This window comes from Tenrec ecaudatus, chromosome 7 (assembly GCF_050624435.1).
Source record: "Tenrec ecaudatus isolate mTenEca1 chromosome 7, mTenEca1.hap1, whole genome shotgun sequence".
In the NCBI taxonomy this organism is placed as follows: Eukaryota; Metazoa; Chordata; class Mammalia; order Afrosoricida; family Tenrecidae; genus Tenrec; species Tenrec ecaudatus.
Window position 1 is genome coordinate 7,703,220 of NC_134536.1, and position 50,758 is coordinate 7,753,977.

The window sequence follows — 50,758 nt, forward strand, 5'->3', positions numbered from 1 at the left end:
GAGCCAGCAGAGAGAGCATGGCCCTGCTAACACCCTGAACTCTGAGACAATCACATTCTATTCAGATGAAGCCACCCAGTTTGCACTTGGTTACAGCAGCCCTGCGCTGGCAAGGAGCATGCTGGTGGGGCTGAGGCCAGGAGTGTGCTGGAGACGGGAAGCAGCGCTGGAAAAGCTGGACGCCCAGCTGGACTGCACAGGCGTGGCGCGTGGGAAAGAATGTGGGAAGGGGAGCGCTGAGCATCGGGGACACGGAGCAGTCCAGGGAAAGGGGAGCTGGGCATAGTGACAGGAAGGGATGAGCGAAAGGTTTGGAAATGAAAAACATGATCATTGATTAGTAATGAGGCCAGAGGTTACATGAGGGATTTCAGAAGAGTATCGCCGTGAGAAAGAAAGACTAAGGGTTGCTAAGCAACAAGAGTGGGCAGTGGGTAGCCCGATGGGAAATACTGTGAGGTGTCATTGAGACAGTTCCACCTCCTAACCACCCTGCGCAGCAAAGAATGAAACACTGCCTGGTCCCCTGCCACTCTCACAATGGTCCTTATGCTTGAGGCCATGGTTACAGTGACCAAGTCGCTCCATCTCATCCAGGGCCTCCACTTCACCAAGCATGATGTCTGGTCTCTCCTGACAGCATGGCCAAAGACCGTCCTATGAAGCCTTGGTACCTGGCCTCTACGGAGCAGATGGGTCTGTCCTTTTAGCAGTCCGTGGGACTTTCACAATTCTGCGGCAGCCCCACAACTCAAACTGCATGGCTTCTTCCTCCGTCTTCCTTATTCAGTGTGCAACTTTCACCTGCCTAATGAGGCGATTGAAAATACCAGACCTTGGGTCAGCCCAGCCCAGCCTTCTCATGCGGCAGTCTCTCATAGCAATCTAACAGAAAACAAGGGATTCAACGCCTCAATATTGAGACCAGGCGACACACCCGAGGCCACTCTGTAAGTCAGTCTCAGCGGAGTTGCTGCTCACAGTGCTGCTGGCTCACCCGCCATGCCCCCCCCACTATTCCATGGTAGGCCCATCGTGTAATTGTTATGGATCCACCCCCCCTTGTTGATTAAAATCTGGGTGAATCTCAATTTTGTGTTTTACACACGCGCAACCCAAAGTATTCTTGCGCCCTCCTCCAACGACCTAGTGCACATCTGTGTAGCATCCACCCCAAAGTAGAGTTGCTTGTTCACTAGTGTAGGATGATGCACCATGATAACAATTGGCTGTTGTTGGTGGGCTATTTGCTGATTAAACCCATAGGGGTTCACCCAGAGGTGCCTCAAAAGAAAGACCTGGGATGGGCTTCCCCAAACCCAGCTGTTTAACCCCTCTGCGTGTCTGCCTTGGCCGCTCTCCTCCCACCAATAACCCTTTATAAACGGTTCCGGATCAGATGGGCACCAGCAGGCAAAGGTTAGAGAAGCAACTTAAGGAGGAATTCAGAGAAAGGCTGGTGAGCGTGGCTGGGGCGACGTGAAGAAAGTAATCAGTGCCGTGAAGCCGTGCCTGGCGCGGCTGTTGAATTGATGTCTACAAAAAGTTCATGGAAAGCCCCTCTAACTTTGGGCTCCTTTTGTCCACAAACTCTTTGAAGCCTGCTCACATTTTGCTGGGGGCATTTCCAGCCACAAAAGACACAAGAACCCAGGAAATGGATGATTCGAAACAGGCAATACCCCGAGATGAAGCGCTTTTCTCCTCTGAGGTTACCTTGGGCGGTGGTGCTTTGTTTTCTTAGAAGTCACAGAAGCCCAGGGTTTCTGCCCAAGCGCCTTCCCTCCGAAACTTCCCCGGGCTCAGGTTTGCATCAGAGTCTCAGCTCTCCCAGCCTTCCCCAGCTCCCTCACCATGTTCTGCCAGAGCTGTTTCCTCTAATAAAACCCCTGCGTTTTAATGTCGTCTTGGCATTAGTTTCGCAGAGGACCTGGGGGTTGATGAAGAAATCAGGATCCTGCTGACTTCACAGAGGAGTGTTGGTGAAAGGCTGGAAGGATCCGCTTCTTGAACATTTGGTAGAACTTGCCTGCAAAACCATGTGGGCTGGTGTTTTCTGGTAGGAACATAGCGAGTTTCACTTTCTTTAATTGTTGTAGTATGATCTAGACTTTCTTTTTTCTATCTTTTATTGCGGTTTGGGTGAACATTTACAGAGCACATTAGCTTCCCATTCCATCATTTATACACACTTTATGCCATTAGTTGCAATCCCCTTATGATTTAGGCTTTCTAGTTCATTTTGAGTCACTTTTGGTAGTTAGGACTTTCTAGGAATTTGTCCGTTTCGCTTTTCTAATGCACCATCACACTGTTGGGTGCAGCTTTAGCTCTTTAACCTCTGCTGGGTCGGAACCGAGGGTCAGCTTTTCAACTGTGTCTTCTGTTTCATCAGCTTTACCAGTGACACTGATCTTTCCAAGGAGCCGATTTGGGGCTTTTAAAATTTATTTTTGACACCTTCATTTTGCTATGAGTCAGAATCGGCTCCATGGCAGTGAGGTTATTTTTTGGTTGGTTGGTTTGGTTTTTTTGTTTGTTTGTTTTTTTCATCTTTTGGAGCCCTAGTGGTGTAGCTGGTTACTCCTTAGCCTTCAACTACAAGGTCAGCAGCTCAAAGCCACCAGCAGCTCCTGGGGAGAAACATGAGGCTTCCTACTCCCCTAAAGAGTTATCATCTCAGAAACCCACCGAGGCAGTTCTACCCCGCCCTGTAGGGTTGCTATCAGTCTCCACTCAACGGCAGTGATTTGTGACCTATATTCTCTATTTCGTTATTTTCCGCTCTTCAGTTCTAGCTTTCTGACTTTGGGTTTCTCCTGTGGTTCTTTTTGAAGTGCTGCATATCTACATTGTCCAAAGGTCAAACCATTCCTGTGTGTAATTTATCTGTGCTCAGAAAAATATCACACAGTTAAAGGAGGAATGCTGGGTTTTCTCAATCAGTAACTTTATAAGATTTGGCTTTCTTTTATAATTCATTGCTTGTGGGTTTTCCGTCCTTGAAGCACTGTATTTCAAAACGTTATCCATTTTGCAGCTTATGTAATTATATTTATACACAATCTGAGTCTTTCCTGGCAATACTTGATCCAGTAATTGTAGTGAGCAGCTACCATTCCATTTTGTCAAAGGGAAAAATGTACTTTTTCTAGCCAGGAAAAAGGTACAATTTAATCACTAATCAATCCAGTTGGTGACCAAAGAAAGGTCTTGAAAATTCCCGTTTTGTGAGAGGAAATGAACTATAACAACTAAATGCTTATCTGAAAGGGGTGGGGAGGGGGAAGAAACACCTGTGTGTAGAGAGGTCTCTTTGGTTATTGAAGACTCAGACTCCTTTGATATGGTGGTATTAGGGATTTATCTGTGTTCTCCTCAAAATATGTTATAAATCCTAACTTCTGTGCCTTTGGCTATATTCCTACTTGGGGAATGGGCAATCTTTGTTATGTTCATGAGTCGGGATTAATGCAGGGCATGTTTTGAGTCAATCTCTTTTGAAATATAAAAGAGCTTAAACAAGCAGGTAAGTAGAGGAGCCGTGGCATAAGGCAGATGCCAAGACCCAGAGAGACCTCCAAGGATCCAAGAAGCTGAAGCTGAAGAGACAAAGACCCTTCTCCAGAGCCAACGGGGAAAGACAGCTTCGCCTGGAGCCAGGCCTCTGAATTAGGGCTTCTGGCCTCCCACACGAGAGAAAATATAGATTTATGTTAGCAAAAGCCATCCAACTGTGCAGCCCTAGGTAACTGAGGCATTAGGAAATAATATTAATTCAGTGGAGCCAATAATCCTTAAAAATTGGAAAGCGCTTGGATGAAATGGACTATTTGTCATTATTCATTCAAACCAGATGCTGATAATAAAAATCTGGTAATCATTACTTGAAAATGTGACTTGGGATAGCATAGCTTCTTCCTTCAACATATTTATGAAAAACAAAAGTTCCGGGTTTAAGATGGAAAAGAATATGACTTGCATATGTTGCAGTCTAACCAAGTCAATGAGATTTAAACGAGATCGCAAAATATGCTTCTTCTTAACCTCAGAAACAACGAAAAAGTAATCAATAACCAGCTCGCTTTCAATTGCTAGCTTTGATGAAGCAATAACTATCCCAAGAGCGGATTGCAAGGGTTCAAAGTACAATCAGTAAAGCTTCCCTAAATGTTTGATGTTCTGCAGGGCTGGCCTACATGTGAGGCAGTCAGCTCTCCTCAAAGACGTCTGATGGAGCCAGGGCAAGAGCAGAGCAGAGGAGACGTGGGTAGAGAAGCATAAATACTGTTTGACCCACAACATGGGATGATCCCAGACTTCATGGACTCCTCTCTCCTGGAGACCCCACTAAGTAGACCGTCTACTTTGGGATAGTTTGCAGTCCCGGGTCCTTTGGGAGAAGTCAACGGTGTGTAAGAAAAGAACATTAAGGGCCATTTCCTATGTATTTAGTCCTTCGAGGTCTGGAAGGGAAGCAGCAAACCAGTCCAAACAAGCAAACAAACACACAAACATCAGGATCTACTAGAGAAGCCTGTGGAAGATTTTGACAGTCACCAAGAGTGTCTAAAAGGTATTTTCCATGAATATTTTTAAGAGTTTCCAGTGTTAGATCAGCTCCTCTCACCGCGGTGGACTTATTGAAGATCTCTGCCAGCCATAAGAAAAAGAAGGAGCGTGTCCTAAAGTCAACAAGTGGAAATCACAAAAGAGATGTCTACTGGCCTTCACAGTCTGTTCATTTGCCCGATAGTTATTAAATACAAAGACAGAAGAATCGATGCTTTGAAGTTGTAGGGTTGGTTAAGAGCATTGAATATGCTGTGAACTGCCACAGAACTATAACCAGAGTGCTCCTTAGGAGCCAAGATGATGAGACTCCGTGTTGCTTGCTCTGGGCACATCTTTAGGAAAAGACCAATCACTAGAAAAAGACATCGCATTGGAGAAAGTAGAGGGTCGATGAAAATAAGGGAGACCCTCGGTGAAACGGATCAATACAATAGTCACAACGATGGACTCAAACATAGCAATGATCCTGAAGATGGTACAAGACCGGGCAACTTTCCATGAGTCAGAGCTGACTCACGGCAACTACCAACAACAACCAATGTGCAGACCGCAGCCCTGAGCGCCGGAGACCAACATGAGCCAGGCAGACGCCGGTTCTGAACGACGGGATTGATGTCATGGTAGAAGAAGGTAACACTGGACATGAAGCACAGCTCCAGGTCCATCTCGAGCAGTGACTGGCTCAGAGAACACACCGAGCAAAGGGAAATCAAGGGGGAGAAGCAAATGGCCAGGGAAGCTGGTCTGATCTGGGGGCCAAGGAAGACTTTCTGGAGGAAGGCATGTTCCCCCTGATATCTGAGGAATGAATGAGTGTTAACCACATGGCAACTGAGACTTGCAAAAATAACCTAACCCCATCTGTTTCTTCAAACTACTTTGAGAGAAAATGCATGTCATATGAGAGAAAACACACCTGAACATTGTGGTTAATTTAGGGGAGCACAGTGTGTGTGTGTGAGAGAGAGAGAGAGAGAGAGAGACTTTGACAGTGGTTCTTGCATGAAATAGCTCTGCATGGAATCATGATGTATCAAGGCATCAAACGCCTAAAAACAAACAACTCACTGCCATTGAGTTGATCCCAATGCTCAGTGACCCTGTAGAACAGAATAGAAACACCCCCGTGGGTTTCTGATATCTTTAAAGGAGTAGAAAACATCTTTCTCACTCCAGAAAAAGCAAAAGCCTTTTTTCAAAATGAATTTATAAGTAAATGATATTACTTTCCTTTAAGTTTCCCACTCGTACTCATAGAACCTTCACAGACACATGTTCTAAGTCTGATGTACTGTACTGTGTAAACATGCTTTATAATGGTCCTTGTGCAAACCCCATTTTAACCCAGCTTCAGTCATCAGACAAAGAATGTCGGCTATTCCAAGTCAACAATCTATATATTTTAGTCTAAAGAGCGGTCCTTTCCATATATATTTTCCATTCTTCTACAGTATTTTAAATTCTGTATCATTGGCCTAATTAATGATAATATCAATATGCCCCATGGGAATATTTAGAATTACTGTATGACCCAGGAGAATGATTTATAATGTTCCTTAATAAAATGATAATGATGTCACTAAAGTGGACCAGAGACATCCATAAATCACAGGCATACAAATGTAATTTGAGCTCACACTTAATCATAGCCCTAATCTAAGCATAATTTGTTTTATAATGTGATCCTACTCAATACTTGCGCTCATGAAGAGATAACTAAAGATATGAGCGCTATAGCAAAGTATAGTGAAGAACTCAGATGGTGTCCAGCTATCAGAAAGAATATCATCTGGGGTCTTAACGGCTTGCCATCTAAGTGCGGTGTCGCTAAGTCGCTAAGTCCACAAGGAAGAAAGAAGCACATCAGCCTGGGTGATCCAAGGAGTGGAAGTAATAAAATCTAAGAGTGGAGGAGAGAATGGTGGAAGAGCTTAAATTCTAAGGACCCAGTTTTCAGGAAGCGATGGATGCTGTGAACGCCCTAAATCCGTTTGCAGTGTCTTCACACAGGTCACGCGTCGTGAGAATCCCCTCTGACCATTGGCCAGGGATGGGAACAGCCTTGCGATCAGAGTGCACTGGACAAGTGGCCTCGTGCAAACCCGTTAGGTTAAAATTTAACACCGTATCATTGGTTCTCCCTTGTGACCCATTTTAAATTTGTTCTAGTTCTAACGATCTTCTGCTTTCTTTTTCCATTGAGGTTTTTCTCTGTATTCTTTTGTTACTATTGTGGGGATCTTTTGTTACTTTTGTTTTTTTGAGTGTGTATGTTTTTCTTTATATGAAACCCAGGATGTTACATATAGAGAGACAGTAACTGGATTATGGTTTCCTGGGGTTATGGCAGAGGAGGTTGGAGAGAAATAGAAAGCTAATCATAATGAGGACAAGAGAGATGAAGATGTTCTAAATGGATTGTGGTGATGATTTAAGCCAGTGAATTGTGGGGTATGTGAATTGCATATCAATAATAGATTTAAAAAAGAAAACAAAATACGCCCCACTGACGTGGTTGATCTGGCCACTGGGAGAGCACGCGCAAACCTGTTTAATCCTTTCGGGCAACAACACTCCGCTAAGAAAAAGAATGTTAGCCACTCTTGATGAGGAGGCCAGGGGCACCCAGGAAGTGATCTTCTTGCTTCCCGACTGGAACATTTACCCCCAGGATTGAACTCAGGAGTCCTTACCCACTTACCACCTACGCTCTCTCTTCAGGGTCCTGGCCACAGGTCTGACAACCTAAGCCTCCCTCTTCCTCATCCCTCTTAGTCTGGAAGCTCCCCTGCCACCCACCCCTGTCCAGCGTCGCAGCAATGTGCAATCTCCGGTTACAGGCGGGGCATGGTTGCTCAGGAGCTGTCTTGACCATGAGTAGAACCCGGGTTTCCCACATGAAAGAGAGACGAGTCCCATGGAACCACCACAGCCCACGGCTCTCCTGGGCCCTGAGTAACAGAGTTGATGCCAACAAACACATCTCTCACTGCCAACAGCATGAGTGCCTTCTCTTTTCAGCCATGGTGCCTTGGGAGAAGGGCGTCAGAGAGGTGCACATGCTTTGCTCTGCCAATCAAATGAGCCTCGTGTTTCCCCGGAGCCAACCCAAAGCCAGGCCGCACAGACCCTCATTTTCGTAATTGGGAAATGAGCTGCCCACGGGCAGACATGAATGCATCGTTATCTCAGCTGAGCCACATTTTAAAATAAAGTTCTCTGTGTTCTGGGGACAGAGACTGGCTGCTCAGTTGCAAGGGTGTTCCAAAGACACCCATTAACGTAATGAGGAGACAAGGGAAGCCAACATAGGACTTCTCCTTCCCTGCTTTTAAATTTGGCTCCATTGAACTCTGCCAACTGCCACCGATCCACCATTCTTTCTAAACCATCTCAGAATGGGATGTTGAGAGAGGCTAAATGTCCCTAATTAAATGAAGTCCCATTAAAGCAATTCAACAGGGCTCTTAAAGGGGAGAAATAAAACTAGGTTAGGACACTGTGGTGTCAGAAGTTTAAAGGGAAAGACAGGCCTGGGATATTTTCTTACTTCTGTCACTTTGTGCCTTCATTCGCTCTTCAACTTCTGAGGCACCAGAGAGAGTGACTAATATTGTCCCTGAGGGATGAGGCCATTGCTGCTCCATGATTCACCTTCAGGTTGATGATTCCACCCCACACAACCTCACTCAGTGCACCAGTGAAAAATGTTCCTGTTTAGCTCATTGTCAGGCTGAACGTTATATTTTTTCCACTTACATTTTTTCTTGGGTAAAGACCAAAATCAAGGAACATTATAACTCAAGAAATCTCCCCCTGTCTCTACCCACTGACCCATCCATCAATTCAACTGTCCACCATGAACTCACTGAGTGGTGATTCATTGGCTATCCATTATATTCCAGGCACTGTTTGAAGTATTGAGGATTCAGCTGCAGAACAAGAAAAGCAAGGTCACTTGCCCTCATTTGGACTTAAATTCTACTTGGGAGAAAGAAATGGAATACAATCAACAAATGATCAAAGAAACTTCAGAAAGAGAGAAAACGATGCAGGATGATGAGATATGGAAAGACCTGAGCAGGTACATCCAGGGTCAGTTTAGCAATTACATAACCGGATTTCCTTTGATCTTAAATAGAGAATCTTAGCACATTTCTATCAAGGATTCTGAACAAATATGATTCTCATTCTCTGTGAAGAAGGGTGAAGGATATTGAAGCTATTTTTCTTTAGACTCCACTGGTTCCTGGTAACAAAGCTCATCCCCAGTCTACTGACACAGGAGATTGTGACTCAGCTCAGTTCTTGCGTACTAAGATGCACTGATGTGCTGGCCTTGAGCTCTAGTGCTATGGATAAAAGTTCTTCATCAACCTTTAACTCTGTCTCTCAAACTCACAAATCTCCACATCTACTAGGAATAGGAGCTAGGCGCCTCCATCCTGCTCAAAAAAAAAAAAAAAAAATACTGCCATCGAGCCAATTCTGACTCAGAGCGACTCTATTGGGCAGCCGGGCACAACTTCCCTGTGAGTTCCTGAGACTGTGACTCGTTACAGGAGTAAAAATCCTGTCTTTCTCCTGGGAAGTGGCTGATGGTTTCGAATTAGTGACCTTACACAGCCCAGTGAACAAGCACTACACCACCAGGGCTCCTCCCGCCCAGAGACTGGAAATTATCCAAGGCCTAAGCCGAAGATCAAAAGGAATGCAAGTAATCTTTATGCATGTGTAGGCATTGGGAATAAAAAGTGGGTGGAGTTTCACATGCTTTGGGTGTGCATCTCCAATCCTGGAGAAGGACATTATGCCTGGTGAAGTAGAGGGGCAGTGAAAGAGGAAGCCCCTCGCTGAGATGGATCGATACGGTGGCTGCAGGACAATGGGCACAGATAAAATAAAGATCGTGAGGCTGGGGCTGGAGCAGACAGCATTGAGCATTGTTCATAAGTGCTCCACAAGTGAAAATCAACTCCGTGGTGTCTGACCATGGAGTCTCTGAGCCAGTATCAGACTCTTGCTGCCATGACATCACACTGTCCCCTGTGGTCGGGAGAACCCAGGAGCAGTGGACCTGGGGTATGGCTGGCAAGCCCACTTCCCTGCACATCTCAGAACAGGTGACAAAGAAAACGACACCAAACAGAAATGCATCTCATTGGTTATAATTATGCTGGCAACCCTGCTTATTCATGTTGATCCTTGAGTTGGGAACCCACGGGCGTTGTGCTGGGCAATAATTGAATGTCCCATCTCACTTCCTCTTGTTTGCCCTTTTCCCTTTCACCGTGGACGTGGGCTCTTTTTACAGGGTCAGCTTATCTCACTGGCCCATAACTGTTACTTTCTGTGTGATGTTGAAACTTCCACTGATTGCCCAGTGGAAGCCCTCCCCACCCAGACATCTTTGTCTTGTCGACACTGCCCAAGACATTGTTTAGGAGTCTTTGCTATCTGGCAAGAACAGTCCCCCGTCCTTGATTTTTGTATTTGTCATAGCCCTTGGCCTTGTCCCAGCAATGCTCCAAGGAAGCCTAGATTTCTGTTGTTGTTGTTGTTTACCACACCAGTCTTGGTACCTGGAATGTGCTCTGCATTGTCCGTTGGGCTCTGGGAATTAGGCAGGATGTCAGAAGCAGCTGGCTGCTTAAAAAAAGGTCCTGTCCTGGGAGAGCCTCCAAAGGTTGTGAGCACAGGATGGTGCTTCCAATTAGACTAATCATACACGATCCCTGTGTGTCATGTTCTCCTGTGAAGTCAACATGTTTCTTGATCTGAAGCGCCAAGTTTTCTTCCCCGCTTTGTAATTATCTTCTACCAACGAGTTCTTCTTTGTTTTTGTTTTTTGTTTTTTACTACCCTTGATATTCTGAGCTTGATTTCACTTCACCAAACCATACCTCTAAATGATAATATTCTCCAAAGCTTCACAAACCTCTGCTTTCCTTTCTTTAAAGAGAGGCATCACAAGACAGGGTCCTGCATGGAGTGGGAGACAAATGTGGAAGAAAACTCAAAATCCTACCTCTTCAAAACCACGTTGACAAAGGGGACCTCACCCCAGCTGGGGTCAGTTTTTCAAGAGGTGAGGAGCGGGAGACCATTCCGTTGCTGCCATACCACATTGTGCTCAGGTCACCCCCAATCAACAGATGATCCTACTGAAGTGACAGACAAAACGTCCTGGAAATTCCAGCCAATATGGAGGAAGAAAAGCGTGCATGTCTTGGAGAAGGTGATTACATTTCTGTTGGTAGGAAAACAGGGAAGAGCAACCTCTCATCAAGAAAAAAAAAAAACTTAAGAATACTTATATAGAGCCCAAGGGGAGAAAATGCCTGGTACCATGTCCCTAATTAGACACTTTCCACCTGGCTTCCATCCAACACCTGGGGACGCAGGTTGTGTGCTGGAGACTATTGGGACTTTAGACTCTGTCCTTTTGAGACACGTGGCATCCTTCACAAACCACACCAGAAGGACTTGATGTGAAAACCCCACTGTGTGAACTGGACTTTACCTCGAACGCACCTGGAGCCCTTGGACTTGAGGATGCTGCCCCAAGGGCTGGCAGTCGTTGGGCTTTGGTTCAGATGTCTTACCGCAGGGGTCCCTAATGGATGATGGTGCAGACTACCATACAGTCACTATCCAGTACATCCCTTGCTTCGTTATGACCTGTATTCATCTGGTAGGCATGGTTCTACCATGGTGAATGAATAGGACTGAAAATTTTTCCCTATCACCAACCCCCACTGTTTGTGTAAATAGGGTTGAGTCACTTACGAGGTTAATATGTACAAGTCAACAATTCATGTATTGAGATTTGTAGCTGGTCTATACTTGTATATCCTCTGCTCAGCAGTGTTTTAAATGCTATCCCATTGGCTAAATTAATGGCACTGTCAATAGAATTACCTGATGCTCCAGAGTTATAACATAAAATGGCAGCGATATGTGTAAGCCATCAACATAGGAATGAAATTGGTGTTTGACTTTAATTCTAAGCCCAATCTAAAAACAATTAGTTACTAAGACATGGCCCCGCTTGATGCTCACCCTGAAGAAGAGATCGCTGAAGAAGGGTGCTATAGCAAAGCGTGGTGAAGAAATCAGACGGTGCCCAGCTAGCAGAAAGAATAACACCTGGGGCATTAAAAACGGGTCTTCGAACATGCAGCCATCTAAGGGAGACATCAACTGAGTCCACATGGAAGAAGCTCACCAGTCGGTGTGACCCAAGGCTTATAAAGAATAAAGTCCAAATCTGAAGGAGGGGAAAGTATCAGACTTTAAATGTGAACACCTCATTTGCAGGCTGTGGATGACAGTGAAAGCCCCCAATTCACCAGATTAAGCCTCTGGTGAACCCCCTCTGACCATACCCAAGGGATTTGAGTAGTTTGCTATCAGACAGAGGCAAAGCCGACTACAGCAGATTAGGTTAAGGTGGGGAAATAAGAGAGAAACTGATCACAATGACTACATATAACCCCCTCCCAGGGGGATGGACAGCAAAAAAATGGGTAGAGGGAGATATTGGTCAGCATAAGACCTGAAAAAATAATAACAATTTATAAATTATCAAAAGTTCATGAGGGAGTGAAGGGGGTTGGGAGGAATGAGAAACTGATAGCAAGGGCTCAAGAAAATGTTTTGAAAATGATGATGGCAACAAATGTACAAGTGTGGCTGATGCAGTGTATGGATGCATGTATTGTGATAAAACTTGTACGAGCCCCTCAAAATGATTAAAATAATAATAATAAAATGCAATATCTTATCATTTGACCTCACTTTTGACCCATTTTAAAGCTTTTTCAGTGTTTGTTTGTTTTTTAAGCAAAGGGGTAATGCATGTGAATTAAGCCTCTTGTGAACCCCCTCTGAACATAGACCAGGGATGTGCAGAGCCTTGCTAGCATGCAGAGTGCATTAGAGAGTGGATTATTACAGATTCCATTAGGTTAAAGTGTAACCCCTCACCACTGGATCTCATTTTAAATTTGTTGTAGTTTTTAATATTTTCTGCTCTTTTCTCAACTGAGATTTTTGCGTTACATTATTGTTGTCGTCTGTTTCTTTGTTCTGGATGCTTCCCTGTATTGAGATGCACGATAGGTAGATATATGGGGACAGGAACTGGCTGAATGGTTTCTTGGGGGGGAGGGGGGGCACTGAGGGGAATGGGGAGCTTAGTAACAACAAGTGCAGGAATGAAGAAACTGTTCTCAAATGGAATGGATTGTGGTGATGTGTGTACAACTCTTCTCAATATGACTGAACTACTGAATCGTATGATAAGTGAACTATATGCCAATAAACTGTTTTGTTTTTTTTTAAAAAAAACCTCAAAATTCTACAAAAAGCCAGGCTTCCCGGTCTGAGAGAAACTAGTCAAAACAAAACAAAACTCGCTGCCCCTGAGTCACTCCAAGTCCTCCTGTCGACACCAGAACTGCTCGGCGGGCTCCAAGGTTGCAAATCATTTCTCTCTGCATAATTTTCTTCCCAGAGAATTCACATATATCCGTTCATAGTTCTCGCTCATATTAAGCAGGGTTGTGTCTCATCATCATTCTCCCCCCACCTCCCCTGCCATGTGCCTGTGCAGTATTGTTCCAGTTTAATGTCCTGGATTTCACCATTTCATATACAGAAAACCATACAAAACACAATCCAGAAACAAACAAAATGCCTCCTCTTTCCCCCTCCAAGCTGCTGGTAGGTTTGAACTACTGACCTTGTGGTTAGCAGCTCAACACCACCAGGGCTCCTGGGGGAGACTGGTAGAACCAAAATAATGATGGCCCTTCGTGTCTCAAACTGAAGCCACCTCTGTGGCACAACCGTCAGCCACAAGACAGGCAGGCCTGCCATGTGGACAATGACCCCAGAGAGGTACTCGGTGTCTATGACAACCAAACATTTGCTAACACCTGCATATGCATTTGTCCAGGGAAAAAGCTCATAAACAAAAAACGGAAAGGGAAAAGCGTAACTGAAAATGGCAAATACCAGATGTGGGAGAAGAGCTGTTAACGTCACGTGAATTACAATCAATGCAACAAAACAAGATGTAGATGAATCTTTGAATGGAAAGGCAATGGACTCGGTAAACTTTCTCTCAAATCACGATAAAAAGGTTTGGGCTTGGGTTTGTTTCTTTTTCTAAAGGATAGTTGGAAGGGAAGGTGAAAGAGGGATTGTTTGGGAGACACTGAGCTTCTGTCAACAGGGATGGGAACATTTGGAACTCAATCCTGGTGATGATTGGAAAACATGATGAATGCTCTCCGTGTCATGGAATTGTACATATACAACATGCCGAAATGACAATTATTAGGTAAATACTTCCCACCACGACAATGAAATCCATCAATTTAAAAAATACCCAAGACCGAGCTGAAAGGGCAAAGAGGCCCCGTTGCTGAGGGGATATCGGGTTGCTGGGGTTGCTAGGGGCTGGGGAATTGGTTCCAGCTCAGTGACCTTACGGACGACAAAGAGAGAAATGGCCGGTACTAAGCTATCCTCGCAACCGTTGCTGTGTTTGAGCCCGTTCTCATAGTCCCTGTGTCCAACCGTCTCCTTACTTCCTCATCCCATCCTGTAAAGGTCTTTCTCTTGTTACACTCTACTCAGCGGGTCTCAACCTGTGGGTCGTGACCCCTTTGGGGGTCGAAGGATGCTTTCACATGGGTCGCCTGATTCATAACAGTAGCAAAAATACAGCCATGAAGTAGCAACTAAAATAATTTTATGGTTGGGGGGGTCACCACAACTTGAAGAACTGTCTTAAAGGGTTGCAGTATTAGGAAGGTTGAGAACCACTTCTTCACGATGTCTTACTGGTCCCTCTTGATAATATGTCCAGAGCTCATAAGATGAAGTCTTTCCACTCGCTTAGCATTCTAGGCATACTTCTTCCGAGAGAAATTTGTTTGTTTTCTGGGAGCTCATGGGAATTTCAATATTCTTCGCCAGCACCTTCATTCAAATGCAACAGTTCTTCTCTGGCCTTCCTTACTCATTGTCCAGCTTTCACACGTCTCTCAGGTGCTTGAAAATAACATGACTTCAGCCAGGTGTCCCTTAGTCCTCAAAGAGCCACTCTTGTACGTGAACATTTTAAAAGAGGTCTTGTCAAGAAGATTTGCCCGGTGTAATACAGCATTTGATTTCTTGACTGCTATTTCCAAGAGTATTAATCATGGATTCAAGTACAATGAGATCCTTGACAACTTCAATCTTTCCTCCATTTGCTATGATGTCATCTATTGGTCTGTCCAGTTGTGAGGATTTGGGTTTTCTTTAGATGGCATCCTGAAGGTAACACTCGTCTTTGATCTTCATCGGAAGAGTTTCAAGTCCTCTTGGTTTTCACCAAGCAAGATTGTGTCACTCCAGATCACATGCTGTTAATGAGCCTCCCTCCAAGCTGATGCTGAGTTCTTCATCCCGGGTATGAAGAACTTCTTGGGGTAGCTTTTGGGGTAATTTGTTCAACACAGAGATTGAATAAGTATGGTAAGCGGATGCAACTCTTATGCACCCCTTTCCTGATTTTGAGTCATGCAATATCCTCTCGCCCTATTTGAATGGTAGCCTCTTGTTTTATGTACAGGTTCCCCCTGAGCACAGTGAAGGGCTCTGGAATTCCCATTCTTCTCAATGCTACCCATAGTTTGTTATGATCCACACAGTCAAGTGCATTTGCATCAGTAATACAAACACAAGTAAGCATCTTTCTGGTATTCTCTGCTACCAGCCAAGATCCATCTGATATCAACAATGATATCCCTTGTTCCACATCCTCTTCTGAATCTGACTTGAATTTCTGGCAGTTCCTTGTCAATGTGTGGCTTCAACAGTTATGAATTATCTTCAGCAAAGTTTCACTTTCTTGTGATAGTAATGATACTATGGTTCAGTAGTGTCCATATTTTGTTGCGTCGCCTTTCTTAGGAATGGGTATAAATGTAGATTTTTTTTCTAGTTTACCAGTAGCTGTCTTCAAAATTTCTTAGCATAGACTCATAGGTGCTTCCAGTGCTGTATCAGTGTGTTGAAGCATTTTGATTAGTATTCTATCAATTCCTGGAGCTTTGTTTATGACTAATGGCTTCAAGACAGCTTGGAATTCTTCCACCAATACCATCCGTTCTTGATCATATACCACCTCTTGAAATGGTTGCATGTCAACCAATTCTTTTTGGTACATTGCCTCTGCGGAGTCCTTACACTTTCTCTTGATGCTTCCTGCATCATTCAGTGTTCTGCCCATGGAATCCTTCAGTACCACAACTCAAGGCTTGAATTTTTTTCTTCAGTTTTTCAAGCTTGATAAATGCTGAGTGTGTTCTTCCTTTTGGCTTTCCAAACCCAGGTCTTTACATATGTTATTACAACACTCTACTTTGTTTTCTGGAGCTTTCTCTTGGGATTTTCGGCTTAGCTCTTTTAGTTCACCATTTCTTCCATTTGCTTCAACTACTCTACATTCAAGAATAAGTTCCAAAGTCTCATCTGACCTCCACTCTGAGCGTTTCATTCTGGTCATTTTAATGACCTTTGAATGACCATCACTTATTCTTTGATAAGCAAACAAAACAACCTAACCCACTGCTGCTGAGTCAGCGTACACTCATAGCAATGCTTGCTGTCAGAACGGAACTAGCCCAGAGGGTCTCCAAGGCTGTGAGTCTATGGATTCTGGCTGCCTGGTCTTTCTTCCTCTGAGAGGCTCCTGGATGCCAGTCTCTGGCCTTTCCATTGGCAGGCACATGCTTAATCACTGCACCACCAGGTGCTTTAAATACCAACCAAACCCACTTCTGTCCAGCCAATTCCAACTCATGGCCACCTCGGAGGACGAGGAGAATTGCTCCAAAGTGCTTCTGCAACCATTTAAGTCGTCGTCAGAGAGATCGTTACCAGAGCAGACAGCCACAGCTTTCTCCGGGGAAGAACAGTTGGTGGTATGGAACTACCAATGTTGCCGTAGAAATGCTTAGCCCACTGCCCTACAAAGGCGCTTTTATTTCGATATAGATTGATGGCAATACCATTCTGATACATTGTAGTTCTGACTCCTAGTGACCCCTGTAAAACTGGACCAAACACGGCGCCATTCTCATGAGAATAACGTTTGAGCCACGGTCGCGGCGACGCTGTCAGTCCACCTCATTGAGGGCCTTCTTCTGCACTGCTGTCCCTCTGCTTTTCCAAGCATGACGTCCTCCCCAAGGGTGCGTCGCAAACTACTTGAGACTTTAGCTAGCACTGAACCCAAGGCAGCCTCTGTATATGGGCCCGTGGGGATTGATTTCTTTATAGCAGTGTGAGTCCCATGGATCCATTAAAGGTCTGCCAGTGCCAAACTCAAATTGGTACATGGCCATGTGTTTTTAAGATGCGTGGTAGACACATGAAGTATGCCTGCTTTGCATACCCCACAAACACTGAACCCCACACCTGCAAGCCTAAAGCCAGTAATGTCCAGCCGCCTCGCTGCCATGCCCCCTGTGTCAGTAGAATGCTGTGCCACGAGGGTCCAAGGGCTGATGGCTCAGAAATAGATTGCCAGATTTTTCTTCGGTGGTACTTCTGGCTGGACTGAAACTTCCCACCTTTCCCTTCACCCCCAGTATGTGCGCCATCCTGTGAGGGACCCCTGTCACCCGGGAGAAGGCTAAAGTCTATGTTTACAATGATGCCCCGTGGGGTCCAGTGCTGGTGCCCTCTGACCCAAAGACTGCCCGATGTGCTGTAGGAGATCCGCTCGCAGTGAGCCTAACCACTCCTCTGCTGTGCCAGTGTCCCATGTCCTCCTCCCCGCACCCCTGCCTCTGGCAGATTCCTGCTACAAGGGCCGGCCCCTGCCTAAGGCACCACCCCACTAAATAACTGGTTGTGCAACCCCGGGATCTCGGGGTCTGATCTGCCATCCTTCATCAGCCCCAAGCTTCCTCAACTCAAGACTCAGGCCAAAAATGTGAACCACACAACCCAGGCTGTTTCATCGGGCCTCTAATGAGCATCCCTAATTAGATTCAGAAACTTCGCTTCCACGTCCTCTGAGACCTTGCTGTCCCGTTGCCTGTGCGGTTTGTCTCTCAGTTGAGGACATGCTTTCAGTGAATGTTGGGTGGTGGCGCATTGCATTGCACTGCACAGGAACGCCTTCGACATAGCTGTTGTGAGAGCCCATAGCTGACACATGCGCTCACCTGCTGGCATTGCCACCAAGAGGCAACACCGACAATGACATCAAAGGCATGTTCATGGGAGGCAGAAACTGCTTCCCGGTCAGGATAATGGTCCTGGAGTCCATGACTCACCAAGGGGCTGGTGGTCCCAGTCCACCCAGAGGAGCCTTGGAAGAAAGGTCTGGTGATCTGCCACCCAAAGATCAGCCAGTGGAAGCTCCACGGAGCCCAGTTTGACTCTGATACACTTAGGACCACCACGGACCAGAGGGATGTGATGACAGTTCGTCACGTTTAAAAACCAAGTGCCTGAAAAGAAACACTACCACACTTTTATGGAAACAATGCTTGCAACTGGACGATTTTGGGGGGTAGAGCCACCCCTTGTGCGTTACTTTCCTGCGCAGTTAGCCAGGCGCGTTATAGGGGTGCGCACGCTATTCCCGTGTGCACGTGATGTGTGAAAGCACAGGGTGCGTGGAAATGCACTCGCCAGCACAGACACGGCACGCACACGCAAAGGCTACTCTTTCCGTTCGTGAACCAAGTACGACTTCCAGAAAACCCATTGCAGGGGCCTTCTTTATTGGGCAGCCTTTGAATTCTATGGAGTCTTCAAGATACTTTGCATAATTAAGTCCTTACTCCCACTGGAAGGGGAAGGAGATCAAAGACACCCTGGGTACAAAGGCAATCCACGGAGCCCCCTCACACAGTCCTCCAGGATGTGTATTGATTTGACAGCAGACAGGTGAGGGGGGAGACTGACTGAAAAGGCTTCCAGAAGGTCTTCCTTCCGCGGCTCCACAGCCCGTCTCGGTCCTCTGTCCCCAGGGAACATGGCTCTCAGGCACCAGAGAATTCTGATGTCTGGACCTGAAGGTAGATCATGGTTTCTTTGGGTTTTGCTTTCCTGTGGCAAAAAAAAAAAAAAAGTCAATAGACAAAAAACAGCTTGGTGGAGAAACTTGCAAACTGGTATGCAGGAATAGGTTTTCAAGATAAAGAGGGGATCAGATGGTAAGCCATAAAACTGAGGGATGGTCTGCATCTGGCTCACGCCCCACCCATCTTTGTGGCCCACAAGGGCTAAGAATGCTGTGTTATGTCTTTAAATAGTTGGGACAAAGTCAATACAAAATTATTCCGTGAGCATTGAAAAAATGGATGAAATTCTAGGGTCGATGTCCATCAGTAAATTTGGATCAGATTCCAAGTGCAGAGTCCGTCAGTGAACTTGTGTTCAGACCCAGCCAGGTTCCCTGGGTGGCACCTTGTCTGTCGGCCCTCATGCTACAGTGGCACCGCTGAGCTGTGGTGCCGGAATTCACACAGACCCCGGGCCGAAACTATTTCCTACCCATGAAGTACGAAGGGGCTTCAAAAAGTTCATGAGGGAAAAAAGTGCCATTGTCTTTTCATACCAGTTTTCCATGAACTTTTCGCAGCCCTCTCAGAGGCCATCCATGACACTGCAGTCCAACCCAACCACCATCAGAGTCAACATGTCCTGCCTGGCTTTCTGGATACACCTGTCACTCCTCCTTCCCTCTGTGAAATGGGTATGCCAACAACAGGAGCTGCCTCCCGAGGGGGGGGGGAGGGGAGGGGCTGAGGATGTGAAAGGGTTGGGTGCAGGGGGATGCCTGTCATGCCCCCACGGCTGCTGGCCGGAGCTGATGCCAGTCTTGGTCTCCAACATCTTGGGGCAAGGAGGGACTGAGCTCTCCGGCATTAGACGGAGTGACTACTTAGGGAACTCAAGGTGGGAAGCCGGGTGATGGGGAGGTTATTGTAACATGGGACAAGCTCCGAGGATAACAGAGGGTATGAAGGATGCAAGTGGGGGTGGGGGGGCTTGGGGTAGAACCACTAGCTTTCCCTGGAAAGGCAGGATGAAGTAGTGGAACAAAAACATCCCAGAGGATGACTCAGGGCCTATGAGCAAATTCAAATGTGACATTTTAAAAATCAGAGCCCACAATGGTAGCTATACATTTCTATCACTTCAGACCAAAAGGAAGCAAATTGCCAACAACGGCTATATATATATATGGAGCCCTGGTGGCATAGTGGTTTATGTGTTGGACTGCTAATCACAAAGTCAGCAGTTCAAAACAACCAGCTGCTCCTCAGAGAAAAGATGAGGCTTTCTACTCCTATAGAGCTATAGTCATGGATGGAGTAGTTCTACTCTGTCTTATAGGGTCACTGTGAGTTGAAATTGATTATGTGTAAATATACAATCAACTCCAACTCATAGTTATATCTATATATTATATATATATATATACAGAGTATTCATCCTTTTGGCACTGAGAAAGTTGACATTCTCAAAGTGGGGTTTGCTGTCAAGTCTTTGAAGGGCAGAGTGCTGATGGGCCTTCATTCATGCCGGGACCTAGCCATGCCGGGGTCTACATGTTAGCCAGCTCTCTTGTGGTACCCCAAGTCCACTGAGTCACATCGTATTCTGCCCCCACAGTTCAGGACAGAATACTGTCAACTAAAATGCAGGCCCATATGCAATACAGATGGGAAAGCATTGTCTAATTTTTGTTGAAGACCAACTAGGTGCCAAGCCATGGGTTTGGATGGGCTCTGTGGGCTGTTTTATCTCATTGAATTGGCACCATAACTCTGTGACTTTCATGTCATCATGGCTTGTTATCTTCAGGTAAGAACATTTAGAGACGGTTTTTAAAATCACTCTCCCAAAGTTCTGGGGACCCAGAAGGGGCCACATCCAGAGTCCGACCCAGGTCTTTATGGTTCTACAGACCCTTCTCTCTCCTGCTACAGGTGCTGTCCCTGTGGAAGCCTGGAACTGAGGCTCCGGAGGGAGGGAAGGAGCCTTCAGTCTGCCAGGCACTTCATTTCCTCCCATGGTTATTGTTTTAAAAGTTAAATCTTAGCCTCCAGGTTTCTTGGCTGACATAGGGAACAATTTAAGTCATCCTCTTTGTGAAGAAAGCCACTAGAGAATCGGCTCTAGCAGGCACCAGAAGGGCAGAAGTTTGCTTTAGCAAGTTTCCCATCTCAGATTTCTTTTTCTCAGGGACCAAGCTGGGGCCCTGGCACTCCCCAAGTCAGCACCCAGACAGATCTTCTTCTCCCCCAGCAACTATCAACTAAAAAGGCACACCCATACCTTCCACTCTTTCCCTAGAAGTTCCTGACTAGCACAAACAGTTAAGCACCGGACACTCTCTCCTCTGAGAGGTCAGAGCCAAGGAAACCCTATGGGACAGTTCTACTCTGGCCCGCACCTGGAGTGGCCATGAGCCCAAAGGGAGAGTACCTGGCTATTCTCTCCCTGCTATTCACTTCCCATTGCGTTTTGTCCCCATGGAGAGCCAGGTGATGTGTGACAAAACGGCATCCAAATGCATGCACCATGCTCCTCCACCTTGAACAGGGAGGCGAGGGGCCGGGAAGCGGTCCCTGGACCCCCTTTAAGTTCCCCGGGGCGTCACCTCCAGAGGTTCTCGGCGTCTTCGATGGTCTCCGGCAAGGCCTTCCCCTTGGTCTCTGGGAGAAGCAGCGTCACTCCTCCAGCCACCAGGCCCAGCGCGGCTGCAAAGGGGAGAGTTCACGGGCGCAGTTAAAGCTCGGCCGTGCCAGCCTCGGGGGCACCACAGCTCGGTGATGAGGGCACGGGAAAGCAAGACAAGAGACGCTGTGTTGTAAGGAACCTCAAACCACGAAAATGCAGGCAGCAGGGCCTCCGGGGGAGAGCCAGAGTGAAACAAGGAAATACTAGCCTGAGGTTCCTTCTCAATCACCGCCAAGATGTCTTGGAAAGCTTAGACCAAGCCAGCTCCAGTATTGTCAAGCAATGTTTAAGCGGTAGGACCTTCGCTGATTCAGTTCCCTCAAGAACATGCAGCTCAATTGTGAGTAGTTGCAATAGATAGATAGACTTGTTTGTTGGTCAATAAATAGATGGATGAGAGTAGATCAGTGGTTCTCAATTTTCGTAATGCCTCAACCCTTTAATACAGTTCCTTATGTTGTGGTGACCACCACCACCACCCCCACCATAAAATTGTTTTCGTTGCTACTTTATCACTATAATTTTGCTACTGTTATGAATCAGGTGACCCCTGTGAAAGGATCATTTGACCCACAAAGGGGGCAAGACCCACAGGGTGAGAACCACTGGATTAGATAAATAGGCAGAAAGATCAATAAGGAGGCAGATAAAAAGACAAGTAGGTGAGTTGGTAGGCAGGCAGATAGACTGACAGGTAGGTTAAGTGTGTCGCTAGGTATGTGGGTGGATAGATGAAGTTAGATGTGCAGATGAGAGGAGAGACAGGAAGGCAGTAAGGTAACGAGTGGGAGAGATGATTAAACAGAGAGCTTTAGAGCATAGGCCACACACCTGTGGGGAGCATGCCCCACCCTCTTGTTTCTTTTGTTCTCTTTTTCCCTCCTCTCTCCCTCCTTCCCTCCTTCTCCCTCCCTCGTCTCCTCCCTCCTTCTGACATTACCCTATGCCCAAGCATGGCAAACCTCTGCACACTGTCAGCCCTCCTGCAGCATCTGAACCATGAGCCAGGCGAGTCTGGAAGGTCCTAAGTGTGAGTTGGGGGGAGGGGGGGAAGGAGTAAGGAGTCCTTCCTCCTTCTCAGATACAACTTTATCTCCAGGAAAGCAGATACTGTACTCCTATTTCCATCTGTTCTCAATTGTCAGGAACTATAAAGCAGACGGCAGGGTGATAATTTAACATCCTCAAGCCTGGAGCAATTGCTTGTTAAAATGTACAAGAATTGGGAGGCAAGTTCACAAGAAAGCCAGAAGGTCCCCGGGATTCTGTCCTGTGCAACATAAACCTTTGGTCCGCCTCCGAGGAGAGTGTCTCATTTTCCCACAAGCCAGAGTGACTCATGGGACAGCTGAAGAACAAGCACCATCTTGCTTCCGGAAAGCTTGCTACTGTATTTATTCATTCTGTGCCAGGCAGAATGCCTGGCTAGAAAGAAGGCATAATAAATTTCCCCGTGGAATCTCACCAAACAACATGAGAGGCAAGTCTTGCCAAACCTCAGTCAGCCGGAAGACAAGGAAGGGGGTGATGATTCCACCCACATCACACAGGGAAGAGCACACCATCACTCCAAGGTTCCTGAGAAAAGATGGGGAACAACAAAATGTTCAAGTGTCAACCTGACCCTAGAGCAGCGGTTCTCCACCTGCCTCATGCCGTGACCCATTCATACAGTTCCTCCTGTGGTGGTGACCCCACCACCACCGCCAACCATAAAATGATTTTCGTTGCTACTTCATCACTGTAATTTTGCTACTGTTATGAATCTGGTGACCCCTGTGAAAGGGTCATTCAACCCCCCAAAGGGGTCGCGGCTCACAGGTTGAGAACCACTGCTCTAGAGCATTACTAGGTTCAGAATGAACACTGGTGTGAGCCAGCCCACTGTCTGTGCAACTGAAGGAGAGTTTGCCTTTGCAAAATGAAGCACTCAAAATATCTAGCTCTCAAGCACTTCATTCCTGAAGACTTGCCACAAGGTTGGCAAACATCACAGAAAAAAAAAATCCCTGTAGTCTCAATTTTACCCCACTCCTGATCCCAATATCACCCGTAGGTCATAGGAGAGCACGACATTTGAGGGAGACTGGGTCTAAGGGGACCTGGGCTCATCTCAACCCTGGGACTCTGGGAGTGTGGTCAGGCCAGAAGGATGCCCTTGACTATTCTGCACCTGAGACTGATTATCCACTTTAGCGCCTCAACAGCCACCAGGTGACCACAAGGGAAGGCACACGGGGAAGGAAGGTGGACTAAAGAGAAAGACGACCGTCATAGGAGTGTAGTGGTTAAGCTGGGATGGTGCATCATGAAGGCTTCCTTGTGGAGCAATTTCGGCTGCCTGGTAGCCAACCAACCCATGCCATTGAGACATCCTTCCAGACACAGAAGAACTGCTTCCTTGAGTTTCTAGGCTAAAAATTCATAGAAGCAGACTGCCTCATCTTTCTCCTGCAGAGGAGCTGGCGAATTCAAGCCACCAACCTTTCGGTTAGCCTCCCAGCGTGTAACTTACTGCACCACCAGAGCTCCTTACAGGGTTGTTGTTGATGTTGTTGTTGTTGTTGTTGTTGTTAGTGGCCATCAGACTCAGTCAGTTCCCACCCAGCGACCTGAGTGTGCACAACAGAATGGAACACCACCTGCTCCTCCAGTTGTCCTCACAGTTGCTCCTTTGTTTGAGCCACTGTGTCCAACCATCACGTTGAGAAGCTTCCCCTCTCTTCACAACACCTCTCCTTTACCAAGCAGGATGGCCTTCTCCAGGGACCGCTATCTCCTGACCACATGTTCGAAGCGTGTGCGACCAAGTCTCACTGTCCTTGTGTGTAAGGAGCACTTGGGCTGCACTTCCTCGCAGGCAGACGTGTTTGTTATCTCTGGCAGTCCAAGGCACTTTCAGTATTCTTCACCACGCCACACTTCACATGCATCGATTCTTCTTCGGCCTTCCTTATTCAACATCCAACTTTCCCATGCAGATGAAGCGATTGGAAATCCCGTGACGTGGGTCAGGTGCACCTTAACCTCAAAGCACATCCTTGCTTTTCAACACCGAAGAACGTCCCGGCAGCACGTTTCCTTAATGCAGTGGGGCATTGGCTCTCTTGACTGCTGCTTCCATGAACACTGATTGTGGAGCCAAGCAAGATGAAATCTTCAACAACTTCGAGTTTTTCTCTGTTTATTACGACGTTACCTATGGATCCTATTGTGAGGATTTTGTTTTCTTGGTTTTTTTAATCATTTTATTGGGGGCTCGTACAATGCTTATCACAAATCCATCCATTGTGTCAAGCACATTTGTGCATTTGTTGCCCTCATCATTCTCAAAAACATTTGCTTTCAGCTTGAGCCCTTGGCATCAGCTCCTCACTTTTCCCCTCCCTCCCCGCTCCCCCTCCCTCGTGAGCCCTTGATAATGTATAAAGTATTATTATTTTGTCATATCTTACACTGTCTGATGTCTCCCTTTCACCCACTTCTCTGTTGTCCGTCCCCCGGGGAGGAGGATATATGTAGAGTTTTGTTTTCTCTAAGGGAAGCCAACTTAGAATGCATCTTTCCAAGAAGACTGAGTTTCTGCTTCTGGGACTGTGTGGGCCAGTGCTGCTCATGAAGGTTCTCGTGGTGTGGAGTGGGGAGTTGGGCAAGGCTGGTCATTGACATTCTGATGGAGGGCTTCTTTCCCGGGGCTGAAAGCTCCGATCTCTGTCTGAATGAAAATTCTCCCGGAGAGGGGGTGTGATGTTGGCTCTGTGCACAATTCTTTCTTCTGTCTTATTTTAAGTTACACGGGGCTGTTTCCTCAGAGGAGGTTTGGAGAAGTGACCGGAAGTTGTCCTTTAGGGGGCTCGGTTCTCACTGAGGGCTAAGGAGGAGTAGAGCGAGGAGACAAAGAAAGCCGGAGGGCAACGGAGTCCAGGGACCATCCACTTGAAACGAAATAGTCTGTGCTCTGAAACCAGCTCTGCCTGACAGGGATCGAGCCACCCAGCTTTCTTTTCATTCATTGTATCATGAAGTGTTATTTTTCATTCATTTCTTTGTTTATCTGTTTGTGATATCATCTCCCAACTTTCTACTTTTAAACTGCCTCTGTCTCTATGGTTAAAATTAGTTGCTTATACACTTTCAGCCAATCTGGCAATCCCTGCCTATTACCTGAGCATTTAGATCATTGAGATTTCTTGTGTTCAGAAATGGTTGTGTTTAAAATCGTTTTTCATGGACTCTTTTCTTCTTATTCTGACTTCTTACAGAGTATTTCTAATGATTCCATTTTATCTTCTTTGAAAGATTAATAGTAATAACTCTGTTTGCTTTTGCTTCAAGCTTTACAGTGCGTATCTGGGCTGCACCAGGACTGCTTCAACTCCTGACAGTCTAGCTTCAAATGTTACCACTTCTTCTACAGTGCATGAGCCTTACAGTCATATGCTTTCGTTTCTTTTCCCTGTGCACTTGTATCACGCATATCACTTTCACATATGTTATTAATCTCACAACACATTGTCGTTGTTGCTCCACTTCAGGGATTGACAAACTACAGTGTACAGAGGAAATTCAACCTGCAGCCTGTTTTGCTATATCCTCTGAGTTAATATTTTTCCCTTTGCTTTTTTAAAGGGCTGCATAAAATGAACAAAGAATAGGCAGCAAAAAAAAGCATACCCGACTCACAGACTCTAAAATATTTGTTATTTGGCCCCTACAAGAAAATCTTGTACATTCCTGTTTTAAGAAGTTCACTATCTTTGTAAGTTTAAAATCAGAAGGAAGAAGGTATTGCTGTTTTCCCATTTCTAGTGTGTGGTGTGCGCGTGTGCGTGTGCATGTGCGTGTTCCAACATCCCCATCTCTTATCACCTGAGTTCTGCTTTTCAGACCCTAACATTTTCTCCAGGACAGCGGTGCTGGGGATGAGTTATTGTAACTTCTTTGTTTTTTCATTTTTGAACACCATTTTTCCTGAGTAAAGAATTCTAGAATGACTGAGTCTTTGTTTTTTTTAATACATTAAAGATGCAGCTTTTATTTTAGCTTGCCTTGTTTCCAATTTTTAAAAAATTAAAAGAAAACTACTATCATTTTTACCTTTGTTTCCATTTGTAATGCGTTTCTTCTCTGACCGCTTTTACAATTTTCTTTTTATCGTTGGCTTTAGAGAAATTTCACTGTCATGTGGCTTTCTTTCTTTCTTTCTTGATGTGTGTGTAAGAAAAGAGTAGAATACACTAAAAAAATCTTTGTTCTGTAAATTTGTCATTTTCATCAAACGGAAAATTTGCCCATTAGTATTTTTTATTTTATTGACCTCCAGTATTTTGCCCATCTCCCCAGCACCAGTTAGTTCTATGCTCCTTGGTGACCTTTAATGTCATGTATGGGAATGATCTGACTCCTCACAGCTCACTGGTTCTCTGCGTGTTTCATTTGGGAGAGTATCTCTATCGCCATCTTCAAATTCACAATATTTTCTTCTTTGACATTCAATCTACCATCAACCCCATCTGGTGTATTTTTTATCTATGACATTTTAATTTTCAACTCTATGAATTCAATTTGGGTCTTTAAAAAATGTTTCATGTCTTTATTTAACATGTTCAATTTTTTGCTTGAAGTTCTTAAAAGCACCGGATAGAGTTGTAATATGTCCTTCAAGGTCCTTGTCTATTAATTCTATCATCAGTGTCATTTCTGGGCCATTTCAGACTGGTTTGGGATTCTCCTCCATGTGTCTTCTCTGTGCCTGCCCCTTTGCATGCCTGGTAATTTTTGATTGGTTGCCAGAATTGTGAATTTCCCCTTCTTTGGTGCTGTACATTTTTAGGCTTCTGTAAATCATCTTGAGCTTTGTTTTGAGAACAGAGCTAAATGACTTGGGAATGGTTCTATCCCTTTGGGTCTCACTCATATCAGATCGGACATTCCCTCTTCCTTTCCGTTAAAATCTTGATTGGAGCATTTCTTTATCGTCACATTTATGACATTTACACTCTGTATCCGTGATCACATTGATTTTAATCTCTAATTTGGCGTTCTCATCAATCATAGACTTCCTTTTTCCAGATCAGTATAGGTTTAGCAGAAAAAGTGTGCAGAAAGGACAGAGTTCCTGTATCACCCTCTCGCTTTGTACTCAGTTTCTCCTCATATTGATGCCTGACAACGCATGCTCCATTTGTCACAAGCGATGAGCCCTGTTTCAGTTCATTCTGTGATGCATAAGGTCCCCACGGCGGAAACCAACGCAAGAGCAACTAACAATGAGAACAGTTGACATTAGGGATCACGCTTGGCGTGGTACCAGGCTACGGTCCTATGGGTTTTGATAGATGCATAATGGCATCTGTCTACCGTGAGAGGATCATACAGATTAGCTCCACTCCCTTTCACACACTTTCACATCATAATGTTGATGGGTCAAGTTGATCACTCCTGGGATCTTATTGAGGAAATTCGGCCAGAGTGACAGGCAGCTATTTGAATGGCTACCGTGCTGTTCATGCACTCACCTGACAAATGTCGGGTACAGCTCGGCATTCACTAGGCAGACCATCTGAAACACGATGGTGATTCCCATCCGGCCAATGCAGGCGACCGCGATGTTCAGCCAGTGCAGCTCTACAGAGGGGACACAAACAGGGTGTGGGAGGAGTGTCACAACTCACCAAGTTAGGACAAGAAACCACATTGAATGGGGTTTAGACTTTCAGAACTAGAAGGGTCCAAAAGTTAGTTGTATCTAAATGGTTCCTTTCAGGACAAGAGAACAGAGTTCCAGAGCAGTCCCAGGACTTGATAACGGCCCACTGGGGGAAGTGCTCTTGTACAGAGGAAAGGAGGTGCTTCTTTGGGATCTCGGTTCTGCCCCCTGCCAGGTGTGTGAACTTGGACACGTCGGGTACTTCTTTGTGTCTTGGTTTCCTCATCTGTAAGATGGAAATCAGTTTACTCCGTTTATGGATTGCTCTGGGATTTAGCGCTAAAGTATGCTCAGATGTCCTCGGCGATGTTCCATAAATGTTGGCTTTAAAATCATGATACGATATGATGATGATGATGATGATGATGATGATGTTGATGATGATGATAGGCACTAGCAGCACTCATGCACACAGTAGGTACACTAAATGTAGTTCCTTTAGAAGAGTCCGGGCAGTGTGTGGGTTACAAGGTGGGCCGCTAACTGCAAGGTCAGCAGTTTAAAACCACCAGTCCCTCTCAGGGAGACAGATTGAGGCTGTCTGTCCTTGCAACGATTTACAGCCTCAGAAACCCCCAGAGGCAGCTCGAGGCAACCCTGTGGGGTTGCTGTGAGTCTGAATTGACTGAGTGTCAGTGAGTTTGGTTTTATTTCATTTCGCGTTATTTCATGTTGAGCAGTAGTTCTAGAGAGTAGACCACATGTGCCCGTGTTCTAATTATCAATCTAGTGTAGTACATTTCCCAACACATCGTAACAAAACGCAAGCTCTCCTCAGAGATACTGTCAGCTAAGCCTCACCCTCACTGCCATTGCGCTGAGTTCCGGTCTAGACCGCCGTCTTCAAGTGAGTCTCGATCGCAGTGCGGTGAGTCACACAATTCTTTGACTTCTCCGTGTATGTAAAAATTGAGTGTCCACTAAAGCCATCTATTCAGTGTACAGTGACATCATGGAGAAGTTTGGTCACCAGAATGACCAGAAGGTGACACAGAGGCACAAAGTGAGCAGAGGCTGTCCGAGACATGGCACTGGGAGACTTGCCTGGTAGTGGGTTGCCAATGTGTACCAATCTTCCGTTTGTTTTAAAAAGCAAAGAAACATCATGTTTGTAAAGCACAATGAAGCAAAGTGCAATGAAACAAGGTACTCTGTCACCTGGGGAGGGGACAGCACCCAAGGAGACTGTGCTGGAGTTCCGCCAAAGATGGGGGGAGCAAGCCCCGAGACTCAATGGTGTTACTGAAAAAAAGTAAAAAAAAAAAAAAAGCCCATCCATTGGGTGTTACCCAGGATTCCAACATCCTGCCGATCTGAAATAGAGCCTTGGGGAAGAAAATGGGTGTATCTCCTTGGGAGATGTAGTCGGATCCTAATCTGATACCTATGAATATCTTGCTGTTTGGAAATGGCTTCATTTTTTGACACTGATTAGATCCTACCAGAGCAAGGCAGGTTCTAAATCTAATCACATCTGAGTTGTGAAATGGGCCCATCAGGCACAGAGGCCTTGGAGCCCTCTGAGCTAACGGAAGGAAGGAACTGGCACCGCCAAGACCCTGACCCGTCCTCTTAGGCTACAGAACTGTGGGGAAATGAATTTCCACTCTTCAAAGCCACACATTTTTAGTGCTTCTCTTCCAGTCACACTGGGAAACGTCTCTCACTCACTGCCATCAAGTCAATGCTGACTCACAGCGACTCCCTGTGGCTTTCCAAGACTGTAACTGCTTATGGAGGTAGAAAGCCCAGTCTTTCTCATAGAGAGCTGCTGGTGGTTTTGATCTGCCAACCATGTGGATCACAGCCCGATGTGTAACCGTGGGAAAAATCTAGTTGAAACCCACTGCACCTTTTTCTTGTCTACATTGTCCTTTCCCCACAAAAGATGTGGGAAGAAACTTAAACTTGCCTTCTCCAGCCCATTGAATCTCCACCCTTAATGTTCTGGATCGGACTGTGTCCCTTACGTAATGCCAACTTGAATTGCTAACATCCTCACCCCTACACTTGTGAGTGTGGTCTTCTTTGAGGAGATCAGGTGTTATCCAAATTAAACTCACTTCCATCGAGTCAAATCTGACTCACCGTGACCCTGTAGGGCACAGTAGGACTGCCTCTGTGGGTTTCTGAGACTGTAGCTCTTCACAGTAGAAAGGTTCATCTTTCCCCCTCCCAGAGACTGGTGGTTTCAAACTGCTAACCTGGTGGTCAGCAAACCAACTCATAACCACTGCACCACCAGGGCTCCTGTTATCGGTTAAGTTAACCACGTGGGTGTTTAAAGTCAGGTGGGTCCTAATTCCAATCCCTTCAGAGCGGTGAGAGGGGAGAGCAAACCTAGAAAGAGTCACGCACACAGAGACGATAGCCCGTGAGGGTCTGTCTGGAGGGATGGAGAGTCACGGAGCATCAGCAGCCACTAGAAAGCAAGAGCAGGACGTGAAACAAGTCCCCCTCACAGCCCTCAAAAGGAACAGACCCAGTCAATACCCTGGTATGGAACGTCTAGCCTACAGAACTATGGGCCAATACGTTTCTGCTCCATAAAACCACCCACACAGTGGTCTCTGCTATGGCAGCCCTAGGAAATCTAGACACTGGCCTATACAGCGTGGGTCTTGTGAAGACAGATTTCACGGAGCATTTCCCACAATGCATTGCCCAAAGTCTGCCAGAATGACTCATTAAAGCAACAAGTGCAAAGCACAAGCAATAAAAACCAAGAAATAGCAAATCCACCTCAGTATTTATTTAACAACATTTCCAAAAGCAACGAATGTGAAAGGCAAGTTTATGTCCTCAAATTAAAGCTGACTGAAAATAATTTGCTTTGATTTACCTTAGGTTGTGAGAATGATAAATTATAGACTAAAGTACACACCCACTGTCCACTGCCATCGAGTCTGTTCTGACTCTTAGCAACCCTACAGGACCGGATACAAAATGTTCCATAGAGTTTGCAAGATGGAAAATCTTTATGGGAGCAGGAAGCCACATCTTTCTCCCAAGGATCACAGTTGGACTTGAACCATTTGTACTGTGTGCTTAGCAACCTAATTCCCTGTGCCTCTCGCATCCTCGAGCCTCCTTACATATCCACCCACGCAGCCAATATTGAAAAGACTATCTATCCAGACATTCTGGATCCATGAGGGCTAAGCACATTCCTGAAATTATTAGCCGGAATTAATCTTTGGAATGTAAACCAAAAATGTGCCCTGAAATCCTCTTAAAGCCAAACAATAGATTAGCTTGACTAGTAATGAATGTCTTCTCTTCCCAGATCTACCTTCATGGGACCCGGGTGACAGCAGCAACTTAGGATATTCGACAGGAGCCACGGGGGATAGTGAGTTTATATTCATGGGGAGTCACAGCTCCGAAAAGGAGAGTGTGGGTGTGGCTCAGCTTGAAGAATGCCACCAAAGCCACTGAGTTGTACATGGAGAGACTGTTTCATGGGTGTGTATTTTGCTGGGTAAATGCTCAAAGATGCTGAAAATAAAGAAGATGAATTATGTTTCCATTTTAGAAAGACGAGTACAATCAAGTGCTGTTGAGGATGTGGATCACTTCGAACTCTCAGCCACACTGATGGCGGGGACGCAACTTGGGAGACTGCTGGGTTGTGACCACCTAAGCTAAATATCTGCCTGCCCACGCACTCAGAGAATATGCACTTATTACATGTGGACCGAGATGTGGACCCAAAGACTATGCCTTCCCTCCCCTATTTTTGTGTGTCCCTGCTGCCTTTGATTCTTATAAACTTCTCAAGAATAGCTATGCATTTTACAGAGTAGCTAGCTAGATATACTGATGATTGAGCCCAGATAGCAGGGGAAGTCCATCTGAATGTTGGAATATAAAAAAATAACTAGAGAAAAGTATGAAAGTGGCAACGAAACACAGAGTTAAAAGGCAAGTATCCAACAAAGGAAACATTCCTCACACATATGGCAGTTAGCATCCTTAATATAAAATGGACGCATACAAATAAGATAATTGGGGGGGTGCTAAGATTCCAATTTTAAAGTTAGGAAATAGCAAGGGAGACATTTCTAAGGGAGAGAGAAGTGAGATAGGCAGAAAATAGAGCTGTGTCCAGCAGACATGCAGGAGAACTTTGCCACTTTAATCCCAAGAGATGCTAGAAACAAAGATCAAAGCCAGCCAACAGTAGAATGGGTCAGCAGTGTTCTATTCCCATCATGAAATGCTACACAGTCATGAAAGAGTGTGGACCACACTCCCATGCAGTGCAGGTGGTAAAGTGGAGGGGCAGCGAGAAAGAGGAAGATCCTTAAGGATCCTCAATGGGCTCAGGCATAGGAACCATTGTGAGGATGTCGCAGGACTGGGTAGGGTTTTGTTCCGCTGTGCATAGCGTTGCTATGGGTCAGAAGGAACTCCATGGCACCTGACGACGACACTCTGATGTAATGACGTGAATGAATCTCACAGATGTGCGGATGAGTGGATGATGTCGGCGGGGGTGGGTGGGTGAGAGGGATGAAGAAGCCTATTTAGAACGGTTCCATTCATTTACAGGAGGCGCAAGGACAGTCAAAGGTGTCCTGAGAAAGGGGAGAGCTCTGGTTATTCTGGCTGAGCAGCAGCTATTGACTGGGAAGACGCTTGAGGGAAACTCCTGGCGTGTCGGGATGTCCTCTGTCTTTGTCTGGGTCATGGTACCTAAGAGGATGTTGCTGCTGTTGCTGCTGACAGATTGATTCTGACGCGCGCTAACCCCATGTGTGCAGAATAGAACTGCTTCCAGGGTTCACAAGGCTGTGACCTTTCAGAGCCGACTGCCCGGCCTGTCTTCCAACGTGCCTCTGGGTAGGATCGAACCACGAACCTTGTGGGTAGAAGTCAAACCCTTATACAAGGGGACTTCAAGAAGTTTATGGAAATGAGAAATCATGGACTTTTTCCATAAACTGTATGAAGCCCAGTCATAGATGCGAAAATTCACTGTGTCGTGTACACTTCTGTGGTCATTGTACATATGTTATACCTTGACTTAAATCTTAAGTAATCACTTAAATACTCTAGGTTCTTGGTCCAGAGGTTTACCCAAAGCATTCGAACACTGTTCCCCAAATCCCATTACCTGGAAGATCATAAGGTGTGGGCAAACTCACCATGGGAGAGAAAAATCATGGTGAAGCAGGCTGCCCCTGCCATCAGATTTGACACCGCCAGCGGGTAGCGGCGGCCGATGCGGTCAATAGTAAGGATGATGAAGAAGGACGCGGGGAACTCAACCAGGGCAGAGTAAAGGAAGTCCAGGTAGAGGTTCCCCCCGGAGGCACCCATGTGCATGATGAGGCCCTGGTAAATCACAGAGCTGGTGAACCTGCGCAGGAAGAGAATGCACATGGATCAGGAGGCGCCAAGAACTGCTGGTGGCCGGGAAGAAGACCACACCCTGGGGAGAGGGAGACACAGTGAGGTCAGTGAGCAGGCTCAATCTTTATGGCTACGTGGCTGTGCGTAAACTATCCAGCCTCCCTGTGCCTTGATATATGTAAGCTTACGTCTCATGGAAATAATAGGAGGACCCACCACGTCCGTTCTTCTTCACATAAGCCAGCTTCTCTGAGGCCTTGCTCAGCACACAGAATGGTGAGAGGGAAAAGAAAGTGGCATCAGGATCGGAGGAAGGCTCGGTAACAACCTGCGATCTGCAGCCGACAGCGCTGCTTGCTGAAAGGGAGCAGGGCTGGAAGCCCTTGCTGATGAAGATCAGGATCGCGGCCTTCAGTGTGAATTGTGACTCAAGTAAAGAAGCTAGATCTACAACTGGACCAAGAGGTCCCATCGTGATACACGGAGGAAGAGCTGAAGTTGTCCAGGATTTTGTCTCGCTTGGATCCACAGTCAGTGCTCATGGAAGCAGCAAATCTGCTGAACACGAGCTCTTTCGAGTGCTGAAAAGCAACGATGTAACTTCTGAGGAGTAAGGTGTGCCTGACCTAAGCCGTGGTCTTCTCAATGGCCTCATAGGCATGTGAAAGTCGGACACTGAGTAAGGAGGACCAAAGAAAAGCGAATGCACTTTCGTGGTGCTCGAGAGGAACATTGAAAGCCCCGTGGAGGGTCAAAAGGACCAACAGCTCTGTCTTGGAAGAAGTATGGCTAGAATGCTCCTTCTAAGCCAGGATGGGGAGACCTTGTCTCACGTGCCTGGTAAAGCGGAGCGGCAGCGAGACCAAGGAAGACCCTCAATGAGATGAGCTGGCATAGTGGCTGCCACCTGCTGCCCCAGGACTCCCAGGAAAGGAGAGGAAGGGGTTCTTTCTCTCTGCAGTGGGGAAGCTGTGGGGGTCTTGATGGCAGCCCACCGTGGGGGCTGGGGCCCGCTGTCAAAGGCATTGCTGTGTAGAGACACCCACAGAGGAGAGGGGGTACGCAACGAGGGGAGGGCAGGGCAGGGCAGGGCGAGCCTGGTGCACTACGGAGGGAGGGAGGGACAGTCTGGAAAATTGTGGTTATATATTCAACCCTCAGCAAATATTTATTGAGTATCTATGTACTGTGCGCCTGCCCGGTGGTACAAACGCTTTGTTCCAGTCAAAGTCTTGCACAGAAGTATAAACAGACTGGAGAGGGAGGCCCAGGGCCCAGGGGCTCCACCCGAGGTGTGCAGGGGGCGATTGTAAAGTTGGCTGGAGATTTTAGAGGCTGGTGGCTATCAGAAGGGCTGACCATTCTCACCACTAGACGGAAATTGGCAGTAACCCACGCCCAGGGCTCACCGCCCCAGAGGCACAGGCTCCTGGGAGCTGCGACGTTCTTGCAAGGGTGGGCAGGTGGGTCCACGTGCCCCTTTGGGAATGTTCTAGTCAATAGTCAGCAAAAGCACCAGGACTCTCAGGTAGGGGGCTATAAGGTGTTCATCTGCATGACAAGGCTCCGTATCCTGAAGGACTCAGAGGGGCCTCCGCCTGGCCTGTTCGCTCTTCTCCCTGTGAACCTCTCACACGTCTAACAACCCCCACCCCCACCCCTCGTACTGAAACAAGCGCTTCCCCCATGCTTCCATCCTCCAGGGAGAAGTCAGAATGTCGTTTTCAGGTGAGCTCTGGAGCCCTGCATGTGGTAGTGGTTACGGATTAGTCATTCGAAAACCACCAGCAGCTCCTCTTGAGACAGAGCAGGCTTTCCACGCCTGGGAAGATTGGGTCAGTCCTCCTCTGTCCGAGAGAGTCTCTAAGCAGGGAGTTTGGAGTTGGACTCTGGTGGGCTTCTGGCCGCAGTTTTGTCAGTTCAAAACCACCAGCTGCTCCAAGAGAGAAAGAGGAGGCTTTCTGCTCCGATCAAGAGCTCCAGTCTCGGGAACCTGTGGTGAGTCAGGATGGACTGGTTGGCAAGGAGGGAGTGGACGCTGGATGGACTGCGGGGCAGCTCGGAACAGCCACTCCGGGGCTTAGGGAAGCAGCGGCCCCGGCTCTGTCCTGAGCAGCTGTTGGAAGCTCAGCACACTTAACCCCCCCCCCCCCGCCCCAGCCCTGTCCCCACGGCTCCTGCTGAGCGCGTGGACCCTTTTCACCACCAATCTGCTTAGCTCTCTCTCTGAGAGCCCGCCGGGCAGCACCTCTGGTGTGTGTGTGTGTGTGTGTGTGTGTGTGTGTGTGTGTGTGTGTGTGTGTGTGTGTAAGAGAGAGAGAGAGTAGGACAAGTGGGGACTGCCACGGGTGGGGACTGCCGGGGTACTCACCACAGGTACAGCAAGATGAAGGTATGCTTCCTCAGGTGTGGCGTGCGGAACAGGTCGGTGAAGGAAGGGCTCAGCTTGCCCGTGACGTCCTCTTGAAGGGAGAACATCTGAAGACAGGGAGCCGATCAGCCCCACGGAGCCCAGGAGCCACGGAGCCTAGCACAGCCACCCAGGAGCTGTGGACCAACACCTACCTGGAGGCTGCCGAGTGTGTGTGTGTGTGTAAGATTGTGTGTGTGTGTCATAGGAGGACTGTGTGTGTGTGTGTGTCAGAGGAGGACTGTGTGTGTGTGTGTCAGAGGAGGACTGTGTGTGTGTGTGTGTGTGTGTCAGAGGAGGACTGTGTGTGTGTGTGTCAGAGGAGGACTGTGTGTGTGTGTCAGAGGAGGACTGTGTGTGTGTGTGTCAGAGGAGGACTCTGTATATGTGTGTCAGAGGAGGACTGTGTGTATGTGTCAGAGGAGGACTCTGTGTGTGTGTGTCAGAGGAGGACTGTGTGTGTGTCAGAGGAGGACTGTGTGTGTGTGTCAGAGGAGGGTTGTGTGTGAGTGTGTCAGAGAAGGACTGTGTGTGTGTGTGTGTCAGAGGAGGACTGTGTGTGTGTCAGAGGAGGACTGTGTGTGTGTGTGTGTGTCAGAGGAGGACTGTGTGTGTGTGTCAGAGGAGGACTGTGTGTGTGTGTGTCAGAGGAGGACTCAGTGTGTGTGTGTGTCAGAGGAGGACTGTGTGTGTGTGTCAGAGGAGGACTGTGTGTGTGTGTCAGAGGAGGACTGTGTGTGTGTGTCAGAGGAGGACTGTGTGTGTCAGAGGAGGACTGTGTGTGTGTGTGTGTGTGTGTGTGTGTGTGTGTGTGTGTGTGTGAGAGAGAGAGAGAGAGAGAGAGCATGGGCGTGTATGTCAGAGGAGGGCTGGGCCCCGCGGGGTTTGCGCCCCCCTCGGGTGGAAGTAGATTGCCAGGCCTCTCTTGGAGGTCACCGTGTGGAGCAGCAACCTTTCAGCGTTGGAGTTCGAGCGTTCACCTTTTGCACGGCCCAGGGAGCCCTGTGGACTCCTCAACCCCAAGGAACACCCGGGGGTGGGTAGGGAGGTCCCTTTCAGCCAGGGCTCGCCCAGCATCACCTTGAAGTCAGCCGGCGGGGGCGGCCTCCTGTTCTTCTGGGCAATGTGCGCCATGATCCTGGCTGCCTGCTGGTTCCTCTTCTGCGAGAGCAGCCACCGCGGAGACTCAGGCACACACCTGCGGGCACCGTTGTGGCGTGACATGATTCCTGGGTCAGGCCCGGTTTGGGGGAAACACAGGAGAGGGAGCCCCACTTCCTCTCGGGGATAGCAGCGGGGACAAGTTCCTCCTAGAAGCCAGCAGCCCCTCCTGCCACTGGGGACATGCCCTCCTGCAGCATGTGCCCCCCTGTCACTCCCACTCTGCTTCTCTGTTCGGGGAAGGTGGTCTCCTCTTGATCCCCCGGCCAGCTCTCAACTCCTTGGGAAGCAGAGCAAGATGGCTTCTGCTTCCTTTAGCACCAGGTTGAGACCTGGCTGCAGACTGAGGGGCTTCTGAATAGTCACGGGGGGCTCCTGCCAGCCCAGACTCTCAAGTCCCCAAGAATCTGGGGGAAGCAGGCTCCTCCTGACTCAGGGTCTCCACTCCCTGAGCCCAGAGCCCCAGCAGGCACCTGTGGGCTCTCCACACCCCCACAGACAGCCTGGCTGGGACAGGCCGCTCATGCCCTTTGCCCTGCCCAAGGCAGCCACTGATAGGACTGCCCTGCCAGGTAGTTTGGCTCTGTAACTATTTGCATGCATGTTTTGTGGCTGACCAGCCCTTCCTTCCTTCGTTCATTCATTCATTCATTCAAAAGAGCAGTTGGGCAGAGCTGTGAGAGGCATGTTGGGGCCTAGTGAGCAATTAAGCTGCTTCTATAAACAGAAAGGAGGGGAGTGGGGACAGGAAGAGGGGGAGGAGGAGGAAAGGGAGGAAAGGCTAGAAGGGTGGGCAGGGGGAGATGGGCAGGGAGGGCTGAGAAGTCAACAGGCAGAGAGGTCTGGCTTGGTGCCAGGGGGACCCTGGGGTCTGCAGATGCTAACCATCATCATTAAATGACCGTTGGTTGACACTCCCCCATCGTCCGAGCTTCCCATAGATTATCCCCAAGACTCCCCCCCGGAAGCCCCCGAGTCACATGCAGGAGGTGGAGCCTGCTGTATTACTGGGCCTTCTCCTGGTCTTGCCTGACTTGCCTGGCCCCCATGCCTTTATGCCGGGGACAGGTGTGTGCAGGGGCTCTGTCTGAGGAGCCCCCCCACCCCCAAGGGCCACAGCCATGGTGAGCCATTACCATGGATTCTGACACGGGGAAGCCCTATGTGGATCAGAGCAACTCTGCTTCCAGGGCTCTCCGTGGCTGAGTTTCCAAGAGGAGATTGGCAGGCCTCTCTTCTGCGGCACCTCTGGTAGCAACTGAGCACGCCAACTACTGCACACACACTAACCGCCCCCCCCAGGGGGCAGGGACGCCAGACCCCCACCCCTGTGTTGGAAGCACCCACCAGAGGCGAGGGAGAGGGTGGCCTCCCCACAGTCTCAGAGTCCAGCTGATTGTGTCTGTTAGAGGAAGCAAGGAAGCCATGGGGACCGCCCTCTGGGCAGAGAGTGGCTCCCCCAACTCACCAGTAGTAGAAGGCGAAGAGGAAGGTGGGTAGGGAGACGGCCAGCTGGAGCCACCGCCAGTTAGGCAGGGCATAGGCGATGCCCACCAGCAGCACAAGGCCCACCGCGAAGATCATCTGATACAAGATGGCCACCATCTTCCTGTAATCCGGGCCCACAAACTCGGTGACTGTGAGGGAAACATGGTCATTACAGGAGCCGTCCGGGAGGGCAGGGAAGCTACGCATCTCCAATCCCTTCCACTCCTCTCCCTCATCTTCCTCCTCCCTACTTCACCTTTTCCTCAAGTGGAGGGTGGTTTTGAACCCTGGACCTTGCTATTAGCAGCTCAGAGCCTAATCCTCAGTGCCACCAGGGCTCCTCATGATACTTACCCACTCACTCAGACATCTCTCTTCCTCTCTAGCTGTCGCACAGCGTGAAGGTAGAAAGGACGCTTTGTCAATCTCCATGTCCCCAGTACCCCAGCCCCATGTCCCTGGCAACACTTACTGGGAGGTTATTTGTGTTGGGCACTGTTCTAAGAGTTTACCTCGAGCCCGCATGCCTCAGTCTGTTTGTCCTGCTTTGCCAGCTTGTGCGTGACCGGGATGCCGGAAGCTATGCCAGCGGTGTGTCAGAAGACAGCAGGCTCACCCCTGGTGACCAGATTGCAGCCGAGCTTCCAGACAAACGCACGGACAACAAAGAAGCACACTGCCGTGTTTAAAGAGTCAGCAGATCGCTTTGGGGACGAAGGTACACCTGACCCAAGCCATGGTATTTTCAGTCCCCTCACACGCATGTAAGAGTTAGCCATGAAATAAGGAAGAACAGCAGCATTTGAGGGATGGGGCTAGTCACGAGTATGGAAAGTGCCATGCACGGCTAGAAGGACAGACAAACCCGTCTCGAAGGAAGGGCAGCCAGAATACCCAGTAGAAGGCAAGGACGGCGAGACTTCGTCTCACGGTCTTTGGACCAGTCCCTGGGAAGACCCACCATTCTTGGTAAAGTCGAGGAGCCAAGACAAAGAATGACCTTCACAAGATGGCTGCAACCGTGAGGAGGGTGCGGACCGGGCAGGGTTTCGCCCAGTGGCACCCAGGGTCGCTGCGAGGCAGAATCCACTGGCCAGCTCCTCCCAGCAGCCCATGAGGAAGGTGCCCTTGGCATTCCCACTTTCAGGAAACAAAGGCACAGAGAGATTGTGAACACGGCCCTCGGTCACACACCTGGTCAGCGCTGGCGTGAGTGTGGATTGGACCCCTCAGACTCATTTTTTACCAACTACATATTCACGACCATCCTGCACTGGCTTTTGAACGACATGCATGGCATGCAGGTGAGACTGTAACATGGCCGCTTCGCCCTAGAGAACTGGCTCCCAGTCTGCCAGGGGCCTAGTTTTCAGAGATGACAAGACTTGGCTGCTTCTTTCCTCTTCTCCGGGAACGGACAAAGGTGTGACTGACCGCCCTGCTGTCTGACGTACTCAGGAAAGAAGAGGGGACTCTATCTTACTCTCCTCCACGATAAGTCATTTTCCTGTTCCTGTTCTGACTCTGTTGGAAAGTCCTGGCTCTTGGCAGGGGCCAGTGAGTCGTTTCCCACCCATGGCAGGCGGCCCTCTACAGCACCGGAGGACACACTGCCCGGCCCGGTGCCCGCTCACAGTCATTCCTGTCCGTCAGCCCATTGCTGTAGCTAGATGTCCATCCGTCTCCTTCACTGCCCCGCTACTGACCAAGCATGATGTCCTTCTCCAGCCACTGGTCTCTGCTGACAATGTGTCCAACGTGTGTGAGCTTGGTACGGACGCACCTCAGGCCTCTGTAGGAAGGACTTTCTGTGTAGGATTATTCACGCTGCCTGGCACCCAGGTGGTCTTCTTCTGTTGTTAACGTCCCATTGCATTGGCAGAGCACATCAGTTTCCCCTTTAACACTCCGTGCACACCTCCTTCTGGGGGTCTTTGATTGCCAGCCACCCACCCCCACCCCCACTCCTCCCACCTCCTCCCAGCTCTGATTTCCACGCATCCTGTGTGCTCTCCCTTCCTGCCCTCTGAACTTTGTCTTTGGGCCAAGGCTGCTCTTTTGATCTGCTGTGGTTGCTGGTTGCAATGTGCCCTTCTTCTTCCTGCCATCTCGCCTCCCCTCCCCTCCCTTCCCCCTCCCCTCCCTCTTTATCTTTCCCTAAAGCAGTGGGCTTTGGTGGTGTTCTTTGGAGAAGCAGCCAGTCTTTGATATTCAAACGTTCAACTGCATCCACCCCCTTCCTTCTCCCACTGCACCCCTGTCCCCATCACCATAAATCCAGCAGCCTCTGATCTTGCTCCCCAAAGGGGTTAGCAGATAGGGAAACCTAGATCTAGAAGCATCCCTCAGATGTTAAATAAAAAAACACCAGGGCGGAGTGGGGGGAAAGGTTGGTGGGACTGTGCTATCTGAGGGGCCCGGCTCAGGGTCGGCCACATCTTTCAGGCTTGACCTCAGGAAATTCCAAGGCTGTGTGTGCAGGCTCCACGGGGGCAGCGGGCCTCCCTGACCAGCCTTGGTGCTTGGCCAGTGGCCAGAGTGCTGCTGCACTGGAGGCTGACAAACCACGGGCTCTTAGGGCCTTCCTGAGCTTATGGGGAACTTCAGGAGTCCCCCCTCACCCCTACCCCATTCTCAGCAGCCCCCCACTCCTGGCCCTCCTCTCTCTCCCTCTGCCTGGGCCCTGGCTTCATCAAAGTAGCAAGACACTGCAGTATGGGGGAACCTGTGAGTCAATCCCCAATCGCCACAGCTACTTGTGTCTGTCTTGCCCCATCTCCAGGAGCTGTCGAATGAGACAGTGACATGTCTCTGCCATGTCATGGTCTCGGGGTCAGCTTCCTACCTGTACACTTGCTGTCAGAATGTGATTTTCACTCGGACCCCCTGTCTTCCCCGTGTTGTTGGTGCTATACCTTTTGCTTTGTTTTTCTGTAACAGCTCATGTCCTTGGCCGCTGTGGCTGTGGACAGACATCAAGTCAGCCATTCCTGTGTCCACGCCAGCAACGTGGATAGCAGGCTGGAGCTGTGACCATGCTCACACTCCTGTTTCACTCCACCCTCCCCAACAAACACGAGCCCAGGGCTCTCCAAGGTTCCCAGCTAATCTCTCCAGCTGCCACTGTCCTTCTGACCCCAGATCAATCGTTCTTCAAGGGGCACCAGGCTGGAGGCAGACAATTCTTCACCGCTGCAGCTAAATGTTGCCGTGGTCTTAAGAAGATATCAGGGAGTGTTTCAACGAGCTCGCAGGCCAGTAGTTTCCAGGGTTTATCCAAGCTCTGTGCTTCCAGGAAGTCCAGGAGTCATGAGAGCCCTGCCTGCTTTTGTGCAGGTTTCTTCTACAGAGCCCTGATCCAAATGCCCCGTCTTCGTATTGGCACCTTGTCTGTATTGGCACCTTGTCTTCATCGGCTCCTCTAACACCTGGCCACTCGACGTCGTTGCTGACACCGTCCTCTGCCCATGGCACAATGCAACATGCACCTGGGGTTTCTCGCAAGACCCTGTAAGCACCTCTTCCTCCATCCCTGTCTGACTCCACCCCCACCCCTACATCCCAACCCCGTGGCCCCAGGGAAGCCAGCAGCATCCCAGCCCGTCAGTACTCACTGAGGATGTAGCCAGCTGTCCAGCTGCCTTTGCTGACCAGCCCCTGCAGAAAGCGGAAGAACAGCATGGAGGCGTAGCTGGGGGAAAAGGCCATGAGGACGCCCGAGATGGTGTTGATGAGGGTGGTCCCCAGGAGACAGACTTTGCGGCCAAACCTTTAGAGTCAAGGGTACAAGGTTTTGAGGAAGGGTGGCCGGAATTCAGACCTGCCCAGTGGAACACAAGGACCATGGCAGGGTGGCACCGCCCCACCTCTTCCTTGAGGGACAATGCGTGCTTATCAGGAAGTCACTGCCTCTGCGGGGCCCAGTCCCATCTGCTCCCCACAAATTATAGATCTCTGTAGCTATAATTTTGTGGGAAATTCCATTTTTCCATAAACTTTTTGTAGGCCCCACATACACACGTGCGCACACACATACACACACACATGCATTAGAAAAACACACCCCAAGTTCACTGCCATCGAGTCAATGCTGAGTCAATACAACCCTGTAAGACAGGGCAGAGCTGTCTCCAGGGGTTTCAACCACTGTTACTCTTTTTTTCCCAACAGTTTTATTGACCTGTAATTCGTGCATCGTACAAGTCAATAGTTCAATCACAGCAAGAAGAGCTGTGCTGTCATCATCTAGTTACTTCTAGAACATTTTCTTCATCTTCCTCATCGTTATTAGCTCCCCATTCTGCCCCAACCTCTCCTGCCACCCCCCCCCCAAGGAACCATTAGCCCGGTCAATGTCCCCATAGATACGCCTACCCTGAATTTCAGGTACAGACATTTGAAAACAGACAGACCAAAAAAATAAAACAAACCAGATCAACAAAGTAAAACCGATGAAAAAACTCCCATCAAAAAGAAAACATAAAATATTAAAAAATAGAGCAACTGTGAATGGCTCATAAGGGAGATCGAGTGATCGGGTACTAATTTAATTTAATTTAACTGCATCGGCAACAATCCACTTTACAATACATTCCGCATGTCAACAAGGCTGTTCACACCAAACCCTCAAGTCTCCCCAGAGCTTCCTTCAGAACTCAGCTCCTCTGTGCGGCCTCCTCCTTTCCCACGGTCCCATCCACAGGTTGGTGCCCACTCCTCCAAACTCCTGCCCTCTCCCCACCTCCTCCCAGCAGATTCACTAGCAGCACGTGGAATCCCTTCTTCTCCCACTGTTTCCCTCAAGAACTCCTGGCGTCTTCTTTTGACCCATTTTAAAGTCGGTTCCGTTTTTTAAAGTGCAAAGTGAAGGGGAAATCCGTGTGGGTTGCGCCTCTGGCGGATTCCTCTGACCACAGGCCAGGCGTGGGAAGAGCCCGGCCATCCCGCAGAGTGCTCTGGGAAGTGGACGATGACAGGTGTGGTGAGGTTACCATTGAACACATGATCATTTGACCTTTCTTTTGACCTATTTTAAATTTGTCCTAGCTTGTACTGTTTTCTGCTCTCTTTGCATGGAAGGGTTTCCTCTGTCGTACTCTATTATTGTTGTCAGTGTGTATTTGTTTTGTGTGAGTTTTGGGGGGAGAGGGGGTAATGTTTTTCTGTGTACGAAATCCAGGATAAGGAAATCTACAGAGATGGTAATTGCATGAATGGTTTCTTATTGGGGTGTGCTGGGGGAGAAATGGGGAACTGCTTACAGTGAGGGCAAGAAAGAAGGAGCTGTTCTGAAACTGATTGCGGCGAGGGTGGCAAAACTCTTCTTAACATGATGGAAGGATTGACTTGTGTGATGCGTGAGTCACATGCCAGTAAAATGGCTTTCAAAAGACCTGGCAGCACGGAGGAGGTGTCTCGTTGAATTGGCACTGACATACCTGTCTGCAATGTAGCCAACTCCCAGGGAGCCGAGGAAGAAGCCCACGTTCACGCAGGACTGAAACAGGTCCACCTTCCAGGAATCGCCACACACCAGGTTAAACTGAGGGACGGACCCAAAACAAAGCCGTTGGTCAAGTCAGACGACATCTTTACAGGTCTTCTCCCACAAAGCAAATGTGTGCCACAAATCTTGGTGTCTCCCCCCCCCCCCGATGCTGCACGGAGGGTAAAGTGCTCAGTCATTATCACCGTATGGCTGGTAATTTTGGAAGACTCTGACCGTCACCAATCTGTTATGAACGAGAATGGATGGCCCGCCTCCCACAAAGCCATCAAATCACTGTCGTACAAAGAAATACCAACATCCCCATCATGGAGTCGATTTGGACTCAGAGTGACACTACCTAGGGGTTCTGCCTGGTGGCACGGTGGTTATGCGTTGGGATACTAACCCGTGAGGTCGGCAGTTCAAAACCACCAGCTGCTCCACAGGAGAAAGATGAGGCTTTCTACTCCCTTAAAGAATTGCGGTCCCAGAAACCCACGGGAGCAGTTCTATGCTGTCCTGTAGCATCACTAGGAGACGACATCAACTCGGTGGTACAGAGTTTGGTTGGGTTGCTTCTTTGTTTTCTTACAGGGTTTCTGAGACAGTAAATTGGTACCGGAACAGGCAGCCTCATCTTCCTCCTGCAGTGGCCGGTGGGTTGGAGCCACCGACCCTGCTGTTAGCAACCCAATGCGGATCTAAAGCAATGCAGCAAGGTAACTTGTACAAGAAGAAGAAAGAAATGTGCTGAAAGGCGCATACTATCTTTTGTTTTAAAAGAATCCATTAACCCAACACGGTGGAAGCCCTCTAAGCTTGCAGCCAGGAGAAAGGGCAGGCAGGAAAGAGGAGGAAAAAGATAATTGGTTCCTGAGCATCTACCAGACAGACACTGTGATTAGACTTTTCCTGCTTCGCCAAATTCCCTCAGCAATCTGTGAATTATTAGCTGTCCCCTCTGTCAGGATGAAGCAACACTGGATCTGAGGAGTTAATTAGTGAGATCAGGCAATTATGAGAATGCCGAAGCAGGAATGAAATCTGGAAGTTCTCAACTCCGTGAGCAGCTCCGCTCCCCCGTCTCTGGACATGCCCAAAGTCGGTGTCATGTTAAAATAGCTTGGGAGGGGGTAAAGACCCCAGTGCCGATACCACAGCCCCAGACCTAGAAATTCAGCATGTTTGGGAGCCAGGCAGAGATTGATTTCAAAACTCTGCAGCTTTATGCCAACACTCACTCCTGTTTGAGAAGCACCACAGGGCGCTGTGAGGCCCTGCTGTGAAAAATTCACAATCCTCTCTGGGTGTTTTGGTTTTAACCTTAACAAACTTAAAATGAGTTTATTGTTTTGTTGTTGTTTTTAAATCATTTTATTGGGGGCTTGTACAACTCTTGTCACAATCCATACATCCATCCACTGTGTCAAGCACATTTGTACATTTGCTGCCATCAACATTCTCAAAACATTTGCTTTCTACTTGAGCCCTTAATATCAGCTCCTCATTTTTCCCCTTCCTCCCCACTCCCCCTCCCTCACGAACCCTTGATAATTTATAAATTATTATTATTTTTTCATGGCTTACACCAGTGGTTCTCAACTTTCCTAATGCCACGAACTGTTAATACAGTTCCTCACATTGAGGTGACCCCCCCATCATAAAATTATTTTTTCTGCTACTTCATAACTGTAATTTTGCTACTGTTATGAATTGGGTAACCCCTGTGAAAGGATTGTTTGACATCCAAAGGGGTCGCGGCCCACAGCTTGAGAACTGCTGTCTTACCATGTCTGATGTCTCCCTTTACCCTCTTCTCCCTTTTCTCCCCCACCTTCCCCTTCCCCTCCTGATATTTCTACTCTCATTATTGGTCGTGAGGGGTCTATCTGTCCTGATTCCCTGTGTTTCCTGTACATCTTCTGATCTAGCCATATTTGTATGGTAGAATTGGGATCGTGATATTGGTTGGGGAAAACATTAAAGAACTAGAGGAGAGTTGTATGTTTCATTGGTGCTATACTGCACCCTGATCAATTGCCAGTCAATGATCAAAATCACTTCCACTCACTGTGTGCTTTAAGTAGATCGAACGATCACAACAGCATCTCACTGCCATCGATTGAGTTGATTCTGATTCATAAATATCTCTCTCTCTCTCTCTCTCTCTCTCTCTCTCTCTCTCTCTCTCTCTCTCTCTCTCTCTCTCTCTCTCTCTCTCTCTCTCTCTCTCTCTCTCCATACATATATAAACTTCACTGGCTTTACCTCCCTGGAGAACCCAGCCTAAACAGTCACCAGGAGTCAAGGTTGACCGACAGTACCTGATTACACAAAGGGTCAGGCAATGTCCACCAAACTCCCTGTGAGTTCTGCTTCCATGGGCCAAGAGTGGAAATCCAGGTGCATGCAAGGCCAAGCAACTTTGGGAAATACTTTGTGACTCTGTGTCCCAGCTGACCTTGGTCCAGGCCTCTCGGCCTTGCTCACTGTTGGGGATGGTGGAAGACAAGCTCTGCAGTGGGGGCTGTGGCTGAGAAGAGGAGAGGAGCAGCCGGAGAGGGAAAGTCAGGGGACTTTCACATTCTCCCCCAGATGGACCCTAAAACCTTGGGCCCTGGGCCTCGGAGCCGGGGTTGAAGTTAATTTTCAAACAAGCTCACTTCCCCTCCCTTAAGCAAGTTTCAACATCCAAGGCAATGGGAGGTTAAAAATTATTTCTGCAGGAATGAATAGCTAATGTTAATTCCCTGAGAACTGTCTTGAGTTGAGCTTTGGAGACAAAAGCAGACACCACCAAGGACAGGACAGAACCTCACCACATGCCTCCATCTCCCCTGATGACCACCTCCCTTCCTGCTGGTATACAACAAATTCTAACCCCCTTCTCCACACACACACACACACACACACACAAATATACATGTTCCAAATAATATTCTACCTCTGGTTCTACTCCAATTTAGGAACGGGTCATCTTTGCTACATTGTTGTTGTTGTTGTTGTTGGGTGCCATCGAGTTAGTTCCGACCCCGTGCACAACAGAACGAAACACTGCCTGGTCCCACGCCATCCTCTCAGTCATTCTGACGCTTGAACCGACTGAGGCAGCCACTGTGTCCATCCACCTCCTTGAGACCCTTCCTCTTTTGGGCCGCCTCTCCACTTTACCAAACATGATGTCCTTCTCCTGACCGCACGTCCAAAGTATGGTAAGATGAAGTGTGACCATCGTTGCCTCTAAGGAGCACTCTGGCTTCACACTCATACGAACGCCATGTCTCACAGAAGGAAACACTGCCCGGCCTGTGGCATCCTCAGAAGAGAGAGGGTGAAAGAGTCAGCCTCTCGTCATCAAAATATCAGAAATACAGCAAAATTTGAGATTTAGTCTGTTAATGATCCAAAACATCCCAGCCTCCTCCTTTGGAGTAAAAATTCCTTATGCTTAATCTGTCGGGGTGCTCTGACTCAGGGAGGAGGCTAACAGACCTTTAAGATGAAGCTGCAGGGCGTGTGGTCTGGGAAGGACAACCTTGGAAACTTCTGTCCATGGAGATAAGCAAGGAGGCCTGAGGCTTCAGGGGCAAAGATCTAAAGACCCTGGAGAAATGCAGGTGCAGACAGTTTCCTGGGATCTTTGCAAAACCTGACCCCTTTTTGTCACATTTGTTAGAGTAGCCACTGTAGCCTGTGATCATTGCATACTCTGAAACCCGCTTCCTGCCACCACTGACCTGCCTGCTTCTTTCGCATAGTTTAAGGTGTATAACGTTTGATTTTCATTGGGTTTTTGAAGAAGTTTGCAAGTAGCAAGCCTCGCTCTTTCCTTCTGTGCCACGCTGGCAGCATTCAGAGTTTCTTGAATTCACCTGGCCTCTGTCTTTGCCTGAAAGCGTGTCGGGCATTCCCAGTCCCTCATTTGCGGCGTCACTCACAATTGTGATGTGTGGGTCCCTCGCGGCAGCTGCTGTGTCCGTGTCATGGAGGGTCTCTTCCTCTTTTTTGCTGCCCTTCTGTTTTGCCAAGAAGGATGTCTTTTTCGGGATTGAGGATGGGATCAACTCAACTCGCTGCCCTCGAGCTGATGCCGGCCCCTGGCACAGAGGACCAGGGCGCCTATGAGTTCCCAAGGTGGTAATTTTCTACAGGAGTAGAAACTCCTGTCTTTCTCCCTTGGGATGAATGGTGGCTTCACACTGCTGTCTTGATGATGAGCAGCCTCAGCTGTAACCACGACACCACCGGGACTCCCAAGGGTGGGATGCACCATCCATCCTGTCATAGCTCTGGTTTAAGGGGACTCTCCCTGGAGCGTGGCCTGTAATAACCTCTTATTTTCCAAGAGGTCACAGGAGAGCAAATCAAGGATAGATTGGTTGGAGAGCCCCACTATCACCAATCAAGAGCTCAGAATGGAGCGTATCCTTTGGGGCGGCAATGAGGAACTGCTCGACTCAAGGTGGATGTCAAGACCCATGGAGATCTCTAACCATGCTGAGGACTACAGGTGCCAGAAGGGGACAAGGAAGGGCCCGTCCTCGGAGATGATAGGGTGAAACCTTCTCCTAGAGCCAGCACCCTGACTTTGGAGCCCTGGTGGTGCTGGGATTCAACTCCAAAGCCAGGGTCAACATCACCACCCAGATGGAACTGAACCCAACGGCCATCAAGAGGATGCCCACCCCTGACAACCAGATGTGTTACAGAGTGGGACCGGAATCCCACAGGGTGTCCTTGGTTGGTGGCGGTAGTGGAAGTAAATCACCAGGCCTTCCTTCTGTGGCACAGCTGCATGGGTTTACACCGCCAACCTTTCAGTCAGCTGAGAATCAACCATTTGGTCAGCCCCGGCCGGCACCTGCAACATCACTATAGCCACCACCAATTGGACACCACCTGTCCGTTTTCACCAGAGGGAGGGCCAGATGCCATGCTGACGGAGAGGAGGCCTGGCCTAGAGGGAATTCTGGGAGCTTATGGAAGGAGAAGGGGCCCCTGGCTTCCTCCTGACCCACCTCCACCTGGCTTACATGGGTCTCTGACGCTCAGCTTCCTCCTCTAGACCCAGCGTTAAGTGGGACACTGAATAAGAGAAGCAGGCAGCATACTAAGCACACAGGGAGTGCCCAATAAACACAGCCCCCCTACCCCACCTTTTCTGATGTGAAGCCACACCCCACAGGACGGGTTGTGCGCTGTCCCCTGCCCCCAAAGCCTACAGGTTCCCCTAAGTGCCTGCCTGTGTCCTCACCTCAGTCACAATGGAGGAGCCAGGCGTGTCGTACACCCAGCCGTGCGTGCAGGGCCCCAGGGGCAGGTGGCTGCTGTTGGTGGTCAGGCCGGCCAGTGGGTCCACGCAGCCGAGGGCGCTTTGGTTCCAGTCCACCTCATACCTGCGGCACTGGCGAGTGAAGACATCGCCCTCGGCCCCCAGGCCGGGCACTGTGTAGTTCAGCTCCTCGTCCTGGCTCCAGCCACAGCGCTGGCTGAGCTCGGCCACCCCGGGGTTCTGGCAGCGGTGGTCGGGGGTGAAGCCCAGGAAGACGATGCCCACGTAGATGGGGGCGAAGGCAGCAGAGAGCAGGCATAGTGTCAGGAAGGCTTGCTTCTGGAACCAGCCGAAGCCCCCAACCTGCTCTAGAACGTCATCCACCGTGGGCATGGTGGTGGCAAAGGCCACATCCCTGGTCGGCCTGCCGAGAGCCCCGTGGGCAGGTTCAATGATTTATCACCAGTGGGGTGGTTTCAAATCAAACGACTGCACAAGCATGCGTTCTCTGAAGCGTGGCCAGCTAGCAAGACTTGTTTACCCGGGGTGCTGGGGTCAGGGCAAGGGTGAGAGCCGGAGGGTGGCCCACTGACTTGTTTGCTTAACTGGGAGAAAGGTTAACCAGGGTCCAGTCTCCAGAGGGCCAGCCCCGGTCAGAGAAAGCCCGAGAGCGTGCTGAGACCGACCGCTGGACACGGCCACGTGGCTGCTCTCAGCGGTGGGTGGGCCCTGTTTCGCGCTGACCACTCGCCAGCGGAACAGCAGGTTATCCTGTCTCGCCAAGCTTCCCAGAGGTTGCTGGCCTGCTCAAGCCCGTCACCCCGGCCACTGTGTGCACTGAGTGCCTTCCACCCGGGGCTCCTGGCCCAGCATCCTCCAGGTCCCTAAAGGAGAACAGCCGGCCTGACTTCCCAGTCTGTCCTCATCTGGAAGCCCCCTGGAACCAGTCTGCTGGGGGTTGAGCCTGCTGGCATTTGAAATGCCGGTAGCACAGCTTCCAGCGTCATGGTCACACGAAGGCCACCACAGTCGGACACCCGGGCAGGGTTGGGGGAGCCCTCCACTTGAACCCCTACGGAGAGTCGGTTCGGTGCCCTCCTCAGCCCATCTCCCCGACCTCTCCCCTAGAGGCTCTCTGGGTAACCACGCCCCCACCCACCTCTGGACCCCACCTCCACTCGTCTCTGGGAGGGGGGGTGTCCATTCAGCACTTGGGGAAATTGGCATGAGCAACCCCTCACCTGAGGGGCAGACTCTTCACATGCCCGCTTGCTGAGGAGAACTGAGGCTCAGCGAGGTTCAAGGGGTGCCCCAGGGGTGCCCGGCCAGCAGGACCAGGGCTGGGGTTCCACCCGACAGCCTGACTCCAAGGCCAGGGTAGGTGGCCTTCACCACGGCCTCCACTAGCCCCTCCCCAGGACGGAACCGAGTGTTCTCTGGCACGTCCTTGTCCGGGGGTCACGCTGTCCACCCTACAGCTGGCAAAGCTCTCTCCCAGTATTCTCACGGTGCCGAGGCAGGAACCTT

The 50,758-nt window shown here is 48.7% G+C and overlaps 1 protein-coding gene across 2 annotated transcripts; it reads right to left on the minus strand.

Moving 5' to 3' along the window:
- Positions 1–18,431: 18,431 nt before the first annotated feature.
- LOC142452623 (solute carrier family 22 member 1-like) lies at positions 18,432–49,624 on the minus strand. Of its 2 annotated transcripts, XM_075553866.1 has the most exons (11): positions 49,214–49,624; positions 43,910–44,013; positions 42,086–42,240; positions 38,452–38,620; positions 36,903–37,020; positions 35,784–35,890; positions 33,205–33,419; positions 27,864–27,972; positions 22,811–22,923; positions 21,266–21,365; positions 18,432–18,702 (listed from the first exon to the last, which is right to left on the minus strand). In XM_075553866.1, exons 1-11 carry the CDS (start codon positions 49,622–49,624, stop codon positions 18,636–18,638), a joined length of 1,668 nt encoding a protein of 555 aa, XP_075409981.1. In that variant the 3' UTR covers positions 18,432–18,635. The 2 variants fall into 2 exon arrangements, with proteins under 2 accessions (XP_075409981.1, XP_075409983.1); XM_075553868.1 differs by lacking the exons at positions 21,266–21,365; positions 22,811–22,923.
- Between the last annotated feature and the right edge of the window lie 1,134 nt (positions 49,625–50,758).

Coding starts and splice junctions, on each gene's coding strand:
- LOC142452623 (XM_075553866.1), bottom strand. CDS start 49,624: ATGCCCACGGTGGATGACGTTCTAGAGCAGGTTGGGGGCTTCGGCTGG. Junction 37,021..38,451: donor CTCTTCGCCTTCTACTACTG/GTGAGTTGGGGG, acceptor CGGTGCCCGCAG/GTGTGTGCCTGAGTCTCCGC. Junction 35,891..36,902: donor CCCCGCCGGCTGACTTCAAG/GTGATGCTGGGC, acceptor CCCTGTCTTCAG/ATGTTCTCCCTTCAAGAGGA.